Source organism: Musca domestica, unplaced genomic scaffold (assembly GCF_030504385.1).
Source record: "Musca domestica strain aabys unplaced genomic scaffold, Musca_domestica.polishedcontigs.V.1.1 1, whole genome shotgun sequence".
NCBI classification, from domain to species: Eukaryota; Metazoa; Arthropoda; class Insecta; order Diptera; family Muscidae; genus Musca; species Musca domestica.
The window spans coordinates 17,240,031-17,312,119 of record NW_026712114.1 but is presented as its reverse complement, the minus strand read 5'-3'; the positions used below and the strand labels follow the sequence as shown (position 1 = coordinate 17,312,119).

Below are 72,089 nucleotides of genomic sequence, written 5' to 3'. Positions count from 1 at the left end.
TTTCTTCCGTCCACTTCCTTGAAGTCTACGCTACGCTACCAGTATCACGGTAACGAAACACAAAAGATTTATTCACATTTAAATGCTGGAGTGATCTAACAATAGCCACTTGTGTTTTTCCAGCCAAATAGAAAGAAATCACACTATCACGTTTTAATTCCATCACGAATAACTTTTTTCTCACCAAAATGCTTTTGTACGCTTGTAAACAATATAATGAGCTTTCACTGGAATATTTTAAACAGCTGTCGTATGAGTTACTTAGAAATGACAGCAGTCTGATGTTGGTTGCAGTTTTTTCATCTCACCCTGTATATAAAGATTGTGGATTTTTATAAATAAAAATAGCAGATTTTTATAAATAATAATCGTGGATTTTTATAAAAATATTTTACACCAATAATCGTGGACTTTTATAAAAATATTTATACACCAATAATTGTGGATTTTTATGAATATACTTTTACACCAATAGTCGTGGATTTTAACAAAAAATATTTTAGACCAATAATAATCGTGGATGTTTTTATAAAACTATTTTTACACCAAAATCATGGATTTTTTAAAAATATTTTTACACCAATAATCATGGATTTTTAGAAAAATATTTTTAGACCAATAATTGTCGATTTTATACAAATATGGATTTTGGATACAAATATGGATTTTTATAAAAATATTTTTAGATCAATAATCGTGGTTTTTTATTAAAATATTTTTAGATCAATAATCGTGGATTTTTATAAAAATATTTTTAGATCAATAATCGTGGTTTTTTATTAAAATATTTTTAGATCAATAATCGTGGATTTTTATACAAATATTTTTAGATCAATAATCGTGGATTTTTATACAAATATTTTTAGATCAATAATCGTGGATTTTTATAAAAATATTTTTAGATCAATAATCGTGGATTTTTATAAAAAATATTTTTAGATCAATAATCGTGGATTTTATAAAAATATTTTTACACAAATAATCGTGGATTTTTATAAAAATATTTTTAGATCAATAATCGTGGATTTTTATAAAAATATTTTTAGATCAATAATCGTGGATTTTTATAAAAATATTTTTACACCAATAATCGTGGATTTTTAGAAAAATATTTTTACACCAATAATCGTGGATTTTTATAAAAATATTTTTAGATCAATAATCGTGGATTTTTATAAAAATATTTTTAGATCAATAATCGTGGATTTTTATTAAAATATTTTTAGATCAATAATCGTGAATTTTTATAAAAATATATTTAGATCAATAATCGTGAATTTTTATAAAAATATTTTACACCAATAATCGTAGATTTTTCTAAAAATATTTTTACACCAATAATCGTGGATTTTTATAAAAATATTTTTACACCAATAATCGTGATTTTTATAAAAATGTTTTTACACCAATAATCGTGGATTTTTATAAAAATATCTAGACGACTATTCGGGGAATTTTATACAAATATTTTTAAACCAATATTTTTTTTTTATAAAAATATTTTTAGACGTATATTCGTGAAATTTTATACACATATTTCTATTCACACATATTTCTATTTCACCAAAAATAATTTTTTTATAAAAAAATTTTACACCAAAAATAATTTTTTTATAAAAAAAAATTTACACCAATAATCAAGATTTTTAAAAAAATATTAATAATTATTCGTCGATTTTTACAATAATATTCGCGAATATATAATTGCGGAGCTTTATACTGTGCAACATCTTTGTCCGTTGTCTACAAACGGCATAAGCAATACAACATATATTGTTTTGTTCTGTACACACACACACACACCCACACATGCCTATAGTTAAAACACAAAATGCATACAAAACTCCCACACACATGTAAATCCAGCCGCCACCGACCAGATCTAAACACTCTGGCGAACAAGGCTATCAGCCTTCAGACAAACCAAGCGGCAGAGAGACAGACAAAAATTCATTCATTCAGTGAGTCGTTGCTTCCCAGCCATTCATTCATTTCTAGTACTTGGGATTTTTATGTGTGGTGCTGTTCTACAGCAAATTGAGGTGGATGGATGGATAGATGGATAATTCTCACGGCTGGGGGGTAGCATGCTGCATGGTGAGTAACCGGTCGAAAAAAAAATCTCATTGCAATGGCACCGCTAATGTTGCTAACGCCAACCATTCATCCAACCACTGCTACTCCATCGTGGAAGAAGCAAAATAAAAACCAACAACAACAACATCATTGTGTTCTACTCTAAGGGGACTTGTTGGCTTTGAAGGTGTACACAGCGTGTGTACCACACAAAAACACACACACACCCAGTCGAGAGCAGTGGCTTACAACGCCAAGTACAAGACATTTGCATTTAGGCTCAGGATCAACACCAGCAGCAAACAACACAACACCGTTGTCTCACCAACAACATTTCTATTTTTTTCGTTTGAGCTTCGGTGGGAGAAAATCTCACCGCACATATGAGCCAACAACTCCATTAACATGACTGTGGATTATGATGACGCTGACGATATGAAGATGTATTTTCATGGTATTTCCATGCTTTTGCTTTTTTTTTGCTTCCTTGTGTCCTTTGGTAGCACTTACAGCGACTGGGGGCTTGTGTGCCGTGTAACGGTACACTAGTGGGCAATCGTAGGAAATGTTGATTGCAATTTAACCAACGCGACGAAAGAACGAAACATGCAACAGAAAATGGAATATGCAACACGGATACTGGGTTGCACAAAGGACCTGCGAGTAAATCTAACTGGGATTGATTGGAAGTTAGGGAGAATCAGCGTGATAGATATATATCCTCAGGAAATGATTTGACATAACTTTGCTGAAATGTAAAGGTAATAAGATATGAATGTGGGCAGTATGAAGAAAATTAGGCTCAATTCTATATTTTTAGGGGTTTATCTTATTTATACCCTCCACCCTATTTTGACTATATTAAATTTGTCATTCCGTTGATAACTTCTTGAAATAATCATCTGTTCGTCTGTCGAATCTGCCTATTATTTTGATCATATCGGTACACGTTCTCATACAGCTCCCATATAACGATTCATCCAGGTATACGATTCATCCAGGTACTGATCGATTAAATCCAATTCTTTAATGAAATAGTTTAATATTATATATGGATCAATGTATAAATATGGATCAATGTAGATCCATATTTTTTAGGACTCTTATACAAGTTTAACAGTGCCCTCCAAATATTTTGTATTGTAACGATTTTAGCCATATTTCCCATGGAATTGCTTTGATATTTATAGTTTTTACGGGGTTGTACCTCTTGCGACAAAACACCTCCAAGTTTTCTCTATTTTTTTTTCTTTAAGTCATATTTTTTAACGGAAATGGCTTTTGATGTTATCAAAAACTTGGCAACCGCCATATAGCAATTTATCTACATAATTTTTATTTTTTATAGCCCCCATAACACTCCTTAGGGTGAGATGAAAACACTGCAACTAATCTTCAGACTGCTTTCATTTCTAAGCCACTCCTTCGATAGCTGTTAAAATTATTCCAGTGACAGCTCATTATATTGTCTACAAGCGTACAAAAGCATTTTGGTGAGAATTTTCCAGAAAAGAAGTTATTCGTGATGGAATTCAAGCGTGATAGTGTGATTTCTTTATATTTGGCTGGAGAACCACAAGTGGCTATCGCTATTTAAATATGAATAAATCTTTTGTGTCTCATACCATCGCTCGTTACCGTGATACTGGAAGCGTAGCCCGACGTCAAGGAAGTGGACGGAAGAAAAAAGGCAAGATCAGCAGAAAGGGTTCGAATAGTAGAAAAACGACTTGATTGAAATCCGCGAAAATGACCGAAAAATGGCTCGTGAGCTCAACATATCGCAATATTCCATTCGGCAAATATTGAAATTGAATATTGAGCTCGGGTTCAAGCCATTGAAATTCCAAAAAGTGCAAGAACTTACACCGCAACAGAAAGAAAATAGACTCAAAAGAGCTAAAGAGTTGCTTCGCTTGGCCGAAAGTGGTGAACTGCTGAATTTGGTTTTCTCCGATGAGAAAACATTCGTTGTCCAGCAGTTTGTAAAGAAACGAAATGATAGTGTTTACTTACCAAAGAGGTCAGCTGAAAATGTGCACCTTCGGTTGGCTACACAAGCGTCGGCTATAGTGATTGTGTGGGCCACCATAACAGCCAATGGTCGCTCTCCGCTCGTAGTAATCGACCGTGGCATAAGAATAAATGCCGAATATTATCGTGAAAATATTCTGGAGGGTGTATTAAAGCCTTGGGCACGCAAACATTTTGGCCGCAGCATGCCCCACCCCATTTCCAGCGCACAATGGCCACCAAAATCTTCTTTGGAAAGCAAGGTTGGCACTAAAAAATATCAAAGTGTCAATCAGCACAAGCAAGCGCTTCGCAGGGAATGGGTCAGAATAACGCAGAGTAAAATTCGGGCAGCGTGTGACTGTGTCATTGGCCGTTTGAAGGCCATAATTCGTGCCAAACGTGACCAATTCGAGCAAATCTAAACTTATTCTAAAATTTGATGCTATTTCCGACATTTTTTGCTTTCATTCAATAAAATCAAAAAAAATTAAAAAATTATAGCGTTTAATTTTGTTGCAGTTTTTTATCTCGCCCTGTATTTTTAATTAAAAAAAAAATAAAAAATATTACAATAAATTTTTATTAAATAATCATTTTTTAGGAAAATCTTTATCTCTTCTTTATCTTTTTTATAAATTTATTGATATTTTATTTTTATAAAAGTTTTTTTGCTGATTATAATTGTGAATTTTGATAAGAATTAATTCTAATAAATAATATTTTTTGGATGTTTATAAACATATTCTTTAAACTAACCGGTCAAAGGTTTGGGAGGCGGGAGATTCTAAGTGGAGTTGATCCAGTTAGTATTTCGAAGTTCTAAAAGGGTTTTGATGTCCCAGGTCAAAAATATTTTAGCCTTAGCTAATATGTAGCCTTAGCCAAATGAACTGAATCTTGGCAATTCCGACTGAATTCGTCCTGGAAACAAGTACTTCAAATTTGGTGAAAATCGGTTCAGACATAGCTGTAGCTCGCATATATATATTTTATCCGATTTGGGATTTTAAGACAATCACATTTGAGCCACTAATATGCACTCCACAACAACGATCTTTGGTACCAGATATCAGATACAGCTCAGAAATAAGTGCCTCAGGAGCGGTTCAGATTTGGATATGGCTCCCATATACATGTTTATCCTATTTCAGGTTTATCGTGCACCAAATGGTTTTTCAGGTTTATCGTGAAGTGAATTGTGGGATATCTGACCGAATTCGGTCTAGAAGTAGGTACATCAAATTTGGAGAAAATCGGTTCAGATATAGCTATAGCTCCCATATATTTCTTTTATCCGATTTGGGGTTTAGTGGCTTACTCACATGGGTGCACTCCGCAATAATAATTTTTGATACAGGACATCAGATACAGTTCGAAAATACCTATACCTATTCAAAAATACCTATGCCATATTTTTTATAACTTCGATCTAATATATATTTTTTGATATAAATCTTTGGTTCATATGTAGTATGATCTACTTCACAGAAATTCCCAAATGCACATAGTGGTGTAGGGTATCATATAGTCCGCGCCTCTCGACTTTTGACCTTTCCCTACGGGTTTTCTATCAGAGACGATAGTACACATTGTGAACCCCAAATACCAACTTTTTAACAATTTCGTTAATAATAGCATTCATACTAAAACATAGACCTATGTATACAATTTTTTTGCAAGGATGTTTCCTAAATACTGGTTACACAATCTTGTTTTAAATTTTATACCAAAACACCTAAAATATCATAAACGAGGACCTATATGGACCCAAAAATTCTACGAACCTAAAATACATTTGAGGGAAATTTTGTCCACTTCATTCCTGTAGGAAGCTACTATTTTTTTCATGTACATATCCGTAGGCTGATCAGGAATATATGTAATTTGTGGGTTCTCAAAAGCTTATTTCGAGAATTTACAGGTACCATAGAAGAAAGATAAAAAATGTTTATTTAAAGCAGAAATCTTATTTTTAAAACAATCGAGAGAGCCTCCTTAGTCTTAATGAAATGATATCCCCAACCCTTTATTTCAAACCAAACTACGATTACGCCACACCTACTATAGGTGCTCATGCACATCAATGAATCAGTTTAGTTTCTCCACTGTTTTCATCGATAACTTTGCTATGACCTCGTCTTCCCAGTGCAATCAATTGATTGGATCTAAATAATAAATTTGCCAATGTTGCAATATTCTGTGTGTGTATTCTAATTAGCAACTGAATAATATTACAACACCATATCCCCACTATCTCCAACTATCACTGAAGTGCACCCACCCACACACACTTCTATCTTAATTCTAATGAAACCCGAAAACAAGGATCAACCAGCTATAAGTTCTAAAAAAAAACTTCCTTATACAGATTAGTATTCTAAACATAAAAAGGATAGCAAGAAGGTAAGTGTAGGTGTGTGTGCGTGTGTGTGACCAAGCAAATGTGTGAAGCAAGGACTTCCTTGAAAATAATCTCCAAATCCGATGAAATCATACACTCGGATACAACGTTATCGCTAAATCTGTTTTCCAGACATTGCCACGTCTTACCCGGCTGTCTTCCCCCGATGGCTTAGCTTTGCGCCAAAAAAAAAAAAAAATGACTTGAATCACTTCAATCCATGGTCGGGATGTAAGGTTTCACATTACCCAAAAGCAAAGTAAACACGTTGTACAATCGGGTAGAAGTTTCTAACCGCAGTCTTGTACTCTCTGTCAGCAGGAACATAAACACAATCACAAACTGGCGCGAACACACTACCAGACACACCAAAACTTTGGGAATTGAGTCTGAGCCGAAACAGGAATTTGGCTTAATACAACCTCGAACATCCATCCCTTGTCGTGCGAGAGAGAGAGAGTGGGAGAGAAACCACAAGCAACAGCTACAAACGCAACCGCCCGTAACAAGAAACAATTAATGACAACCCAAACATGCGGAGATGATGAGTTTAAGACACATTTTGCTTGTTGTTGTTCTTGTTCTTGTTGTGGCTAGATCTGCATACGGGCCAACAAGCTACTTGGCTACCACAAGATGTGGGAATTGGGTTGTCTCAAATTATGCAAAATATGCATTCTAACCTGATGCATCTAATTGAAGATAACTATTATGGCTGGCTTGACAGTTTTTTAGAAAATCTGTATATTTGGGACATTGTTTAGGTTGAAAAACTGCTATAATTAAAAAAATATTTATGATAATTAATATGGAGAATAATAGCTTTTAAAATAAGTTAAATTTTGCACAATATGGTTTTGGTAGATCGTGTTGATCTGAAAACTAAAAATAGTGGGTTTTAGGGTCTATGCTGGTCGGACGGGGCCTACTATGCGATACCCTACACCACTACACATAATTATTAGAGCTCCCGTAGCAAAATAATTTATTTAAAAAAAAATGTAAAAACATACAACCTATCAACATTTGGCTTTAGAGCAGTCTAAATTTGGTTCCAGAGGGGACTAATACAGGGTGAGATAAAAAACCTGCAACAAAGTCAAACGCGATAATTTGTACATGTTTTTTCTTAATTTTATTGAATGAAAGAAAAAATGTCGAAAATAGCATCAAATTTTAGAATAAGTTTAGATTTGTTCGAATTGGTCATCTTTGGCACGAATTATGGCCTTCAAACGGCCAATGAAACCGTCACACGCTGCCCGAATGTTGCTGTGCGGTATTTTGGCCCATTCCCGCGAAGCGTTTGCTTAAGGTAATCGACACTTTGGTATTTTTGAGTGCCAACCTTGCTTTCCAAAATACTCCAGGCACAATAGTCCAACGGATTGGTATCCGGAAATTTTGGTGGCCATTGTGCGCTGGAAATGAAGCGAGGAACCTCATTTTATAACCATTCTTGGGTGGCTGAGTCCTATTGGAATGTTTGGAAAATGTTTGCGTGCCCAAGTCTTTAATACACCCTCCACAATTTTTTTTCGACGCGGGTATCGATCAAGTCGTTTCTATATTTTCGTACCATTTCTGCTGACGTTGCTGTTTTCTTCTGTCCATTTCCTTGACGTCTGGCTACGCTACCAGTATCACGGCAACGATGGGTTGGTACGAGACACAAAAGATTTATTCACATTTAAATGCTGAAGTGCTCTGACGATAGCCACTTGTGGTTTTCCAGCCAAATATAAAGAAATCACACTATCACGCTTGAATTCCATCACGGATAATTTTTTTTTCTTGAAAATTCTCACCAATTTCTTTTTGTACACTTGTAAAAAATATAATGAGCTGTCACTGGAATAATTTTAACAGCGGTCGGACGAGTGGCTTAGAAATGACAACAGTCTGAATTTGGTTTCAGTTTTTTCACCTCACCCTGTATTTACACCATCACTTAGCAGTTCAAAGTAAATAGCAGAAAAATAAGAAAATGCGACATCCCATAAAACAGGTAAGAATCTACACATTATAGAATCGAATCTGATACAAGTGGACAGTCACATGCATTTTAGAAGATTATTTCGAGATGCTGCTAACGGAAAAAATTATGAAAACTCTGTTTGTTTTTTATTTTTTAAATCAATTACTTTGATGACAAACCAGTAGCCAACATCATCTCTATAACTCCCTTCTAATTTAACATCTTCACAGCAGAATCATTCGGGAGAGAGAATGAGTTCTACACCAAAGAAAAAAGTCGGGGACTCATTTTATACAAAACAAAGTATTAGAGATTTAAGACAATGCCTCTGTGTCCGTAATATATTTCGAAGTTAGTAGCTGAACAAATGTATATGTGTAGGTATAAGAAACAAGATGAGTATGAAGGGCTGCCTGTATAACATGTGCATGTATGCGGCAGCAACGACAGCAAAAACTGTCTGCGATATTCTCAAGAAGAACCACTTAAATGGCTTCCTATGTGAGCTATTAACAAAAGCTCTTGAAAGTCCATGTACACAACAACAAAGGAGGCAAAAAAAGAATAAAAACAAAAACAAGAAAGGCAAAAAGAAATAAAAGTAAAAACAACAGCAACAACAACAAGGAATAAAATGACAAAACTGCAACACTTTTATGTTTTAGAAGTGAAAAAGGTAAAAATAAAAAAGGACACAACAACGAAAATAAAAATAACAAAATCAAAGAATTTTTCGGAATTAATGGTGCTGGCAGCGTCGCTGCGCCACAGCGTTTAATGCAGTTTTATTTGCCATTTTTATATCTAAAGGGGAATAGCTATACGATTAGATTTTTTTTGGGATTATTTTGAAGGACTATCCGATTTCTAATCCTGATCTAGTGAGAATATTAGACATATCGTAATTTTTTTTAGGAATATTCAATCTCTAATCGTGGATTTGTTGATGGACCTTCCAAGATTTTTAAAGAATATTTTTTGAAGGACTTTCAAAGACTTTAAACGATTATTTTTTACGATTTTTTTCATTTTATTTTTTTTTAAATAACTAAACGTGGACTTAAGACATAATTTTCTAAGAACAAAACATGAATTTCTAAAGAACTAATAGTGGATTTTTAATGAATATAATTTTGAAAATTTAATCGTGTGTTTTTAAGGGAGTAAACATTCATTTTTAAAGGATTAAAGGTGAATTTTTGACAAATATTTTTTTAAGTATTTAAGGTGTATTCTTAAGGAATATTTTTTGTAGGACTAAACGTGGATTTTTGAAAAATACTTTTTGTGGATTTTTAAAGAACCTTTTTTTGAAGGAGTAAACTTGAATTTTTGAAGAATATTTTTTGAAGGATTAATGTTGGATTTGTAAGAAATATTTTTTGTAGAACTGAACGTGGATTTTTGAATAATATATTTGCGGATTTTTCGTGGATTTTTAAAGAATATTTTTTGAAGGAGTCTTGAATAATATTTTTGTGGGACTTATCGTGAATTTTTAAAGAATATTTTGGAAGGACCAAACGTAGATTTTAAAGAATATTTTTGGAAGGACCAAACGTAGATTTTAAAGAATATTTTTGGGAATTTCGAGAATTTTTAAAAAATATTTTTTGAAGGACTTAACTTGGATATAAAAGAGTATTTTCTTAAGGACTTTTTGACCGATAATCGAGGATTTCAGACGAATCCAACAATCGAGGATTTCTGAAGAATGCTTTCAGAAGGACTATTTGGCTAAAAATCGAGGATTTTTAAAAAATATTTTCTGAAGGACTATTTGATCAATAATCGAGGATATTTCCCGAAGGACTTTTTAAGCAATTATCAGGTATTATTGGAGAATACATTCTTAAGGATTATTTTTCTATATTTCCTAAAGAACTTTTTAACAAATTATCAGGTATTATTGGAGAATATATTCTTAAGAATTATTTTTCTAACAATCGAGGATTTCAAGTCGAATAAAATCAATTAATCAAAGAATACTTTTTGAAGGACATTTAGCCACTAATCGAGGATTATCAAAGAAAATTATCTGAAGTACTATTTGGCTTATAATCGTGGATTGTTGAAGAATATATTCTGAAGAACTATTTGACTAATAATGAAGGATTTTGAAAGAATGTTTCAGAAGGATTATATAATATTTTCCGAAGGACAATTTCATTAAAAATCGATAATTTTAAAATGATATTTTTGAAATACTATTTGGCCGATATTCGAGGATTGTTGAAGAATATTTTCTGAAGGACTAATAATAGAGAATTGTTAAGAAATATTTTCTGAACGACTATTTGGTAAATAATAGAGGATTTTTAAGGAATATTTACTAAAGGATTATTTGACCAATTATCGAGGATTTTTAAAAAAATATTTTCGAAGGAATACTTAACTAATAATCGAGGATTTTCAAAAAATATTTGTAGGTATATATTTTTAGGAATATGTTCGTAAGGATTATTTATCTAATGATCGAGGATTTTAAAAGGATATTTCCTGAAGGACTATTATCAAAGAATATTTTCTGAAGGACTATTTGGCTAATAATCGAGGATTGGTGAAGAATATATTCTGAAAGACAATTTGACCAATAATGAAGGATTTTGAAAGAATGTTTTCAGAAGGACTACTAGATCAATAAGCGAGGATTGTTAAAGAATATTTTTAGGTATATATTTTATGGAATATATTCTAAATGATTATTTTTCTAATAATCGAGGATTTTTAAAAATATTTTCTGAAGGACTATTTGATCAATAATCGTGAATATTTCTAGATGGAATATTTAACCAATTATCAGGGATTATTGGAGAATACATTCTTAAGGATTATTTTTCCAATAATCGAGGACTTTAAAACGATATATCCTGAAGGACTATTTAGCCACTAATCGAAGATTATAAAAACATTATTTTTTAATAAAATTTTCTGAAGAACTGAAGAATATTTTCTGAGGGACTATTTAGCCACTAATCGAGGATTATCAAAGCATATTTTCTAAAGGACTATTTGGCCAATATTCGAGGATTTTTAGAGAATATTTTAAGGTATATATTTTTAGAAATATATTCTTAAGGATTATTTTACTAACAATTCTTAAGGATTATTTTTCTACTATTTTAAAAGTATATTTTCAGAAGGACTATTTAGCCACTAATCGAGGATTAACAAAGAGGATTTTTTAATAAATATTTTCTGAACCAAAAATTGACCAATACTCGTAAGTTTTTAAATAATATTTTCCGAAGGACCAATTGGCGAATAATACAGGATTTTTAAAGCATATTTTTTAGCTACATATTTGAAACGGATATTTCCTGAAGGACTATTAAGACACTAACCAGGATTATCAAAGAATATTTTCTAAAGGACTATTTGGCCAATATTCGAGGATTTTTAAAGAATATTTTCTAAAGGACTATTTGAGCAATTATCGAGGATATTTAAAGAATATATTCTGAAGGACTACTTGACCAATAATCGTCGATTTTTATTCCTCCATGTTATGGAGGGTATAATAACGTTTTCACTCCGTTTGTAACTCTTCGAAATATTCATAATAGACCCTACAAAGTATATACATTCTGGATCAGCGTAAAATTCTAAGACGATCTAGCGATGTTCATCTGTCTGTTGAAATCACTCTATCATTTGAATGAATTGAGACAGAAGGCTACAATTTGGCATACATTCATAGTTTACCAGTGGCAGATTAAGTAATGGGCCATGTCGGGGTACTACAGTCCATGACAAACATTTTTTTACGTATTCTTCGTACGTCTTCGTAAGCCCTCATATAACGGTAGTTCCCGATATTCGGTACTTTGATGATTTCAGCAACATTATTCATCGGAATAGTTTCAAATTTCGAATTGGGAGATCTTTATGGTTACTACAACCTATGGAAAAAATTTCGTATGCAGGTCTACGTCTTCATATAGCCCCTATATAACGGTACATCCCGATATTCGATATTTTATTGATTTTAGCGACATTATTTACCGGAATTATTACAAATGTCTTTTGAAGTTCGTAATAGGTACTACAGCCTATGACAAAATATCCGTTTATGTTTACGTTTTCGTATATTCCCCATATAAACCCCCCCCCCCCCTCTTATACTTTCCGCAAGTTTTTTTGAAATTTTTCAAGTTCCTTCCAAATGGAGGAGGGTATTAAAAGTTCGACCTGGCCGAACTTAGCTGCTTTTTTACTTATTAAATAACAGTTTCTAAAAAATCGAGGTTTTTTAAAAAATATTTCTTGCAGAATAACTTGACTATTTGAACTTTGGCTGCCCTCGTATGTCGTCTATTTCCCCAACGACAGCAACACATGCGCGATAATGCTGGCAATTGAAATGCCATGTTTTTCTTGTAATCCGGTCGATTTGTTGTTTGTTTTACTGTGATCAGTTGCTATTTATTTTGTTTATTTGTACTGGCGGAGAAATCCGTTCTTTATGTTGGTGCTTAACCCTTTTTTTGTTTTGTTTTTGGTGTTACAAATGTGCTTCTTTTTAAACCTCCATAACCTTCGGCTTACAAACTTAGCAATGAAGAGGGGAAGATTATACACATTTCCATCAAAGAAAGTCGATTTTTGTTTTACTTTGTTGTTCGTGGCGCTTTCAAGCCCTTCAACACGACAACGAATGATGCCAGAATTAAAGCTGTGAAATGTCATTAAACCCTTGCCGTACATACATACATATATGTATATGTATAGCATATGTATGTGTTTGTAACTTCTACCGTATACGAAAACATTGTTCAGGGTTTGTAAAAGTGCACATTCTCATGTGTCTTAATCCCTGATTTTATTATAAAATCCAGTTAATGTAACTCTAATCCAATTAATTTTAACATCAATGAATTTTAAATTAGTTTTGGGCAAAAAAAAAGCTAAAAGCATTGAATTATTAAAAAAGCAGTTGTAACCAAAATAAAAAAATCATTGGTCAGATTCTGGACAATAACTTATCGCTTCATCAAGATTATTCAATAGATTTTTTTGGCAGTTTTAGGTCTGATATGGCTACAGACTATTGTGAAACAATTTTTCAATATTGGTCCATGTTGGTCCGAAGTTTGGTATATTGTGGCGAATGTCAACTAGAATCATCTATTCAAGTGCCTATGGAAATATGTCTTACTTTACTCATAGACGATAACAAAAGATTATTTGAAATTTGTTATTCATATAAAAGCCATTGGTAGACATCATACAGAGTGAGATGAAAAAACTGTAACCGACTTCAGACTGCTGTCATTACTAAGACACTCGTCCGACAGCCGTTAAAATTATTCTAGTAACAGCTCATTATATTATTTATAAGAATATCCGGATTCAATTTCAATGGCTTTACCCCGAGCTCATTTTGCAAGTTTTACCGAATGGAATATTGCGATATGTTCAACTCACGAGCCATTTTTCGGCCGCAGCGGGTTTCGATTAAGTCGCTTCTTTACTTTTCGAACCATTTCTTCTTATGTTGCTGTTTTCTTTCGTCCACTTCCTTGACGTCGTGCTACGCTATCAGTATCACGGTAACGAGAGATGGTACGAGAAACAAAAGAATTATTCACATTTTAATGCTGGATTGTTCTAACGATAGCCACTTGTGTTTTTCCAGCCAAATATAAAGAAATCACACTATCACGCTTGAATTCCATCGCGAATAAATTTTTTTCTGGAGAATTCTCAAAAAATGTTAGAAAAATAATCATATCATAAGGACCAGAGCCATCATCCTGCGTAATTCTCTGTTTTTGGACAATTCTTTGGTAGGATGTTTTTCTACCCGTTCGGAACTTAAACTGTTAATCTACACCAAATTCGGTAAAAAATGTGAATAGAACCCTGAAAATGTTGTGATATGGTAATATGGGAGGGCCTATTCTAAATCATGGGTCTATATGACCCAAATTTTCTAGAGACCAAAATAGCTTTAAGAAAAAAAATATTCCTACCGACTTTATTCCAATCGGAAGTGTTTCAAAAGAATCAAAGACAGCCACATGGATGTGACAAAATTAGCATAGAATTTTACTCCGATCTAAAGTATAAACCCTTTGCTGGGTTGGCTGTGTGTAGATATCTTTCAGTTTACCGTCTGAAAATATCCAAAAAAAATGTGTTTTCACTGAAAAAATCCAGCTGATTTGACTACCAGATCGTCGACCCCACAAACGCTCTCCCTTGACCTCGTGTTTTGGTAGAAACACTAAAGGGTCAACTACCAATTAAAGCTTCCACTATCTTCACACTGATAAATCTTTGAAAAATACCCTTGGTGAATCTTAAATAAACCATACGCGCCACCAACTTCCTCTCCATTTCCCGTAGCCCTCACAAAAAATACTTGGAACATTAGTTCTCTTTTTTTCAGATTTTATATTTCTTGTTTTTATTGTGTATGACAGGTGGAGCAAACTAAGCAACCCAGCTGAATAAAAAACACCAGAAGAAAATGTTGAAGCACTTAATTAACTTGCCACACCAGACGACAGTTGATGAATGAACGAATGGTAAGGTTGTGCAGGGGACCTGGGGGTGGTATCAGCAACAGTAGCTCTGGAAATAGCTGCAGCAGCAATTGCTGCTGATAACACTATTTCTTCATGCCTGTCTGTCTACCTGCCTGAATGGTCTGCTTGATGTCAACACTTGAAATCAGCAAACCATCCAACCAACCAACTTAGTTGTTAGCTTGACAATTTGCCATCGAGCGAAATGAAGTGGAAAACGAAGAGCGACAGAAGTTGAAGAAGAAGAACTAGAAGCCAAGAAAGAAAGTGTGTAAATGTGCAAAAATGCGAATGGGCTTTCATGTTTTGTTGTTGTTGTTCTTGTTATTGCTTCCACTTGAGGTGACGCACCATCAACTCATTAAAATGAAAAGGTGTCTAAAGTGTCACGTGATATCCATCCAAAGCCAACACGATGGCACATACAACATACGGAGACTACGACGACAGCAGCAGCAGCACCAGCAACCTTATTAAGCAAATAAACCGGGAGCAGGAAGGAGCTTGGCAAATAAGCAAACAAATTACAAGTACATACAAAACTCACATCCACACCCATGAATCCACAATGCAACAACAACAACAAAAGACGTAAGTTGAGAATACGACACCACAATAAGTCTTGTCAACAACAAGAAATATAAGCCAGTCAGACGGACAGACATTCTAACCCATACCGCAATCAAACAACCAAGTTCACATACTGACTGTCTGACTCCCTCAACATGTCATGTTGCAATTGCAGCTGAATTACGAATGCAACTGCAACGCTGTCTGCGTTGCAACATAAATGCGTGCATATTTGATGACGTCTGGCCCACGTGATTAAACACATGCAGCGCCTTTCAACCCTCAACTCTTAAAAATGTCACGCACACACACATATATATACACACTCACCACCACACTGCCACACCCCCAACGTTCAACCCACTCACTCGACATTAAAAGACAATCTGTCAGACGAAACCAGACGACGAAGTTAACAAGTGCAGCGCCACTTGTAAATAACCCTGAATATAGAAAGAACCTTGCATTTCATTTGCATACATTTACACATACGCACACACACACTTACGCATACCTACGCAAAAATACTCGCATGCATATATAAAAGTATGAATGAACGCACATTTGTGTATTTTTGCATATATTAATGGCTGTAGGTGTGTATGTATGTATGTGTATGTGTACTTGCATATGTATGTATGTCTGCGTATCTGATTGCATGTGCGTTTTTAAGTGTCCTGTCAAAGGCAAGTCTTAAGAAAAACGTGTCACTGATATTCCGGCATGAATGAATGAATGCCAGAAAGTCATGCCGAATGGGAAGAGACGAAGAGTGAAAAGAAAAAAAAAACGCAGCAAGTGTGTGAAGTGACTGGCTGGCAGAGTGCATGAATGAATGAATGCATTCATCACCCAGCCATTGGAATGTACACACAAATGTCAGTAACGCACACACACATGTGTGTGTGTGAGTAATTGCTCTTGTTCTTGTACACAATTCAAGATATTAAGTTGCGTATACGCACCGTTGGCTGCCTCAAGAGTCATTATTCAATCTTGATGTTTCTGTTATTGTTGTCGTTGTTGTTGTTGCATTGCTGCTGTTGTTATACGGAATGCACACCGGCTACTTAGCATCACGCGAGTATAAACCCAGCAAACCAAAATGGCGGACATCCGATATGCACATAATTTGACTTAACTTCATAATTTGAAGTTAAGTCTGAAAAACTTCGATTTGATTGTCTGGCAAAATCGAAATTGTCCATGGCACACACACACACACGTACATCACAAAAAGCCACAACAACAAGTATAAAAGCTGTAAATTCGACCGGGCCGAATTTTAAATACCCTACACCATTTGCAACGAATTTGGCAATTTTCAAAAAAAAAAAAAACATTAAAATTCTGTTAAAATCTTAAAAAAACCTAATAGGGCCATTATCCGAGGGTCTATACGACGGCGAGGACTTGCACAGGCAACTTTTGTCATAAGTCATTAAAATATTTAAATGTGAAACTTGAAAAAAAACATAGGTGAGTAATGTAGCTAAAATCATCAAAATACCGAATATTATGAGGCATCATGCTGGTTATGCCAAAACGTGATCCTACTCAAACAATTTTCTGTCTAGGGCTGTAGTATCCGTTTGGAACTTCAAATACCACATTTGAAGCATTTCCGGTGAATAATGTCGCTGAAATCACCAAAATACCGAAAATAGGGAGGTACCATTGTATAGGGGCTATACAAAGATGTGGACCTGCACAGACAATTTTCCGTCATAAGCTGTAGTATCCAATACGAACTTCAAATACCAAATTTCAAACAATTCCGTTGAATAATTTCGCTTAGATCACCAAAATACTGAAAATAGGGAGGTACCATTGTATGGGGGCTATACAACGACGTGGACCTGCACAAACAATTTTCTGTGATAAGTTGTAGTATCCAATACGAACTTCAAATACCAAATTTGAAACAATTCCGGTGAAAAATGTCCCTAAAATCATCACAGTACCGAATATCGGGAGGTACCTTTATATGGGGACTATACAAAGACATGGACCTACACAGACAATTTTCTGTCTTAGGTTGTAGTATCCATTTGGAACTTAAAATACCAAATTTGAAACATTTCCGGTGAATAATGTCGCTTAGATCACCTAAATACAGAAAATAGGGAGGTATCATTGTATTGGGGCTATACAAAGATGTGGACCTGCACAATCAATTTTCTGTCTTAGGCTGTGGTACCCATTACGAACTTCAAATACCAACTTTGAAACATTTCCGGTTAATAATGTCGCTTAAATCATCAAAATACCGAATATCGGGAGGTACCGTTATATGGGGGCTATACAACGACGTGGACCTGCACAAACAATTTTCTGTCTTAGGCTGTAGTATCCATTACGAACTTCAAATATGACATTTCAAACAATTCCGTTGAATAATGTCGCTAAAATCATCAAAGTACCGAATATCGGGAGGTACTATTTTATGGGGGCTATACAAAGATGTGGACCTGCACAGACACTTTTCTGTCATAGGCTGTAGTATCCATTACGAACTTCAAATACCAAATTTCAAACAATTCCGGTGAATAATGTCGCTTAAATCATCAAAGTACCGACTATCGGGAGGTACCGTTATATGGGGGCTATATGAAGACGTGGACCTGCACTGAGAATTTTCGGTCATAGGCTGTAGTATCCATTAGGAACTTCACATACCAAATTTGAAACAATTCCGGTGAATAATGTAGCTTAGATCACCAAAATACCGCTTGAATTCCATCACGAATAACTTTTTTTCTGGAAAATTCTCACCAAAATGCTTTTGTACGCTTGTAAATGAGTCGGATGAGTGGCTTAGAAATGGCAGCAGTCTGAATTTGGTTCCAGTTTTTTCTTCTCACCCTGTACGGACGGACGGACATCGCTAGATCGACTCCAAATATTCTGAAACGGATTTGTTCCAAAGATACCTAGGTCAAAAATCTTTATTTTGATGAGGCAAGTTTTGGCTGTATCAAATGATTTGTACCCTCTCTAGCCATATGGCTGAGGATATAATAATTAATTGTCAATCTCGAATTCTGCATAAACATGGTATGTATTTGTAGCTACTTAAATCGAAAATTTCCAAAAGGGTTATTTTGCGATAGGAACTTTCAAAATGCCGATTCAAGATATGTGATCTATTTTTATATCGACTTTCGGAATCTGCTGGATGCTTCCTGTAATTATTTGTTGTGTTGAATGATGATACTAATTACTCTCATTTACTAACAGTTACTATCCGATTATTTTTAAATTTCTCGCATCTCAATATTTTTATTAAACAGTTGAAAATTACAAACGCCCTACCATGTGAAAACTTGATTTATTTCAAAGTGGCTATCCTCAAAATCCCTTAAATATGGAAGTTGCGCCCTATACCCATTGAGAACCCAAAACAAATAATTAAAGCTGTTTGGGAACAAAGCCTTCCCAACACAAAAATCAGAAGGTACCGTTAAATTGGGGGTATGCCTAAATTTGACCGGCATGTAGACTTTATCCATTTAGAACCTGAAATAAATAATTTAAGCTGAATTGATTGGAAATTGGGAGCAAAGCCTTCCAAATACAAAAATCAGAAGGTACCTTTACATTAAAGATATGACTAAATTTGACCTATTTTCTATACCGAACAGCCAAATTTCATTCATTTATGTCAATGATTGGCCTTTACATTATTTTCAACCGGAGGATTTTTGCGTTATATATTTTTGGTATCCAATTAAGAAATTCTCAATTCGTCTTATGCGACTCGACAATCTCCATATTTAGTTGCCAATCCGAATACAAGAATTGATACGAATCTTATACGAGCGGAACCTCTGCTCCCAAACATTGAACTGGCTCTCATTATGTAGAGTGGTCGAATGTTTCGACTCGTTGTTTTAGACTAGCTTCGGTCCATTGATGTATGCCCATTGTTCTATTCACATGAAAAAATAGGAAATATTTGTTTATCTCTATCTGTTACCTTCAATTTTTCCTTTCAATATTCTTAAGAGTTCGATTCAACTTCGAAACAAAAATCGTTGAAATTCAATCATCAATCAATCTATATAAATTTAGCTCAAAAGTCGTATTTAAATTTAACTTTCGTATCGAATTCGAAACCAACTCGTAAAGTTTGGTTCGCTGGGCATGCGAACACTTACGCACATTTTCATCCCTTTCATCAAGATGCTATCAGCCACGACAATGACTCTGTTGACTGTCAGCAAATTTTCTTGGAGATTCCATGAATTGGAGCCGTAGACTGAGGCGGAGAAGGGGAAACGATCAAAAGACAATTTGTTTTTAACGCCTCTTTTCATCTGAGAGCTATGAATGTCTTACAGTCATGTTTAGTCATTCGTGACATTTGATTGTTTATAATGATACTAGATTGCATAAGCAGGACACAATAGGCTGTATCGTTGATGGTGAGGGGTAAAATATTTGAGATATTAAATTTGTAACTTAATTATACTAAATAATGTGGGTAAATATGCTCTATAGTCTAGTTGAAAAGCTTTTAGAAAATTTATGGACCGCTTGTGAAAGCGAAACCAGAAAGGATGAACCGATATACCCATCTTCAAATGTATTGACCACAATATTGGGATAAACGAAATGTGAAGACAATTAGGCAATAAATTTAACAAGGGTATGTATTTTTCAAACTCTTCACATTTTGTGGGGAAGATTGACCACTATCAATTTTCTCACCCTACTTCAGGGCAATTATAGTCTTTGAAACATTGAAGATATCTTATCTCGACCAGCTGAGTCGACCTATAGACGGTGGGATAAAAAATCTGCTAGCAATTTCAGACAGATGTCATTTCTAAGCCACTCGTCCGACAGCTGTTAAAATTATTCCAGTGACAGCTCATTATATTGTTTACAAGCGTACAAAAGCATTTTGGTGAGAATTTTCCAGAAAAAAAGTTATTCGTGATGGAATTCAAGCGTAATAGTGTGATTTCTTTTTATTTGGCTGGAAAAACACAAGTGATTTTCGTTAGAGTAGTCCAGCATTTAAATGTGATTAAATCTTACCGTGGTACTGGTAGCGTAGCCCGACGTCAAGGAAGTGGACGGAAGAAAACAGCAACATCAGCAGAAATGGTTCGAAAAGTAAAGAAGCGACTTGATTGGAACCCGCGTCGCAGTGACCGAAAAATGGCTCAAGAGCTGAATATATCGCAATACTCCATTCGGCAAATATTGAAAAATGAGCTCAGGGTAAAGCCATTGAAATTCCAAAACGTGCAAGAACTTACACCGCAACAGAAAGAAAATAGACTCAAAAGAGGTAAAGAGTTGATTCGCTTGGCCGAAAGTGGTGAACTGCCGAATTTCGTTTTTTCCGATGAGAAAACATTCGTTGTTCAGCAGTTTGTAAACAAGCAAAATGATCGTGTTTACTTGCCAAAGAGGTCAGCTAAAAATGTGCACCTTCGGTTGGCCACCAGAACTCAACCGCCGGCAATGGTGATGGTGTGGGCCGCCATAACAGCCGAACGACCGTGGCATCAGAATAAATGCCGAATATTACCGCGAAAATATTCTGGAGGGTGTTTTAAAGCCTTGGGCACGCAAACATTTTGGCCGCAGACCTTGGACATTCCAACAGGACTCAGCACGCGCCACCCAAGAATGCTTACAAAATGAGGTTCCTCGCTTCATTTCCAGCGCACAATGGCCACCAAAATCTCAAAATCTCCGGTTACCAATCCGTTGGACTATTGTGTCTGGAATATTTGAAAAAGCAAGGTTGGCACTAAAAATTACCAAAGTGTCGATCACCTCAAGCAAGCGCTTCGCCGGAAATTGGCCAAAATATCGCAGAGCAACATTCGGGCAGCGTGTGACGGTTTCATTGGCCGTCTGAAGGCCATAATTCGTGTCAAAGGTGACCATTTCAAACAAATCTAAACTTATTCTAAAATTTGATGCACTTTCCGACATTATTTGCTTTCATTCAACAAAATAATAAAAATTAAAAATTTGGCGTTTGCAGTTTTATTTTATTTCACCCTTTTATCTCAACGATTTGAGTCGACCTATATATGTGTGCCCGTCCGTGTATTCCGTGTTAATTTGTAATCAATTATTGATTAGGGTGTGAGTAGAAGTCTATTTTGTCCACGATGAATTTCGCATGGGGTTAGAGTTAGGTCAGGGCAAAACTTCACATTTTGAATAGCCGGCGGATAAATGGGCGATGACTTTTTTTGTGAAAAATATCAAAATTTTCATTTAACCGGAGATATAGAATTTTTTAAATTTGAAAATTATTTTCTATTCTGACTTTTCGATTTCAAATATTTTTTTTTAATTCCCTTTAGCACGAGAAAGGTCAGCAATTGTCACCTCGACCTCGATATTTTAAATGATTTCTTAAACTGTCAAATAATTTATTCCAATATTTTGAGAGATTTATTCATTGCACTCAAAAGGATCTCATATCTATCGAAATTTCAGCACAAATTAATCTGATGTAGTTCGGCCCCGTTGGGCTTTAGCCTTGAAAGTTGAAAATTGTGAACTATTTTATGGTAGAGATAAAGGACTTTTGTGGGGGAAATACCAGAAGGAGCCTATCTCCGAAATCCGAATTCACATTTCATAAATAAAGATCAATTCATCCATCATTCACTTATTGAAAAATATTTTCGTTACGTTCTAATATTACACATGCATACAGATATCCGTATGTATAGAACAACAAGCTATTCTTGCTAATCTCAATAGGCATTTATGCGTGTCACAAGCAGATCTTAAAACAAAACAATTTACCTATGCAATGACTTGAAGTGTTTCCATGGCAGCTTCATTGGATTCTTGGCGTGAGAAACGATTGTAAGTTCGATTATATAAGAGTTTAACTTTAAATAGGGTTTCAGAGTCGAGCAATTTTTGATTAGACTTTGATTCTAACACAATTTTTTTTTTGCGATTCCTATTTTGTACTGTTGGTCGAAAAGATGGCCTTAGGTGACTACTGGCGATAAATGGAGGAAAATATATATCGGAGTTTTATCTACCTCCCACATATATATGTTCATAAAATCCATGATTTCTATCCACTTAAGAAGGAAATCTGCACAAAAGGATTTGATCACCAAAACCGTAATATCAAAAGACTGAAAAAACCCAAGTAACAATTCCCCTCGCCGTCAGTTTTTTTTTTTTTTTTTTGAAGAATAATGCACTATGTAATAGAGAGTAAAATGAAGTTAAGCCAATGGGAATATTCGAGACTTAAGTCAAAATCGGTTCAGATATGGCTCTAGAGCACCCAAATGTATGTCAACGATTTGTAAGTAACAATTTGTGAGTACCAAAAAAGTCTAATGCCAACTGTTTCGCGGACAATAGTATGTGATACACGTGTATACGTGTAATTTGTTTCGAAATTGTTGAACTTTGCTGGGGGAGGTACCTCAAAGAGTAAACAATTATATTCCATGCTCTAATGTTGAAGAAAATATTGAGACGGGAAAAATTGAAGAAAATCAGACATCATTTGCCACTTAAAGCGAATTATTATTTTTCAAAATTTTTGACTTTGGTGGTGGTAGGTTCCGCAATGTGTTGCCTTTATCGGATACTCCCTTTCCTTAATATGAGACGTGTAAGTTGTTTGTAACTTGATTGTATTTTTTATACCCTCCGCCATACACATAGCATGGTCATTCCGTTTGTAACTCATCGAAATAATAATTTTGGACCCAACAAAGAACATATATTCTTGATCAGCATAAAATTCTATGTCGATTTAGCGATGTCCGTCCGTCTGTTGTAATCACTCTAGAGCCAAAACGAATTAAAATAGGTAGCTAAAATTTTGCTCAGATCTGTCGTTTATTTGGCATTATCGGAAATTCTACTCAAGGAGATCTTTAGGAGTACTTTACCCCTTAAAGAGAATTGTCTACATAGGTGCACGAAATCGTTTATCCCCCTCCCAATATTCGGTTATTTAATGATTTTAGCCACATTTTTCAACGGAATTGTCTGAAAATCCACACAATTGTCTTAAAATCCCCTGGGAGAGAATTGTCTATATAGCTCCACGATATCGTATAGCCCCCATATAAAGGTATTTTGATGATTTTTCATTTTTCAAAATTTTTCAATGGGATTGTCTTAAAACTCGCAAAAGGAGTTGCTTCGGAGTACATTACGCCCTGGAAGAGAATTGTTTATATAGGTCCACTATATCATATATCCCCCATAAAACGGTTCCTCCCGATATTCCGTATTTTGATGATTTTTTTGACGTAATTTACAAGAATTGTTTCATATTTCGTATATAACGTTCGGAACAGTTACTACAGCCTATGACACAAATTACTTATGCAGGACCACGTCTTCGTATAGCAGCCATAAAACGGGTTTCATTTGAGTGGTATTTTGCGACGGTTTTTTTTTTTTTTTTTTTTGAAAAATTTCAAGTTTCTTCCAAATGGCGAAGGGTATAAAAAGTTCGGCACGATCGAACTTAGCTGCTTTTTTACTTATTTATATTCTTTGTGGAGAGGTGGCCGAAAGACTGGATTTTAATCGATTTCAACACTGGCATGTGCAAAGTTCGATCTAAATACGAGGGGTATTATTCCGGATTTTGATTCTGAAATGCCCCATACAGCTACCAGGTCTAATCGAAAACAAACATCGGTTTATGATTTTTTGTTATATGAGACTTATAATTACTCAAAATGTTGGCATCAAAAGGAATGTAATGTTTCGTAAAATCTCTCAACTGAGCTTAAGCTCATTCTAATTTTAATTTGTCCAAATTTTGAACGAATTCCTTTTACTAGATAAATTATCTTGTTTCAAATTTTTGACCTCTTGTGGAGGCGGGGTATCAGAAGTCGAGAGCCGATTTCGCCTATCACCGAACTCGATCTAAGTTTGGTAGAAATATTGCAATGTACCTAGTTTAAACAAATCGAAATTCACAGACAGATAGACAGAAGGATGGACGGATAGACGGCTGGACATGCTTAGATCGTCTCCAAATGCCCTGAAAAGGATTTCGTCCAAAGTGACCTAGTGTTTAAAACAGTTATTTCGATGAGGCGCATTTTCGCCGTATCAAATTATGTATATCCTCTGCTTCCATATAACTGAGGTTATAAAAATATATCCGAAATAAGAGTCAAGCCAGCTAAATTCATCGGATAACTCCCTGTGTATTTAGATGGGGCCACATCTGTTACCCAGTGTAATAAATGATCATCGCAAAATGATTTGTTTTTGTTTGTAGGTCATTTACACTTAGCTGAGGCGTTAATGAATGCAAGGACAAATATAAAATTAAAAAAAAAAATACAGCAACAAAAATAACATAGACGACTAATGGAGATTCATGGGTCATTGATATTCATTCGTTGTGATTGTTTACCCCCATTAAAGTATGGATGACCGATAAACATGCAAAAACGCCGAGATCCCACAAAAAAACGATTCCTTTCTCCAGTGTAGCTCTCATCTAAATACACATGGCATATATATGTATGCAATGTCATTTTATTTTCTCAATTAATTTATCAATCAATCTACAATATTTATTAAATAATTCAATGTTATTAAATAAAAAAATTAAAATTAAAACAATATGAGAGAGCAAACATTCCACACACTCACACAGACAAAAACCCGCATTTGTTTGTCATTAATCTGTTAAATAATCTGCCGAGGAATGCCATGGATAAAAATGTTTTAATATCGAAAAAAGTACAAAAAAGTAATAATGATGAACCGCACAATGACGTTCCGGGAATTAAATAATGGCATCGTGTGAATTTAAATGGCACACTTTAAGGTAATTATTATTTGCTTTAGCTTTTTTTATAAAAAAGAAGAAGAGAAAGTCATCTTTCATATTTTTTTGTTTGCTTTTTCTTCCATTTTCTTCTTTCTAATGGCAAAGTGAAAGATTATTAAATAAGTTATGAATTAATATCCGCCAAATGCAAATGTTGTTGATGAAAGAAATTAATATTAACGTCAATCGTTGACATCGTGGCCTTGAATAATGGCAAAGGTTGCGTGAATGTCAATATTAAAAATTTAGAAAAATTTAAATAATGGAATTAGTAGCTGTAGGTTATGGTTGGATGAGATTAATTGCAAAATGCATAGATCTAGAGTCCGATCATAAGTGGAAATGGAATTGTGAAAATTAACCCAACGGTTCTTGACTTATAAGCAGAATAAATAAGATATATTTTTCTTACATATATATTTTTCCTACTTTGCTATATATCCGATTTCTTGGCTATCAGCATCACTTTAATGGTCAGGAGTGACCTTTTAATGTATTTGTGATTTGGCTGGGATTAAAATTATTCGCGGTTTAGTGGAAATTTTCTTATTTTCTTAGATAAAAGTTAGGGTCTATTTTATCCGCTAAATATTGTCCGATGGCAGCCTAAATTAGTAGGCTTCTGCCTAGTCCTAAACTCTAACTCCATGTAAATTTCCGCGTCGATTGGTTTATAATTGTGGCCTGTACAGTAACTGCAAAAACAGGAAAAATTTCTGTTTTTGGTCCATTTCAACCCCTAAATATTTTGCAATCATCTCAAAAAACAATTCTATTCGGACCCTAACCCCACCGTGAGAATCGGTTCATAATTGCGACCTGTAGCTTGATTACAAATTAACATGGACAGACGGACATACGGACGGACGGACATACATAGCTAGATCGACTCAGCTCGGAGAGCTAGGAAGACCCATATATACTTTCCTATGTGGGAAACTAATATTTCGAGGTGTTACATAATTTTTGGCCCAATCAAACTTATAATACCCCCAAACACATAGTGTTGTAGGGTATAAAAACCATATGGGGCCCAACCACATGGTTCAACCTTTATTTTGATTATATTGTAAGGTACTAGCAGATCTTGGCCGATATATCCCATTTACACATATAATATGTGCATATACAGGGTGAGATAAAAAATACTGCCAAAAAGTCAAACGCCACAAATTTTAATTTTTTTTTAATTTTTTGAATGAAAGCAAAAAGTGACGGAAAAAGCATAAAATTTTAGAATAAGTTTGGATTTGTTCAAATTGGTTACCTTTGGCACGAATTATGGACTTCAAACGGCCAATGAAACCAACACACGCTGCCCGAATGTTGCTCTGCCGTATTTTGGCCCATTCCAGGTGAAGCGCTTGCTTGAGGTGATCGACACTTTTGTATTTTTTTAGTGACAACCTTGTTTTCCAAAATACTCCAGACACAACGGATTGGTATCTGGAGATTTTGGTGGCCATCGTGCGCTGGAAATTATGAGAGGAAGCTCATTTTATAAACATTCTTGGGTGGCGCGGGCTGAGTCGTTTGGTGCAAGGTCTGCGGCCGAAATGTTTGCGTGCCCAAGACTTTAATACAACCTCCAGAATATTTTCGCGATAATATTCGGCATTTATCCTGACGCGACCATCGGCTGTTATGGCGGCCCACACTTTCGTCAAGTCACTAAAGAAGTGACTTTTCCAACCTGATGTTGCTATTTTCTTCCCTCCACTTCCTTGACGTCGGGCTACGCTACCGGCATCATGGTATCACGAATAAGTTTTTGTCTGGAAAATGCTTTTGTACGCTTGTAAACAATATAATGAGCTGTCACTGGAATAATTTTAACAGATGTAGGACGAGTGGCTTAGAAATGACAGCAGTCTGAAGTTGATTGCAGTTTTGTCATCTCACCCTGTACAGATTGTATTTATGGTCCGAACCTCACCAAAACTTAAACGGTAGGGTTAGGCTCACTGGCGTTAGGCCTGTTGTTTTTAAAGTTGCCCGCAATATATTTAGGGTTGAAATGAACCAACAACTAAAAATGCTCCTGATTTTGTCACAAATATAAACCAAGGGACGCGAAATCTCGCATGAAATTAGAGTTTAGTACAGCGGGTAGAAGGGACCACTACTTTTGTGTGAAAAAATACAAACATTTCCATTCTACCGAAACGCTGAAAATAACTTTCAGGCGAAATCCAAAATACACAAAAGGCGAACTTCTGGCTTTTTTACTGATTTCGTTGACGAATATAGCCAAATATCGTAGACAAACAAATCATATAGATGAATCTGAATTTGGAGATACAGAGGGACCTCTTGTTTTTGCCGATCATCGCAAAATATTTAGGTGTTCAAATTAACCAAAAACACGAACACTTTCCAGATCACACAATTGAAACCATGAAATTTTTCATGAGAAGAGAGTTAAGGATAGCGAAGAAGTCTATTATATTTAATTATATTTAATTGTAAAATTGACCACAACAAATAAGTGCGCATATATTGGCCAAATGCCCCTGGTCAAAAAGTTAAGGATAACATCTTGGCAGGGCTTTATGTCATTAATTCAAAAATGAAATCTTCCAAAATGGATTTGGACATAAGGAGGCTTTCATCATATTACAGTGGTGTAGGTATCACATGGTCGGCCTCACACGACTATATCCTTTGCTTACTTGTTTTAATATATTTTTTAAGGTCTCTCGGAACAATAATCTTTTTTGAGAACAATAGACCAGTAAACTCGGATTTTTTTAAGAATCTCTTTAAGTGCTTCAAAACAAGGTTAAATAAGGCTCATTTTCATCAGACCACTTCGAGTAACAATTTTGAATATTAAAGGATTAATATTTTTTTTCTAAAAATATCTCTTTAACAGAAAAAAAAAATTCTTAAAAATTCCAAGAGTCAATCAAGAATCGGAAATATTTAGACCACGTCCTCAACGTCTTTAAAACTTGCTACGCTTAATTCAGGTGTCAAAATGTACAATTTCGGCACACCCCTTTTCGTAACTTTACGACAACATAACTCTCTTAAAATGAAGGGTTTTAATATGGATATGTATATTTAATTTGAAGGTCATCTTAAGCCAATAGAAGGTCTTCTAAAGCCAATAGAAGACCTCAAGGTCATCTTAAGCCAATAGAAGACCTCAAGGTCTTCTTAAGTCAATTGAAGACCATTTCTAAAGATTATAAAATATCTCAAGGCCTTCCAAAGCTTATAGAGGACCTCAAAGTCTTCCAATGAGCCGGTAGAAGACCTCAAAGTCTTCCAAAGAGCCAGTAGAAGGCCTTAAGGTCTTCTAGAGCCAATATTAGACCTGAAAGTCTTTTAAAGACAATATAAGACCTCAAGGTCTTCTATAGCCAATAGAAGACTTCTGGGTCTGCTAAAGGCAATCAAGGACCTCAGGCTATTCAAATGTCAATAGAAGACTTCAAGGTCTTCTTAAGCCAATTGAAGACAATTTCTAATGATTATGAAAGACCTCCAGGCCTTCAAAAGCGTATAGAGGACCTCACAGTCTTCCAGTGAGCCAGTAGAAGACCTTAAGGGTCTGTTAAAAGCCAATAGAAGACCTAAAGGTATTTTTAAGCCAATAGAAGACCCCAAGGTCTTTTTAAGCCAAAAGAAGACCTCAAGGTCTTCTAAAGCCAATAGGAGACCTCCATATCTTTTAAAGCCAAGGTATTCGTTGGAGAGACCATAAGTATATCGGTAGATGTTTTAGTATAGCTCCCATATAAGTGTACCTCTCGATACTGAGTACTTTGATAACCAAAATTTTCCACGGAATTTTTTAATTTTTGTATGAAGAGCTTCAACTTAGGCCAATTTTGACGGTTTCAACTAATTTGTTTTTACCTCTTTCAATTTTTTTGTTTTTCAAAATATAAAAATACAAACATAATTTAATCAATTCTTTCAAATACACCAATGATTAATTGCTTTTCAGCAACAGCATCGCGCAACGTGTTGTGCTAGAAGCACAATAAACAATCGCTGACACGATCCAAAAATTCAAGATTTACAAAAAAAAAAAAAAAACACGCGAGCGAAGGAGATGAGCCAACACACACGATCTATCTTTGTGTTGTTGTTGTAAGATGAAGTAATTCATTCATTCATTCACTCGCTCAGCCGTAAAGAAACAATCTTTGAATTCATTTCTAATCCAATACGCAACGTTATTAGACGTTACGCTTTCAACATCAAATCCAACACACAAATCAAGTGGCCAACGAATGATTTGTTTTTAATGATGTTATTAACTGGTTTGGCCAGCGGTCAAACACACGCACACGAACACACACACTCGCATAGACTCATTTACATGTGTGGAGATCTACAAACGCTCACTGTGCGCTGGTGTATTTTGCTGCTCTGATAGCTCGACTCGATGTTTTGTTTACAATAGCCCAAAGAGAAAAAAACTGATATGAAACAATGACAAGAAACAGAAGAAGAGCACATCGATAAAACAAAAACCTTAGTTGGCTGTAATCAGGTTATTATTGTCCAAACAAGTTTTAATCGTTGCGGTCAGGTATGAAATTGAATATACAGTGGGACTGGGTAGTTATTAGGTGAATTCATTTGCATAGGATTGGTGTTTTGAAATTTGGTTCACTGATGGTGCCTAGGGAACTATTGCTCACTATTGAGATAAAAATAAGACAAGGCCATATGATGAGTTTGCTTGGACGAAAAAATTGTAACTCCACGAAAAAAATAGTCTTAGAACCATGATGCTCTAATACGTTCTTCCTATTGCGATTTACAGGTCGGTTGTTACCGATCTAAAGGTGGCTGTTACGGCCCGAAATTTTGCATAGTTTTAGGGTAATTGCTAGAGTAGAATTATATTATTTGGATTTTCGCAAATTATATAGGGTATAAAATTGATCTTCGCAAATTTTCCTGATTTTCCAGTCACTCTACAGGTCATATTTATAGACATATCAACTCACAATTTTGCATGGCATAAAAGCTTATAACAGGACATTTGGGGAAGTCATCAAATAATATATACTCGGAGTGTGATCAAACTCGGAAGTTACAATTTATATATCAATCTTATATCGAGTTCGAAAACGATCAATAATCTTATAAAGAGAGAAAAAGGAGAACTAATATGGTTAAAATTGCGTTCAGCGAAATATTTGTATCACGCTTAAGTCAAGAACGTAAATATATAATATCTGTCAACCCATTACTATCGCCATCACCAGGATCAAAATTTTCAGTCGATATTGCCACTCAGCCTTGAGTTAGCATTATTCAATCTGGGGGAGGTTCCGAAACAATTCGTATCTTTCCTTAGACGGATATAAATATTATAACGTGCCTGATTTGGACTATAGCGAATACTTCCTATACTTTTTTTGTGGAAATATGCTTGAGGTAACCGATATAGCGGACCGAAGTATTCCATTTTAATATATCATCTAATACAGATAAAAATTCGAACATTCATATCCAATTTTATGCGAAATCATAAATTCCATGCTCATCTAAGGTCTCTGATTAAGAGAAATTTTTATGTATATTTTGAAATTAAAAAGAATCGTTTACTTGACACATTATTCATGAATATTCAATATTCTGACTCTTTGTGGGGGAGGTACCAGAAGGAGTGGACCCATGTAATCCATCTTCACACCAGACCTTGGATTAATAAAAATATTCTGATGTGTGTAATTTGAAGGCAAGCGAAGCTTTACATAAAATTTTATAAGAGTTGCAATTATTCCAATTGTTTACCCTTTGTGGGGAAGGTACTTGATGGAGTGGAGTGGAGTGTACATTTTCGCACCTGACCTAGCACTGGTGTTTTTAATAAGATTTGAAAAGTTGAAGCAAAATTGGATTATCTGTTCCCCCTCTGTGCAGTAAATTATTTTCTTTAAAAATGTTGGTATTTTGTGGGGGAGATGACAGAAGGAGGGGACCGATATTGCCCATCTTCGAACCCGATCTAAGTATCAGAATAATATTAAGATGTACCAAGTTTGGACCAACTCGGATACTTGCTTCGAAAGTTATCGTGCGCACCAGTCAGACAGACGTACGGACGGACATCGCTAAATCGACTCCAAATGTCCTGAAACGGATTTGGACCAAAGAGACCTAGGACACGTTTTGGCCGCATCAAATATACCCTCTGTAGCCATATGGCTGAGGGTATAAACATTACAACTCAATTTTCTGAAAACATTTTATATTTCGAAACTCAACAAATATGGGATTTTATATTGCAGTGATTATTGAAAACTTTTTCATGAGGTTCCCTAAAAGTCTTAGCTGACATTTTATTCACATCACCTTACCTACTTTTGTGTAAGGTATGAGATTCCTAAGTTTTTATTTTATTTTTTTTTTCGTATTTTCGCTTCTGATGGCAACAATTTTGATATATAAAATATCGAAAATAAGTGAAAACTTTTTACTTTTTTGAAAATCCATTTCCACTACATTTGAACAAGTTATATTCTTCCTGTTATCAGTGCTATATAATGCAATAGTAAGAGCCCGCTACTTCGTCAACATAAAGTCCAACTCATTTTTGATTCGTGCCAAAAGTTCGTATTAGACCTTTTGAGTACTGAAAATGCACAATTTGTTCTGATTTACAGAATTATCTCAACGACTCCATATGTAAACCGTAGAAACCAACAGTGACCTCAATATCAGAATTTCAGCTCTAAACCTTCATGCAATATCAATTTTCACCCTAGACACCAACCGGGATCCAAAATTCAAGCAATAACCAATTTAGTACCACTCAGCGGTTTTCGACAAATTATAGTACATTTAGTACTTTTTTGTAATTAATTATAGTACTCAATTGTAAAACCGTTTTATATTTCAATCTCAGATTTCAGCTTTATGCTTTCAAGAAATACAAAATTGAGTAAAGTTTAATTCTTTTCGAACATTTCCGAAACCATCTCCAAATCTCAATCTCAGATATCAAAAGTTATATAAATATCGAATTTCAGAATTTTATCTCTATCCCTACATTCAATACCAAATTACACTTAGTACTTTTCGTACAATTATACTACACACTTTCCAAAACCACCCCCATATGTCAAGGCTACACATGAATAGCAACCCAATGCGAAATTTCAAACTACAAGCGCTATCCGTCCACCCAATATCAAATTGTACACAATATAGTACTATATTGTACTTTCCGTGCACTTATATCAAACTCATCTCATAAAAATTTCAAATTTTTAGCTCTATGAGTTCACATAAAACCAAATTGTACCATTGGAGAACTTTTCGTAAACTTAAAGTTCGAATTTTCAAAAACCATTTCTTACATCTATCCATCAGTGACTTTCACTACGTTGGACCAATACAAAGTATTCAATTTTTAGCACACTTCAATACTTTTACGTCCCTTTAGTACGAATTGCCTTATCACACGACTACGCACTAAGAGTGACTCTCGTGTAAAATTTTAAGATTCTTGCGCCAGTCCTTTGATCGGTTAGATATCGCGCCTAATCGAAATAAAAGTTTTAGACTCTATGTCCCTTTGGACCAAATCAGCCTCAGGACGTTTAGAGTCGATCTAGGGGTGGCCGTCCGTCCGTCTGTCTGGCTGGTGCACACTTTTACTATCAAAGGGAGTATCCGATTTGGTCCAAATTTTGTACATCGTAATTTTTTTGTTAAACTTAGACCGAGTTCGAAGATTGGCAATATTAAGTGGAAACTAGCCCACCAAAAGTCGAGATTTCCAAAAGAATTTTAGTTTTATTTAATTCTTTGGTTCCTCTTCTATTGAGCTTACGATATTGTCACTTGGGTAAAAAAATGTTTTTTGTCATTGAAGTTATTTTTAAAATAACTTCTGGGGAGAATATCCCAGACAAAAAACAAGGGAACTGATGAGGATTGGTGGCTCTTTCCGAAACCTAGGTATTCCCTGCCTTACCCCCTGGTAAACATTACCATCTTTCTCCACTAATAAACAAACGTTGTTTTTATAAAAACAACAATAAAGGGATTAAGCCTGACCATATTGCAACAACAAAATACTATGGTATCCCGAACAAAACAGCCAACACTGTTCTAAAAAAAAAAAATATTTGAATGTACAGAAAGAGAAAATATATCCCAATTTTGCTCCAACTTTGTAAATCCTAATATTTTAATTAACCCTGTCAGGTGTGTAGATGGAATATATCGGTCTACTCCTTCTGGTACCTTCCCCACAAAGGGTCAAAATTTTGAATAGCTAAAACCACCATGAAATCTGAAAAAAAACATCCGGTTATCTTAATATTTCACGCATCCCATTATTTCGACTAACACAAGATCTGCTGTGAAGATGGGATATATCGGTCAATTCCTTCTGCTACATCCCCCAAAAAATGGTCCAAATTTTTAACATCCCTGAAGCTCATAAAACGCGAAATAAGCATCCAACTATCTTCAAATTTTAAACAAACAAACAATTTTGCCAACAAAAGATCTGTTGTGAAGATGATATATATCAGCGAACCCCTTCTGATATTAACCCACCCACAAAAGGGTCAACATTTTCAATACATATATGTCATAACTTGTGAAGCTAGTGAGCGATTCTTTAAAACTTCTTACCTTTAAATATTGGAACATTTTGTATGGTTTAGTGGCTCCGGTCAAAAAACCAATATAACCCCTTAGAATGACTTTACGGCATGAACCCCCGATATTCGCCATTTTGATGATTTTAGCAACATTTTTAGCGGAATTGTTCACAATTTCGTATTTGAAGTTTGTAATAGGTACTATATGCCTTTGACACAAAATCGCGTATACAGGTCCATGTCTTCACACAGCCCTCATACAAAGGTACCTCTTGATATTCGGCATTTTGATGATTTTAAGAACATTCTTAACCGGAATTGTTTCAAATTTGGTATTTAAAGTTCGTAATGAATACTTCAGCCTGAGACAGAAAATTGTCTCTACAGGTCCACGTCTTCTTATAGCCCCCCATATAATGGTACCTCCCGATATTCGGTATTTTGAAGATTTTAGCGACATTATTCAACCAAATTGTTTAAAATTTGGTATTTGAAGTTCATAATGAATACTTCAGCCTAAGACAGAAAATTTTCTCTGCAGGTCGACGTCTTCGTATAGCCCCCATATAAAGGTGCCTCCCGATATTCGGTATTTTCATAATTTTAGCCACATTATTCACTGGAATAGTTTCAAATTTGGTATTTGAAGGTCGTAATGAATAGTACAGCCGAAGACAAAAATTTGTCTGTGCAGGTCCACGTCTTCGTATATCCCCCATATAACGGTACCTCCCGATATTCGGTATTTTGATGACTATAGCAACATTATTCACTGGAATAGTTTCAAATTTGGTATTTGAAGTTCGTAAAGAATTGTACAGCCTAAGACAGAAAATTGTCTGTGCAGGTCCACGCCTTAGTATAGCCCCCATATAACGGTACTTCCCGATATTAGGCATTTTGATGATTTTAGTGACATTATTCACCGGAATGGTTTCGAATTTCCTCTTGGAAGCTCGAAATTTGTACTACAAACTATGACGTACAATTGCCTGTGGACACCCCTTCATATAACCCGCATATAACGGCACCTCCCTTTACTTATATTTGAAAAGTTTTTATTTTTTTCGAATAAAAATGAAATACGCATATGATTTTTTTTACATCTATTTATAAAAGCAGCATTTTAAATATTCAGTATATTATGTAACATTTTGTCCCACTGTCAATTGTTTACACACACGCATACCTTGTAGCACAATTCCATTTCACTTCAAAAACATCTAATAAAATTAGCATAAATACAAAATACGCTATGAACTGCAAACCCATGTTGAACTCTGTGCATCGCCAACTTAACCAGGCAAGTGCACTTCAAGTTTGACAACCGACGAAAGCGGTAGGAGGCTGAATTGTTTTTTTTTTCCGAAAATAAAAAAATATTCCATACAAGGGACTAGCACACACAGCAAAGTGGCGATAAAAGTTTGCAAAAATGCTGATAAAATTTGCCACTGCAGTAAGTTGGATATAATTAGTGAATGTAAAGGAAATTCAGAACTAATCAATTGCCATTTTAGTTAATCGTAATTGTTAGCGTTGGAGCCCAAAGCCGTCAATATGCCTACCAGAAGCCGCTGGTGCCATTCTATGGTGATGATGGAAAACCTCGTTATTTGACCACCACCAATCGCATGATTATACCCGTGGCAACGGGTCGTAACTATGAAGTTAGTATGTCACCATCGAATAAGTTTGTGGAAATGCGTTTGGAGCAGAGACAAGGATATCCGGTGGTCCAGCAGCAAAGATATTCACAGCACTCAGCAGTGGTTGGGGCAAGTACCACTGCCCACCTGGGTGGAACTGCTTTGGCTCCGGCAAATACACATATCGCCCATGCTAATCAAAGGTTAGTTACCAATCCAGTAGGACAAACGCCATATCATCAACATCCAGCCGTAAATGGACAGGTGTATGCTGCTGCCCATGGCACAGGTCAAGCGCAATATCACCATCACCATCATCAAGCAGCAGTTAATACCCATCAGCAAGCCCATTACGCTCCAGTTGCTCAACCTAGTGCAGGTCATTTGGCCACCCAAGTAAATCAAGGCGTCTTGCAACATCATGGCCATGCCGCTGTACAGCAACACCAACAACATCATTTGGTAGCAAACACTCAAGCCTTGACTCAACATCGAACTGCTCCCATAGTCCAACATCAGCAACAACAGCAGCAATACCCAATTGCCACCCATCAGGCCTTAGTAGCCCATCCAATTCAAGCACCCAATATACAACAACAACACTCACAACAATTTCCCACACCAAATAATCCTCCCTCAGCTCGATTTGTGACAAAATGTCATCCCAACGGACACTGTGAACAGGTAGCACAGGATCAACAACATTCGGCGGTTGTACAACAAGCTCGATCTCATATTGCTCAAACGGGTGGATCGACATGCAACGGCCTCTATGCCCAAGGTACAGCGCAAGGTTCTGCCCCACCCCATAAAGGTCTTCGTGACAGACGTTTGTTCCCCTACAGTGAGGTGCCAATTGCTGCCTATCCCTTCAACAAGTGAAGTGAAAGGGCGGATCTTAGTTAAAAAATCTGTGGAATTGTATTAATTATAGCTTAGCTGTTTTTTTGTTGTTATTATTTATGATTGTTTTGTTGTATGGCTTTTAAAATGAAGATCATTAATAATTTACATTAATGGATGTATGTTGACTACGGATGGAGTCATGGAGGACGGGTGAACTCGTTAACCTTAAACCAATTAGAAGTCAAACGAATTGATTTATTTAGTGCCGTAGCCCATGACCACAAACGCAACAACTTTAAAGTTAATAAGTTTTAGATCTGTGTAAAAATCGATATCGATTTAGACATGTGACATCGATTTAGGTTTATCAATTTAGACAAATGACTGCTGCTACCTATGTCAGAGCTAGACCAGACGGTTTATCTTCTATTTGTTTAAAAGAAAAATGAAAAAAAAAACTGACTGACTGAACGAGAAACAACGCTCAGACGAAACGACAGAAGCTAAAATTTTGAAATTTGACACGAAGGTCAGTCTTGGTTGCCTAGGCCTGTGATAAGACTGGGTTGTTGAAAATACGTGCTAAATAGGTACGAAAATTACTAAAAAAAATGTAATACTCTGTAATGGACGAACGGAATGAGCTAGAACTCTGAAATTTGGAATGAGAGTCACTGATGGAGTGCAGAATAGATGTGTCAAAGGGTTTTTGGAAGATATGGAGTACAGGATAGATGTGCCAAAGGGTTTTTCGAAGTTCCAACTTTAAGTTTACGAAAAGTTCTAAAATGGTACAAAACTTTTAAACTGCTACCATTATGGATTATGTGACCGTATAGAGCTAAAGAATTGAAATGTGGTATATGAACCTAGGTCCGAAAATAAATTTCACATTTTCAGGTGGTTCTGGAAATGTGTACCAAACTGTACTAAATTTGGAACAGTTTGGTTTAGAGTGAACGGATGAAGATGCAATTTTGTATTGAAATTTTGAAGATGAAATTTTGTATTGGTGGCAGATTTGCGAATTAAAAATATGTATGAAAAGTACTACAGGACTGCCATATTCGACGGACCCATGTTTTTTTTTTTTTAAATCAAAGAAAAAAAAATAAAAATTTGGCGGTTGGCAATGTTAATCATTTAATTTGTTCCAAGAAGATTTGTTTACATCAATTTTTGAATATGATATCTCTCAAATGGCCGCCTCTGGCGTTCATGACGTTTTTGCCAACATTTCGGCCGGAATAGCGGCTATTTCTTCACGAATGTTGTCCTTGAGCTCTTCTACGGTCCTTGGCTTGTTAACCTTAACCTTTGACTTCAAATATCAGCAAAAGAAGAAGTCAGGCCGCGTCAAATCGGGCGAACGCGGTGGCCAGTCCAAATCACCACTTTTCGACATCAAACGGCCCTTGTTGAAACCAGAACTGCCTCATACGCTTTCGACGAATAATTGGCATCACAAAATTGGTCATTATGTCGCGATAACGCTCCTGATTGATGGTAACAGCATGGTCATTTTCATTTTGGAAGAAAAACGGCCAAATGACCGTTTTCGCACTAATGCCGCACCAAACTGTGACTTTTTCGTCATGAAGAGGCACTTCTTGAATCTCCTGAGGATTTTCAGTGGCGTAAAAACGACAATTTTGCTTATTTACGGTCCCATTCAATGTGAAATGGGCTTCATCGGACATGATAATTTTGTTCCAAAATTGCTCGTCATCTTCGGCCATTTCGATGACTCTTTGGGCCCATTTCAATGACTCTTTGGGCCCATTCCAATCGACGAGGCTTGTCCGCAGGCAACATTCTTTGCGTCAATTGAATTTTGTACGGGAACAAATGCAAATCAATGCGAATAATCCGTTGTAAAGTGGACCGAGCCATGCCCCACTGCTGAGAACGGCGTTTCTGGGATGTTCTTGGGGACCTCTCAACACTGGCTCGTACGGCAGCGAAATTCTCGGCCGATCGCCTTGGTCGACTTTTATATGGCCTCTTCGGATTAGAAAGAGCCTTACCAGTAGGAAATTTTTCGTATAAACGCTTAATGGTGTTCGTAGAAGGCTCACTTCTCACATTTTTTAATGTTTTAAAAGCACGTTGAGTTTTCACAATTGACTTCTTGTAAATTTCAACTATTTCAGAGAGCTCGCGTGGCGTGTATTGGTTCATGGTAAAAATCAGCTTGGACTGACGCTTCAAACGCGGTATGTCATTAAGCGATGTGAGATCTCTGTCAAAAGTTATGGCGTTGCCAGATGGGACCGTTGAATATGGGCAACCTTGTATGAACCTAGGTCGGAAAATAAGTTTCACATTTTAAGGTGGTTCTGGAAGTGTGTACTAATTGTGCAAACTGTACCAAATGGTACCAAATTTGGAACAGTTTGGTTTAGATATGGATGAAGATGGGATTTTGAAATTTTGTATTGGGGTGGGTCCCTATTGGTGGCAGGTTTGCGAATTAAAGTTGATTTTAGAAATATGTATGAAAAGTACTAAATAGTACTACATTTGGTACATTTTGGTATTAGGTGAAAAGATAGTGCTTGAAATCTACAATTTGGTATTAAGGTCGCTGTTCATGTTTAGCCTGGACATATGGAGGTGGTTTCCGAAATCTACATAATAATTGTACGAAAAGTACTGAATGGTACTATATGTGGCAGTATCTGATGCCCGGTATCAAATATCATTGTTTTGGAGTACATATTACGTATGTGGGGGACTTTAACACCAAATGGAATGAAACATAAATATGGGAGCTATAGCTATATCTGAACCGATTTTCACCACAATTTGAAGTACTTGATTCTGGATTAAATTCCGTCGGTAGTGTCAATATTCACTCCATTTGGGCTGATATTAGCCATTTGGTGAAAAATAAACATGAAATCAGATATCTGATACCAAAGATTATTGTTATATGTGAGGGACTTAAAAATGCAATTCGAATAAAACATATATATGGGGGCTTTAGCTATATCTGAGCAGATTTTAGACTGGGTTCGGTCGGAAGTTCCAAAATTCAGGTCGTTTGGACTGGTATTGGCCGTTTGGTGCATAATTTACGCAAAATCGGTTGATAATATATATGAGAACTATATCTAAATTTGAACCGGTTTTCACTTATTTCAATAGGGTTCGTTCTTGGGCCAAACGAATCTTGTTTGGAAAATTTTATCTCAGTCTGATAATAAGTGCGACCTGCATTTTATTTACAAAATTAATTGGACAGACAGGCAGACTGATATGCATAAATCAACTCAGAAAGTGATTCCATGTTGATCCTCAAAAGTAATTATGGGCCTATCTCTATTTATTCTCCATGTTACACACAAATGCACCAAGCCATAATACCCTTACCGCTATGTAGTGTAGGGTATAAAATTGTTTTTTTTTTTTCATATCATATGATAGTTCTTATGATATTTTTTTTTACTTTTTAAGAGAAGAATGCTGTCTTCCACAAAAAACTTTCCGGTATTCTGCTATAAAGGCATTCGGTCTTTTATGATTAAATTTCCTTATCTTATATAGAAAGAGGTTTAGTTTCAAAAATTACTTCTGGGGAAGAAGACTTTCTGCTTTCTATTAGAGACATTTTGGGTTCACATAAGAAGACCCTTTGGTATCTTATGAGAACGCCTTTCTGCTTCAGTTAAAGAAGCTGTACAGAATTTTTATGACCGGCCTAAATGCCTTAAACAATAAAGCTAATAAACATTTTTATTTAAGATAATAAATCTGTGTATTGTCCGTTGAGAAAATCATTGCTCGCCTTCTATGAGGAGGTACTGTCGGAATCTAATAGGAGACCTTGGCATGGAAGACGTAAGAAGACCATCTAGCTTTCAGTGACTCGGCCTTCAGGCTTGCGAAAAAAATAGATTCCGAATGAAGATGTGAGAAAAGCTTCTAGGCTTCAGTGACCTTCTGATTTGTGTAAGAATACTATAGAATGAAGGCCGGCTGTTCTACTGTGAGGTCTTATGTAGTATTTTTAGTTTACTCTGAGAATATCTTCTGGTCTTCTATAAAAATATCTTTCGGTCTTCAATGAGAGAACCTAGGAGTCACTTAAAAGTACATTTCTGGTTTTCTCAATGAGGAAACCATCTTAGCATTTTTCTAAAAGACGATCATGTTGTGGTCTTTTTGGAACAGGCCTTCCGGTGTTCTATAGGGAGACACTAAAACACATTTCTGGTCTTCTATAAGAAGTCACTTTGGTCTTCAGGTCTAGTCTTGCAATAAATCTTCTTGACTTATTTTGGAATATATTCAACTCCTTAATAAAAAAAACTTCTAGCCTTCTGTAAGAACACCCTCTGACGTTCCACGAAAAGGCTTTGCGGTTTTTAAAAGAAAATGTCTGGTCTTGTGTAAGAAGATTTTACAGTTTTTATTGCAAGACATTTTGGCGCATTTTCAGATGTATTTTTGGTTAATTTTGAGAATTAATTTTAATTAAACCATATGGTCGTTCTCTTTGAGGATAACGTTATTTTATTTATTTTTTTGAGATTTTTGAGGTTTGTCACAGAAATTTCTAAAGTGGCTTCAATGAAAGAGTTAAAGACGGAGAGCCCAAGTGATTGGGCAACCCATGGGGTCAAATCGTGAAAAGCTCCAATTTTCATTTGTTCCATGCAGACATTTTTTTTGGGAGACCCTCATTAGAGTTCACGATAAAATAATAGTAACAACAATAATAATAACAGGAAAACAAATATGTTTTGTAATGCAAAATAATCTAACTTTTAAATTACAGGTTGAGATAAAACAACTGCAACAAAGTCAAACGCCATAATTTTTAATTTTTTTTAAAATTTTATTGAATGAAAGCAAAAATATTAGAAATAGCATCAAATTCTAGAATAAGTTTAGATCTGTTCGAATTGGTCACCTTTGGCACGAATTATGGCCAATGAAAACGTCACACGCTGCCCAAATTTTGCTCTGTGGCATTCTGACACATTCCCGGCAAAGCGCTTGCTTAAGGTGATCGACACTTTGGTATTTCTTAGAGCCAACCTTGATTTCCAAAATACTCCAGACACAATAGTCCAACGGATTGGTATCCGGGGTTTTGGTGGCCATGCGCTGGAAATGATGCGAGGAACCTCATTTTGTGACCATTCTTGGTTGGCGCATGCTGAGTCCTGTTGGAATGTCCAAGGTCTGCGGCCAAAATGTTTGCGTGCCCAAGGCTTTAGTTCACCCTCCAGAATATGTTCGCTATAATATTCGGCATTTATTTTGATACCACGGTCGATGAATACGAGTGGAGAGCGACCATCGGCTGTTATGGTGGCCCACACCATAACCATGGCCGGCGCTTGAGATCTGGTGGCCAACCGAAGGGGCACATTTTCAGCCCGACCTCTTTGGCAAGTAAATACGATCGATCACTGCGACGCGGGTTTCGATTAAGTCGCTCCTTTAGTTTTCGAACCACATCTGCTGATGTTGCTATTTTCTTCCGTCCACTTCCTTGACGTCGGGCTACCCTACCAGTATCACAGTAACGAGCGATGGTACGAGACACAAAAGATTTATTCACATTTAAATGCTGGAATGCTCTAACGATATCCACTTGTGGTTTTCCAGCCAAATATAAAGAAATCACGTTATCACGATTGAATTCCATCACGAATAACTTTTTTTCTGGAAAATTCTCACTAAAATGCTTTTGTACGCTTGTAAAGAATACATTGAGCTGTCACTGGAATAATTTTAACAGTTGTCGGACGTTTAGGTCTTTGAGAAACCCTGTGTTCTTTAACAAAATTATGATTGTCAAACAGGTTTGTATAGCTCTTTTGGTATTCTACAAAAAGCCTGAAAATCGGGACTTCTATGGGCTTTTATAAAAAGGAAAAAATGGGCAATTTTTGTCTGTATGACCTATTTTTCTACAGTCGTCTATGCAGGTTGATATGATTAAAAATATTCGACGAAATCCAACCAAAATACATCAGAAGAAAGTCATAACTGCCAATCGATAAAACATTCCACCATTTTGGAAGACCTATCAGAAAATTTTTTAAATGATCGGAAAAAATGGCTAGCTTTATCAACAATTCACATTTTTGAAAAAAATAAAAAAAAGTTTTAAAAGGTTTTATGTATTTTGCCGTCAGAAAATAACCCTTGTTTTTCACATGGGTCTACACTATGAGCTTTAAAATCCTACTTTTTCATAACTGAAGAGGCAACAAGCCCTCTCGTTATAGCGGAATTTTAAACTCTTGTTATTCGTTAAACTTCCTGCAAACGTAACGGAGCTTATAATTTAATTTCCAAAGTAATCTTCTTATTTTGTACCGGAATTTAGGTTCATTGACTCAACTTTCCTAGGATAACAATGTAACTAACCACTACTTAAATAAAGACAAGAAATAAATACATCTATCATGACGTCACTTTGAATCTAAGAAAAAAATATATAAATAAAAGACAATTCCTCATAACTCCATTACTAGGGATTTCACACATATATAAATTAATTTTATTAACTGATGATAAAAATAACAAATAAAACATTATGATTGGCAAACAGGTTCTGATGTGGTTGGCCGATGATCTTCTCTAGGAAAAAAGTGTGAATCAAGCAAAAAAAAGTCCAATAGACCTGAAAACATCATCATTACAAACACACAAATAGAATCAGAACTTTGAGATAAAAGTCTAGCTTCCAAATAGATAACGATTAGCAGATTGATTTAGTCATAACTTAAACGTTCTACAGAAGTAGTCATCATTTTAAAGTTTTATAGAGTGTTTTAGAAGAAATACAAAAATGAAGTTTCTACAGAGTTTAATATGGGTAATAAAATTAAAAAAAAAAATAAATAAATAAGAAGAAATAAATTAGATAAAAGATCTTGAGTATCTATCAAACATCAACTTTTTACAAAAAAATTAAAGGAATATAAAAAAACTTGACGAAAAAATAATAATAATTGACAAAACATATATAATGAACTTAATTTCAAATTAATTTAAAAAATCTCTAATTATGACCAAATCGGATGTTTTTATGATACTTACAATTTGTGGATAAAGTTATTACGATCGAAAATCACAAATAGTGGATACGTTTTTCGAAATAGTTTTTTGCTGGGTACAAACCCAAAAAATTCACCAGAAAAGTATTTAATTTAAAAAATTTGTGACTATATATTTCAAAATCCAAACCCTGAAGGATATGTTCTACCTATTAGGGGTTTAAAATGTGAATATCCTCCACCACTTGGAACGAATTTGGCAATTTAAAATTTTTTTCAATACCGAATTTAACCGTTATATTAGGGTCTATAGGATGCCGTGGACCTGCATCATAAAAATACCACATATGTATACCAAAACGTGGATCTACATGGTCAATTTTCAATACCAAAAGTCCTGCAGACATAATATACATTTGAGTAATATTTTATCAACCTACTTCATTTCATTCGGAAGCTAGAGTGATTTCCACAGACGGACAGACATGTAGACGAACAGACGGACGCCAAATCGACATATGCTAATCAAGAATATATATACTTTGTGGGGTCTAAAATGTATATTTCGAGGTGTTACAAACGGAATGATAAATTTAATATACCCTCCATACTATTGTGGAGGGTATAAAAATACCCAGATCAAGTGAGTCTTGGACATAAAGAGCATTCAGACAGTACAGCTATATTTAGGTAATAAAAATCTAGAAAATGCACGATACCTCCTCAGCGAAATATCCACCTTAAAATTTAAGGTTCGTTCCAACAGTTCGTGTTAAGTCTGTTTAGTACTCAAAATGCACAATTTATTCAGATAGATTTTTTTTATTTAAAACTTTATACATCATACTATATGTTCGGGTTTTACATATTATTCAAGTTTTTCCTTTTTCAAAGAGAAAATTTTTTACCTCTTACACCAACAAATCTTCAAAATCTTTTTTGATGCTTACAGTGGAGGTAAACCATTGCACGATGGTTCCACGTCCAATTTTTCTGACCAAAACTTTTTCAACGTGTCTTTATGTAAACATCATAAAGCAACAGAGAGTTCGATACCAAATCTCAGAATTGCAGGTATTATCTATTAACCCAATACCAAATTTAGTAACATTTAGTACGGATAATCAAAACAATCTACATCTCTCCATCCTAGACACCAACAGTGATCCAAAATTAGTTCTATTCGAAAAATTATGGTACGCATTCGCAAAATCACCACCATATACCAACAGAGATCTCAATATTAAATTTCGGAATTCCAACTCCTTACAACTTTTCGTAAAATTATATGACACATTTCAAAAACCACCTCCAAATCTCAACCTCAGATACCAACAGTTGCAAAATTTCAGAATTGTATCTTTATCCCTTCACTTAATATCAAATTATTAATAGTTAAATTTGAAGATCCCCTATCCATATCCATAACAGAGAGCTCAATATCAAATGTTATGACTCAAACTCTATCCCTTTACCCAATACCAGAATTAGTACAATTTAGTACTTTCCGAACAATTATAAACGCAATGACGTCTATACCAAATTTAAGGATTTCAGTCCTATCCCTTCACCCAATTTAGTACTATTTAGTAATTTTCGTACAATACGATACTCAAAACCACCTAAATACCTCGATTCCACATATCAATGTCAAATTTGAGGATTCCACCCCAATTCCTTCACCCAATACCAACTTTAGTACCATTTAGTACTTTTTGTACAAAAAAAGCATATATTTCCAAACCACCGGCAAATCTCAAACACAGATACCATCAGCAATCTCAATATTAAATTTCAGATTTTTCTCTCTATCCCAATGTTTGGTATATTTCGTACAATTATAGTACACATTTCCGAAACCATCTCCGAAGATTGGATTAGTTCAAATTGGTCACCTTTGACACGAATTATGGCCTTCAAACGGCCAATGAAACCGTCACACGCTGTACGAATGTTGATCTGTGGTATTTTGACTCAAGACACAATAGTCCAATGGATTGATATCCGGAGATTTTGGTGGCCATTGTACGCTGGAAATAAACCGAGGAACCTCATTTTCTAACCATTCTTGGGTGGCGCATGCTTAGTCCTGTCTGAATGTCCAAGGTCTGCGGCCAAAATGTTCAAGTGCCCAATACACCCTCCAGAATATTTTCGCGATAATATTCGACATTTATTCTGATGCCAAGGTCGATTAGTACGAGCGGAGAGCAAACATCGGCGGTTATGGCGCTTGAACTCTGCTGGCCAACCGAAGGTGCACATTTTCAGCTGACCTCTTTGGCAAGTAAACACGATCATTTGGTTTGTTTACAAACTGCTGGACAACGAATGTTATCTCATCGAAGAAAACCAAATTCGGCAGTTCAATACTTTCGGCCAAGCGAAGCAACTTTTTAGCTCTTTTGAGTCTATTTTCTTTCTGTTGCGGTGTAAGTTCTTACACTTTTTTGGAATTTCAATAACTTTACCCATTTACGAATTTCCAAAAACTTTACACGCCTACGCATCAAGGCTGACCCTCGTGCAAAATTTAAGATTTAGCTTCAGCCGTTCGTTTAGGCGTTGATTCGCGATCACTCAGTTATTTCCCTTCACACTAAACTCTATCCGCAAAAAGGGTAAATATCTCTTTAAAGATTAAAATGACAAACTAATGAGTCTAAAACCTTCAAAATACCTCAAATCCGAGATACCATTAATTGAGGCTATGCAGAATAGTGAACCTGTATTCAAAATTACTTTAATAAAGAGTTTCTAGATCGTGACATACTGATGATAACTATATTCATATAACTAGTATAGATCTCTAGAAAATATGTTTAAAAATCCACGCCTAGATGGGCCTCTAGAAAATATGAAGATGGGTCTCTAGAAAATATATTTATAAATCCACGCCTATAGTGAAGATGAGCCTCTAGAAAATATGTTTAAAAATCCACGCCTAGATGGGCCTCTAGAAAATATGAAGATGGGTCTCTAGAAAATATATTTATAAATCCACGCCTATAGTGAAGATGAGCCTCTAGAAAATATGTTTAAAAAATCCACGCCTATAGTGAAAATATGCTTAAAAAATCCACGCCTATAGTGAAGATGGGGCCTCTAGAAAATATGTTTAAAAAATCCACGCCTATAGTGAAGATGGGGCCTCTAGAAAATATGTTTAAAAAATCCACGCCTATAGTGAAGATGGGGCCTCTAGAAAATATGTTTAAAAAATCCACGCCTATAGTGAAGATGGGGCCTCTAGAAAATATGTTTAAAAAATCCACGGCTATGGTGAAGATGTGCCTCTAGAATATATGTTCAAAAAATCCACGTCTAAAGTGAAGATGGGCCTCTGGAAATATATGTTAAAAAAATTCGTGACTATAGTGAAGATGGGGCTCCAGAAAATATGTTTAAGAAATCGACGCCTATAGTGAATATGGGACTCTAGAAAATATGTTTAAAAAATCGACGCCTATAGTGAAAATGGGGTCTCTTGAAAATTTGTTTAAAAAAGCCACGCCAATAGTGTAGATGGGGCCTTTAGAAAATATGATTAAAAAATCTACGGATGGAGGAGGATGGGTCTCTAGAAAATATGTTTAAAAAATATACGCCTATGGTGAGGATGGGCCTCTAGAAAATATGTTTAAAAAATCCAGGCCTTTAGTAAAGATGGCCTCTAGAAAATATGCTTAAAGAATCCAGGCATATAAAAAATCCACGTCTATAGTGAAGATGGGGCCTCTAGAAAATATGTTTAAAAAATCCACGTCTATAAAAAATCCACGCCTATAGTGAAGATAGGCCTCTAGAAATGTATTCAAAAAATCCACGCCTATAGTGAAGATGGGCCTCTAGAAAATATGTTTAAACAATCCACGTCTATAAAAAATCCAAGCCTATAGTGAAGATGGGCCTCTAGAAAATATGTTTAACAAAATCCACGCCTATAGTGAAGATGGGCCTCTAGAAAATATGTTTAAAAAATACAGGCCTTTAGTGAAGATGAGTCTCCAGAAATATTGGTAAAAAATCCACGCCTATAGTGAAGATGGGCCTCTAGAAAATATCCTATAGCAAAGATGGGTCTCCAGAAAAATAGAGGCCTATATCGAAGATGGGCCTCTAGAAAAAGTGTTTAAAAAATTCTAATTCTAGATTTTATTCTAATTTTTCAGTTGTTCGTGCTATTGCTAAGTTTTGTTTCCCTTGTTATGGCCAAAGAAGAAAAAAATGGTTATATCTACAAAAAGCCCTTGATTCCGTTTGGACTACCCACATTCGCTCCATTACAGAAAATGTCTACCCTGGAAATTTCCAATACTGAACATCAAACTCCTATAAATAAACAACCATTTTTCAATTCTCCAAAGAAGATTGAGTCTGGATTCAAAATTCACACAGAATCTCATGTCACCACAGGGAAGGAACAACTCTCAAACTCCCCCTTAAAGAGCGATGACCTTTCGAACCACAACCAGTTTCATAATAACAAAGCCAATTTTCATGTTCCCACACACATCGAATCAAATCACGACGGACCAATGGTGACAGAAAATTATTCAAAATTCACCACTGATTTCGTATCGAACCACAAAGTTTGTAATGAAGAGTTGCACAGCAGTAGCTTCACAACACAGGTCGGTAACACCATTGACAACGAACCGGATTTGGAACATGTTTTAAATCAAAATGGTGAGGCCATATATCGTTTGGCAATCGAGCCCACAAAATTAATACAAAAACACAAAAATCACAGCAACAACAACAAAGACGATGTGGTAAAACGTTTGAAATTGAAAAATATAAAATATAATGTCACACAATTTTGTTGCGAACAAACCAATGAATCGCTGAATGCCACCTTTGCGGAGCTCTCCCGGAATCGGCCATTGGAGAGAAGGCTAACGCCGTATAAAGAGACAATAGTGGAGGAGGGATATTTCTATTAATTTTCATAAAAAATCCCAAGCCTAAGGGCATCCAGGTATTACCGACCTATAGCTACGTAATAATCTAAGTAGAAGAAGAGTGAACCCTAAGTTTTTCCCATAGTATTCATAAATTTGTAAAACATAATTTTAAATATTATATAATAATAAAAAAATAATTAAAAAACTACATAGAAAACAAACAAGTCTTAGTTTTTTTCATTTTTTGTTTGTTTGTAATTGCCAATGTTTATTTTTTTTTAAGTTGCCTTAAGTCTATTTTTAACTTAAATATTAAATAACAAGAAATAAAATAATAAAAATAAATAATCATAAAAAACAGAAAACCTCCATAGCACAATAACAACGTTCTCCTCTGCCACGTCAAGCATATTCTACAATATCATTGTCCGTTTCATCATTATGCCGTTCATCATCATTTCCAATGATTATCATCGCCGATCCTCCTCCTCTCTTAATGTTTCACATAAGCATCATAATCAAACTCCTCCCATTCCAAACCATTTGTATTGGGTTTGGTGTTACCCTTTGCTAACGAACGTTGGTTCCTTTTCTCACGAGCCACATCGAATTCCTCATCATGGGCACGAGCAGCAATTTCCTTTTGACTGAGAGCTTGTGGTGCCCTCAAAAAGGCAACCTTACGCCTCACAACGTGTGGCACACCTCGACTTTCCATCATTTCCAATTCCGACATTGGATTATTTTCCGATTCTGCATTGTAGAAGGTATCGAAATTTTGAAATTGTATCGATTCGGAGGGTAGATTATCATCGACCATAACCATATCGTAGTTTCCGGGAAGGGGTCCAGCGCAAACCACTGTTGCAATGGACACCAAGGCGAAGAGCTGGTAATTTGAGGAGAAAACGATTAAAAATTTGTCAGTAAAAATAAAAAAGAGATTGACTTGAAACCAATAGCAATATTGGATCAAAAAACCAAACCCAAAAAAAATTTGCAGTAGCCAATTACGTAATAGAACTTAATGGGGCAGTGTTTTATTTCATCGATCTACGTTGAATTCTTGAAATGTCAAGCCTGTTAATATGTGAGTTCAAAGGAAAGATAATAAGGCCTTTAAGCATAATTTTGAGTCGATGAAATAGATACCTTACCACGAGGAAAACTAAAATGATAGGCATATAGGAAATACGATTTTGGCCATTACATGCCTCGACGGAATCAATTCTTATGGCAATGATATGCCTCTACAAAAAGGTCTAAGGAAACCATGCCTATAACCAAGATAGGCCTCTTGAATGTATTTTTCAAAATAAATCGAGCTAATATCCAAGGTAATAAGCCTGAAACCTGAAACAACCCATCAAATCCTTACATATGCGCTAAACCTAAATGGACATACATTCAACATTTAAAATTCTAAATTAAAATCCTGAATGTTATATTTACGAGTTGCCCCATATAGGTACTTGTTAAAGGATATGTGTACTCTCACACATATGGCTATATATATATAATTTTATACGGCCAAAACTTGCCTCATCGAAATAACGATTTTAGACCCCTGTCCACTTAGGACCAAATCCGTTTCAGGACACTTGGAGTCGATCTAGCGATTTCCGTCCGTCTGTCAGACTGGTGCGCACGATAAGTCTCGAAGGGAATATCCGATTTGGTACATCGTAATATTATTATCAAAATTAGATCGAGTTCGGAGATGGGCTATATCGGTCCACTCCTTAAGGTACCTGCCTCAAAAAATTTCCAAATTTAAAAAAAAAAATATATTTTACTGCACAGAAAGAGAAAGGATGATCCGATTTTGCTCCAACTTTGCAAATCTTACTTTTGCCATTTCCAGTGCAACGTGGGGTGTGAAAATGGGCAATATCGGTCCACTCCATCAAGTACCTCACCCTAAGGGGTTAAAATTTCGAATAATTATAACTCATATAAAATGTGAGTCCGATTATATTCAAATTTCAGACATAACAATACCCAAGGTCTGGTGTGAAAATGGGATATATCGGTCCACTCCTCTCCCACAAAGTGTCAACATTTTTAATATTCACGAAGCACATTAACCCTTCTGTTGCCTCATCAACAAAGCTTCATACTTTGCAATACTTAAGGGTGAGATGCAAAAACTGCAACCAAATTCAGACTGCTGTCATTTCTAAGCCACTAGTCCGACAGCTGTTAAAATTATTCCAGTGACAGCTCCTTATATTGTTTAAAAGAGTACAAAAACCTTTTGGTGGGAATTTTCCTAAAAAATATTTATTCGGGATGGAATTTAACCGTGATAGTGTGGTTTCTTTATATTTGGCTGGACAACCACTAGTGGCTATCGTTAGAGCACTCCAGCATTTAAATGTGAATAAATCTTTTGTGTCTCGTATCGTCGCTCGTTACCGTAGCGTAGCCCGACGTCACGGAAGTGGACGGAAGAAAACAGCAACATCAGCAGAAATAGTTCGAAAAGTAAAGAGGTGACTTGATCGAAAACCGCGTCACGTTGGCCGAAAATTGGCTCGTGAGCTGAACATATCGCAATATTGCAATCGGCAAATATTGAAAACTGAGATCGAGGAAAAGCCATTGAAATTCCAAAAAGTAAAGGAACTTACACCGCAACAGATAGAAAATAGACTCAAAAGAGCAAAAGAGTTGTGTCGCTTGGCTGAAAGTGGTGAACTGCCGAAAAACATTCGTTGTCCAGCAGTTTGTAAACCAACAAAATGATTGTGTTTACTTGGCCACCAGAACTCAAGCGCCGGCCATGATGATGGTGTGGTCCGCCATAACAGCCTATGGTCTCTCTCCGCTCGCCCGCTTTAAATCGACCGTGGCATCAGATAAATGCCGAATATTATCGCGAAAATATTCTGGAAGGTGTATAAAGGCCTTGGGCACGCAAACATTTTGGCCGCAGACCTTGGACATTCCAACAGGACTCAACACCATCGCACGCAGTACGCACCACCCAAGAATGGTTAGAAAATGAGGTTCCTCGTTTCATTTCCTGCGCACAATGGCCACCAATATCTCCGGATACCAATCCGTTGGACTATTGTGTCTGGAGTATTTTGGGAAGCAAGGTTGGCACTAAAAAATACCAAAGTGTCGATCACCCAAAGCAAGCGCATTGACTGGAATGGCCCAAAATACCGCAGAGCAACATTCGGGCAACGTGTGATGGTTTCATTGGTCGTTTGAAGGCCATAATTCGTGCCAAAGGTGGCCAGTTCGAACAAATCTAAACTTATTCTGAAATTTGATGCTACTTCCGACATTTGTTGTTTTCATTCAATAAAATTTAAAAAAAAAAACTGACCATTTTGCAATAACAAAATTTAAAAAAAAAATGTTAAAATTATGACTTTTAACTTTGTTGCAGTTTTTTTTAATCTCAACTTGTATATGGACCACTATGGCACCTCGCCCACAATTGAAAATTTAAAAAAAAAAAAAACACATAAAGTCCAAATCTGGACCTAAAAATTAGACTTAGGTCAGATACGAGATGAGTAATATTGGCTTCGGAAACTACACAATAACGGTTAATAATACCCTACAACACTATGTGTTGGAGGTATTATAAGTTTGATTGGACCAACATTTATGTAAAACCGCGAAATATTGGTCCTGCACATAGGATGTTATGTATGGATATTCCTATCTCGCCAAGTTCTAGCTGTGTATGTCCTCCGTCCATATTAAAGTGCAATCACGCTACAGGTCGCAATTTATGGCCCGATACTCACGAAATTTAAAATGGAGGTGGGGTTAGGTTCAGAGTAGAAGCCTATTGTTTTGGAGATGTTCACAAAATAATTAGGGGATTGAAATGGAACAAAAACAGAATAATTTCCTGATTTTGCTGTAGCTCTACAGGCCACAATTATGAACCAATCGACATGGAGTTTGAGTTTAGAGCTGGCCAGAAGTCTGCCAATTTGGGAGGCCATTGGACAATATTGGGCGACTAAAATAAACCATAACTTTTATGTCAAAAATACGAAAATGGCCACTAAACCACGAATATTTTTAGTCCCTGCCAAATCACATATACATTAAAGGTCACTTCTAACCATTACGGTGATGCTAATAGCCAAGATATTGGATATATAGCAAAATATGTAAAAAATATGTAAAATAAATTGACATTAGTTATTCTGCTTGTAAGCCAAGAACCGATTTATTGTCTGATTTTCACAGTTCCCATCAATTCAAAATGGTGTCTTGCTAGAAAAGTATAAAATCTTAGAAAATCGCCTAAAAAATGCCAATAAAATAGTGACATTATTTTTACATTTTTTTTTTTTTGAATTTTTGCTATATTTTTTATCGCATTTTTTCAACTTGACTTACAATTTTTAATTCTAAAAATGTTTACACTCTGCAACACTACGTGGTGAGGGTCGCAATTGCCCGATTCTTATGGAATTTTTCATGGCTTTTTTGAAGACGTACATTTAGGGGTTCAAATTGACCAAAAAATTAAAATTATAATTTTTATAATTATAAACCAATCGACAAGGAATTTAACATAAGAAGAGAGTTAAGGACAGGGAAGAAGTCTATTATTTTGGATGACCATTGGATTATATTTAACTATAAAATGGACCATAACGAAAGTGTGAAATTGTTTTGAATACCTAACAATATGACGGAGTGCGTAAATGTTGGGCAAATGTCCTTCGTCAAAAGGCTTAGGGTAACATCGGGCCAGAGCTCTATGACATAATTTCAAAAACGAAATCTTCCGAAACGGATTTGGACATGAGGGGGCTTCCAACATGTTGTAGTGTTGTAGGGTATCACATAGTCGGCCCCGCCAACTATAGCCTTTGCTTAATTTTTATATTTAAAAATTTTTAAGGCATTCAGACTTTGAAAATTTAAAAAGTGTCACAATTTGCTACAGGTTTTTTCAGTATATCACTAAATTTGCGTATAATTTTTCCACTCTTCTCCAGCTTGTAATCCAATACCGGGATCTTACTTTAATGTTCACAGATATCCACAACATTCTTGCTCACCTTAATCACTGCAAATCCTTTCATTCTGAAGTATTTTATTTCAATAATATTTTGTAATTTGTTTATTTTTTTTGTTAATTTAATTTTTCAATAAATTTCTGGAGATGCGTGTGGTAATTCACTGATCTGACAACTAACTGCATTACGATGATTTGATATTGTTTTTATACCAGATATTCAATGAAATATTCAATATATGTATTTTTCATTATTTTTGTCCTCTTCCAGAATGTTTTTCATTTTCAAACTTTTTTTTGGGAATTTTTAATGATTTTAATTATTTTTTTTTTTTTTCAAACTGTATTGTTTCATGCATTTTCGATTCTAATTTATTACAAAAAGGCAAGAACCGGATACCGCGATGTTGTGCATGACAAAAAGTTTGCAATAAATATGGGACAAAAATCGATGACATCAAATTTGAATACATATCTGTTTGAAAAATAATTACAAAAAACCAAAATAAAAATGAAATTAAAATTGTTTTGAGGATATTTTTGATATTGCATATTGATATGATATTTTTTGATCTGGTCAATTAAAAACGAATAGGAGGCGCCTCTATTCCCCAATAAAAAGCGCCATTCAATAACCCCTTTTTTGTCGACCAGAAATTTGTATCAATCATCGAAAACCAAAACAAAATTATTCTAAAAATTCAAAAACCGCATTTGTTCTACCCACCCCCTCTACACATTGCATATGTAATCGCCAAGATTTATTTCACTTTCACTGTGCGCTGAATCAAAATCGCCATGTCAATGAACTGAAACTGACTGACTGAGTTTTTTCGCCTGTTTGATTTCGCCTGTTTGATTGCAAACGCAATGTTTGTTTTTATTACAGAGGGGGAATTCCGCAAAAAAAAATTAATATTCCAATAGTATGTCGTAAATATCGATCTGTTTTGTAAGTATAATTCTTCATTCTGTTTTGGGGAACCTGATGTGGAGAATTAAAAATTCAAAATTAAGTTAACGATTTGAATGCAAAATTGTTGAATAATTAAATAAATGGTTTGTTAATTTGTCAATCGATCGTGTGTGCGTCTGTATCATCGAATTGGTATTATAGGTAGTCCAATAAAATTAATTGGCCTATAAATAACTCCATGGCCAATTTGGAGTATTTTCTATTTATAGCTTATTTTTGTGGGAATAATTCCACGTGCGTTCCTTTTGAGATAATCGAATTCGATTTTTCTGTGATTTTGGTTCGGTGTGAGGTAACAAACTTTTTTGCGAAAAAATACAATAAAGGGCGATTTTTAGGTATTACACGGCTGGCTTAAATAGTTCACGCACGTTTTGTTTCAGTGTCAAATGTCTTCAGTTTGGTCTATAATTATAGACATAAACGGACCACGCTTGCAAATTATTGAGTTTCGTTATCAAATTGCGAGCTTGGTTAAGAAATTTCATCGCGCACTTCTTTCACTCAGCGGCGAAGCTAATTTTTTGGTTCAATATGTACGTAAATAAGCAGAATTGTCGATTTTGAATGTCACCTAGAAGTTTTGCAAAACCTAAAAATGCATCACGAAAACGCCACAGATAGTTACATCACATAAAAATGTACTTATTGGGAGGTCACGGCTATGATTGTCCGATTAAACGCCTTTAGACTATTATCTGTGGGGTTATTTTAATGTTCATATCAATACAGGAGAGAGTGGTTCAACTGACGCATTTGAAGACAACATAGAAGCATGTATTCGTGAGAGGGTATGCCAAAATTGGACTAAGAAGATAGACTATTTGTGGCGCAGTCGTTGTCAATATTTCCATGAAATAAGCTTCAAACAGTAAATTTTGTGGAACGTAAATAAAAAGTGTCCTTTGTATTTATTTTATTTACATTTTATATTTAATTTATTTACTTATGTTTATTTTGTCGGCAGGTTAAGTTCGTAAACGGACCATAGAGGTCTACGTTTTCATATAGCCCCCATATAACGGTACCTCCATATATTCAGTATTTTAATGATTTTAGCGACATTATTCACCGGAATTGTTTCAAATTTGGTATTTGAAGTTCGAAATGGATACTACAGCTTAAGACAGAAAATTGTCTGTGCAGGTCCATGTCTTCATATAGCCCACATATAACGGTACCTCCCAGTATTCGGTATTTTGATGATTTTAGGTACAATCCTCACCGAAATTGTTTGAGATGTCGTATTTAAAGATCGTAATGGATACTACAGCCTGTGACAGAAAATTGTCTATGCTGGTCCAGGTCTTCGCACAGCTCCGATATAACGGCACCTCCCTATATACGATATTTTGATGATTTTAGCTACATTAGTCACCATTTATTTCAAGTTGCGAATTTGAATATGGACCACGTCGTATAGACCCCAATATAATGGCTTTATTCGGAATTTTTAAGATTTTAACAGAATTTTTAATGGGTTTTATTTTTTTGAAAATTTAAAAAATTCATTCCAAATCGTGGCGGGTATTCAAGGTTCGGCCCGTCCGAACTTACTGCTTTTAAACTTGTTTATTATTATTTATATATTTATGTTTGTAAAATTTTCTATAGTTCACATAAATTTGTTGCGCTTACCATATATTTGTAAGAGAATGAGGACTTACCTGTAATCAGAGAAGAGACAAATTATTAAAATGTGTATTCAATAAACTTCTGGAATTTTAAAGGACTTGGGATCCAATGATTAACTTAATTAAGATTCTATACTATAAGATAATTTGACTCCAAACCAATTCTAATATTCCTCAAAACATTAAAAAAAGTAAAAAAATAAAAAACAAACAAGTCGGAAAGTAGACGTCGGCCTGCGCAAAGTCCTGAATGAACTTATTTTTCGAAATCCAATTTTTATACCCTACAACACTTTGTGTTAGGGGTATTATAAGTTTGATTAGGGCTAAAAATTATGTAACACCTCGAAATATTGGTTTCCCACATAGGAAAGTATATATGGATCTTCCTATCTCGCCAAGCTGAGTCGATCTAGCTTTTATGTCCGTCCGTCCGTGTGTACGTCTGCCTGTCTGTCGATGTTAATTTGTTAATGTTAATATTGAAGTTTATATTTTGTAATATTTTTTCACCTTACAACACAGGTTGGTGTTATTATATATAGATTGCAATTATCGTCCGATCCTCTCGAAAAATTTCATAATGGTAGGGTTACGCTCAGAAGGGCTAGGCCTATTGTTTTTAAAGATGTACGCAATATTTTTAGGATTGAAAAATGTTCCTAATTTTGCAGCCGTTATAACGACACGGAATTTTGCATAAGAATAGAGTTAAGGACAGGGAAGAAGTCTAGCATTTCAGATGACCATTGCATTATATTTAGCAGTGCTCAATGACACAATTTCAAAAGCGAAATCTTCCAATATAGATTTTGACATAAGGAGGCTTCTAACATATTGTAGTTTTGTCGGCCCCACACGGCTATAGCCTTTGCTTACTTGTTTCAAAGGTTTACGGTTTTGAGTACATACCAAAGGACTTATCGATCGATACGATGGGAAAGGAAACATAAAGAATGGGCAATACCACCCATTAAAAAACGCGATCTATATTTGAAAAAAAATAATAATAACATAAGCAAAATTTGGTGGATATCCTAAAAAATATATTTTAAGTGAAAAATTAAAAAAATACAAAAATTCCAAGGAATCCAATTTTAGTCGAATTCGAGTTTTTATACCCTACAACACTATATGATTTGATTGGGTCAAAAAGGTTTATCCTAGATCCACGATGTTATATATGTATCTTCCTATCTCGTCAAGCTGACGCGATCTAGCTATGTGTGTCCATCCGAAATTTTGCATGGAGGCTAGGTTTGGATGGTTATCGGATAACAATCAGCGCTTGAAAGTGACCACAACTTTAGCGTGAAAAATTGTCATGGTCTCGTGGTCCGGTCAAAAACAAAGATTAGCCTTTTGCTCAAATGAACCAAACATGACATTTTCTGCAAGTGAACGTAATTTTCAGGAAAATATAAGTAGGATGACAACATGCGATTTTAAAATGGGAAATGAATGCATTATTTATATCCATATTTACTAAAAATTAAAAATCGAGTCGTTATATTTGGAAGAATGTTTTAAACTCATACCGCAAATTTTAAAGTGTTACTGTGCAACAGTCAATCTACGGTGTGGAAAATTCTAAATGGATATGATAGTATTCAATTTGTAGGTTAAAACCCCAAACGAGTTTTGGGTTGTCAGCCAACATTTTCGAGGACTTTAGTCTGATCCGCACTCAAAAGGACTCTTAAATTTCGCCACATTAAAAAGCTTTGAATTACTTAACATATTTTTGATTTAAAAAGATGGAAAAGCTCAAATTGGGCGTAAAGCTTTAATCCAAAGCTCTCTATAAAATTTCAAAATATTAGGGTTTCTGTGTGTATGGAATGGTATGAAACAACGGTTCGCTTTATATTACCAGATTTGTAATATATTATAATGTTGGCAAAATTCACCGACATATTTTGTATTAATTCATTTTGATTATTAGATTAGAAAATTAGCATAAAGTTATATTTGAAGTTCGCTCTTCTTCGCCAAAATGGTAAAAACCAACAGCCAACCATAAGGTCAAACTTAAAAACAAAAAACAGTAAAGAAAGTCTTAAACTCGGGCGGTCCGACTTTATGATACCCTACACCACTTTGCTAATTTAGAAGAGCTCCACATAACAATTAAAAGTTTTTATGGGAGAATTCAATCTTACAAGCTATGATTATAATTAAAATTTAAAGTTCAGAGGACTAAATATGTCGAAGCATTTGTATCTTTAAATTCGGACTTGTATTGCCCATTTGGTGCATAATTAATTTGAAATCGGATAAAGATATATGTGGGAGCGATATCCACATCTGAACCGATCTCGATAAAATTTGGCAAAGATATTTCTGAGCTGTATTTGGTATATTTCCCTGAATATCGTCGTTACGGAGTGCGAATTATGGCTGCGGGTAACAAAAATAACAAATCGGATGAACAATATATATGGAAGCTATAGCTATATCTGAACCGTTTTCGATCAAATTTGGCATACTTATTTTCAGGCCTAATTTGGTTGTATGTGGAAAATTCAATACTATTTTGGCTGATATTACACGTTTGGTGCACAATAAAAGGCAAATCGGACGAAGATATATATGGGAGCTAAATTTTCACCGATTATCTCAAATTTCAATAGGGTTCGTCCTTGGGCCAAACAAATGATTTCTCCAAAATTTCATCTAGATCGGGCAGTAAATGCGAATTGTACTTTGTTTACAAAGATACATGGACAGACGGACGGACGGACATGCATAAATCGACTCAGAATGTGATTCTATGCAGATCATTAAAAGGATCTATGGGACATAAAGACATAATACCCTGACCACCTTGTGGTGTAGGGTATAAAAACATTGGGATTTACTTTTCAAACTAGTACCATTTCAAACTGGAAATACCAGTGGGTGGTACCGTTTTAACCAAATTCTAAAGAATTTCATTAACTAGTGTGGTTAAAAATAACGAATATCAGATGATGCCCTTATACGGCGACAAAACGAAAACGTGGGCCGACGTCGCCCATTTACGATCTGACAAAATATTCATGTGTGCAAAATTTAAACCAGCTGCCTCAATTTCTTTAAATTGTATCGTGACTACCTATTGTAATTGCGAAAGAATAGGAAAGACGAAAGAATTTTAAGCTATTTACAAATATATACACATTGTCTAACGTGATTAATTAGAAAAGTTCCAAACGGATCAACAAAAATTGATTTTGAGCATTTTTAACGCGAACTACGCTATAATATGGAGATCAAAGACTAGGGCTAAGTCCCTTTGTAATAAAACTTTATTTTCATGTCCTTATGGAAAATCAGCACACCAAAGGAAAATGTATTTTTTTCTTTTTCATATTTATTATTCCTAGACATCAGATAAGTCATTAATAAGGATTCTAGGATAACTACGGATTTCTATGCCGTCTTTATTCGAAATTTTAGCCTCATTTAGTATTGTCATTATGTATGATTTATTGCGAGTCTGGTTTCCATGAATATATTCCCCTCTCCCACTTTTCTAATTAAATAAATCACGTTCCCCAATAAATTAGCTAAAGCTTTGGCATTTGTCTTCCTCGTATATTTATTTATTTTTTTTTTCTGCCAAAGCGCGATAATCCTTTTAAGTGACAACATTCTTTTTTTTTATTCATTTATGCCTGGCCATTCATTCGATAATCAATAATTCCGGTTATAATTATGAAAATGGAACTGTTGCTGTTGATCCCTATTCACCGAAGTGTGGAGTTGTTGGCTTTGTGAACCAGAAATGTGTGCCTTTGTGAGTGTGAGTGTGTGTGTATGTGCGTGAATAAAAATCATAATTATTTATTTCAAGCTTTTAACAACAAAAGAGAACAATGGATCTTTTTTTTCCTAGTATGCGTGACAGTGGTGGTGGCTATGGGACACACGCATACATACAAATATGCGAAATACTTATTGATTTCATGACACGCATATCTACACCTACACACATGCATATACACATGTATATAAGCATAAAACCAATGCTTGCCATGTGAGCAGCGTGTCGTCGAGGGATTCAAAACATACATTAATTATAATACTTTACACGTTATGATGCCTTTCCGATGATAATCTGTTAATATTGACGCGCTATACGGGCTCTTAATTGGTCGTAGATTAATCGCCAATTATTTTTATTAATAACAATTGTTATTTATTATCGATTGGATGATGTTCAGCATGGTTATATAATAATATGTGTATGTGTATATAATATATGTAATAGTTGTATACACACACATACACAATACACTGATAGTGGTAATTACAGGAATTGTAAAACAAAGCCAAAACTGAACTGAATAGACACAGAAATCCAACCACATGTATCCAGGGCAACTATTTTTATTAACAAAAGACTGGGATTTTCTTGTTTCGTTTTTCTAGCCTCCGCCATAGTATGGATGGTATATTATGACTGTCATTCCGTTTGTAACACCTGGAAATATACATTTTAGACCCCACAAAGTATATATATTCTTGATCAGCATAAAATTCTACGTCGATTTAGCGATGTCCGTCCGTCTGTGGAAATCATTCTAGCTTCCGAACGAATTGGAGTAGATTGATAAAATTTTACTCAAATGTATATTATGTCTGCAGGACTTTTGGGGCCATGTAGGCCCACATTTTGGTATGGCCCCCATATAACGGTACTTTCCGATATTCGATATTTTGATTATTTTGACGACAATATTCATAAGAATTCTTTCAAATTTGGTATTTTAAGTTCGTAGTGGATACTTCAGCCTAAGACAGAAAATTGTCTGTGCAGGTCCACGTCGTCGTATAGCCCCCATATAAGGGTACCTCCTGATATTCGGTATTTTGATAATTTTAGCGACATTATTCACCGGAATTGTTTCGAATTTCGCATTTGAAGTTCGTAATGGATACTACAGCCTAAGACAGAAAATGTTCTGTGTAGGTCCACGTCTTCGTATGGGCCCCGTATAATGGTACCTCCAGATATTCGGTATTTTGATGATTTTAGCGACATTATTTGCCGGAATTGTTTCAAATTTGGTATTTGAAGTTTGTAATGGATGCTTCAGCCTAAGGCAGAAAATTGTCTGTGCAGGTACACGTCTTCATATAGGCCCTATATAACGGTAGCTCCCGATATTCGGTATTTTGATGGTATTGGCGACATTATTCACCGATTTTTTTCTATGTTTCGCATTTGAATATTGTAATGGCTTATGACAAAAATTACCTATGCAGCTCCATGTCGTCGTATTGACTCTAATATAACACGTACATTTGGTAATTTTAAGATTTTAACGGATTTTATTGTTTTTGAGAATTGCCAAATTCGTTCCAAATGATGGAGGGTATTCAAAGTTCGGCCCGGCCGAACTTAACGTTTTTTACTTGTTTTTTTTTTCTTTTATTTTATTTTTTTTTTGTTTGTTGCTATTATTAGCCGCTCATTATTTGTTATGGTTTTATGACACATATATTGGTTTTCTTTTTATTAAAATTATATATAGAGTAAGCTTTTAATCAAGCTGTGTATATGTATGAATGTAGGTTGTAATATTTGCTTGTATTTTAAAATTATGGATGCAAAACGTTAAGTTAATATTCATTCAATTTAATATAACAATGTAATAAACAAGTAACAGTTAAGGCTTTAAAATAGGACAAGTCGGTCATTTTATATCGCTCACCTGTAGGAAAACTTTAATTAAAGTCAAACCCGTTGAAATTGAGTTTAGATTAAAATCGACGATGGGTATATCAGCCCACTCTTCTACCTCCTGGTAACCTTACAAATTGTACCAATTAAAATCTTGTGGTACCTCCACGTCGAGAATTCCAAATAAATAAATATTATAAATTCCACTGAAATCTTTTAAATAATCGAATTTGCTAGAAACGTGTATGTTACTTCCGGATTTTTATTATTATGGAGATTTGTACCCCAATTTCCAACCAAATCTGGTGTAATTTGAATTTTGTGTGCTTTCCGATATAAATATTGCACCTAGATTAAATATTTATTTATTTTTTTATAAACCCATTATAAAATAAGCAGTGCTTTCAAATTTCGGATGCTCTATGATTAAATTTACTTTTCGCAAAAACTTTTTTGAAGGTAGATTCACTTTTTGGCTACATGTTAAAAAGAGGTACCTCTTGTATTTTCGGTATTTTCAAGCTTCGAAAACAATTTCCAAGGTAATTGGAAATAATTTGATATTTCGAGATCTTTCTAGGAAAATTGACTTATCTCAAAAATTTAATTTAAGAATTTTTGGAGATTCTAAGGATAGCCGGTGGTAGGAGAGTATAAAAATGTCGGTCCGTTTTTATTTTGCGATTGAAAACTCCCCAGGCACTATGCATATTTGTAAGTGAGGAAAATAAACAGTTTTGCTTAGCCTCAGAAAGGAAAGGTTAATTAGTACATTGGTCTTCTAAAAGCGGATAAATATGTACAATTATCTGTCTATATAAAACGAAATTGTCTATGGCTTCCATGAACAGACTTGCCTGATCTTGTATGAAATACCAACTGATCTACAATCTGAAGGCCATATGGCAACTGTAAAAAAGTCTTAGAATATTTTGTAAAAAAAAATTTGTATATGAACAGGCCTTCCATATGAGGAAGGGTTTTTGTCTGTTTAGTATGCATGTGTTCTATATGAACAAAGAAATGTGCTATACCATTGGTACAAATTACAGGGTGATATAAAAACAGCAACAAAGTCAAACGTCATCATTTTTACATTTTTTTTTTTTTAATTTTATTGAATGAGTGTAAAAAATATTTTTGGCACTAATTATGACCTTCAAACGGCCAATGAAACCGTCACACGCTGCCCGAATATTGCTTTGCGGTATTTTGGCCCATTCCCGACGAAGTGCTTGCTTGAGGTGATCGACACTTTGGTACTTTTTAGTGCCAACCGTACTTTCCAAAATACTCCAGATACAATAGTCCAACGGATTGGTATCCGGAATTTTTGGTGTCTATTGTGCGCTGGAAAGCCTCCAGAATATTTTCGCGATAATATTCGGCATTTATTCTGATGCCACGGTCGGTTAATACGAATGAAGAGCGACCATCGGCTGTTATTGCGGCCCACACCATCACCATTGCCGGCGCTTGAGTTCTGGTAGCCAACCGAAGGTGTACATTTTCAGCTGACCTCTTTAGCAATTAAACACGATCATTTTGTTTGTTTACAAACTTCTGGACAACGAATATTTTCTCATTGGAGAAAACCAAATTCGGCAGATCACCACTTTCGACCAAGCTATGCAAATTTATAGTCTATTTTATATTTGTCTATTTTCTTTCTGTTGCGGTGTAAGTTCTTGCACTTTTTGGAATTTCAATGGCTTTATCCTGAGCTCATTTTTCAATATTTGCCGAATGGAATATTGCGATATGTTCAGCTCACGGGCCATTTTTCGGCCACCGCGATGCAGGCTTCGAGACGCTTCTTTACTTTTCGAACCATTTCTGCTGTTGTTGCAGTTTTCTTCCGTCCACTTCCTTGACGTCGATAGATATATTAACAATATAGCCAAATATAAAGAAATCACAGTATCGCGCTTGAATTCCATCACGAATAGCCTTTTTGTGGAAAATTCTTAACAAAATGCTTTTTTACGCCTGTAAACAATAATATATTGAGCTGTCACTGGAATAATTCTAACAGGTGCCGGACGAGTGGCTTGGAAGTCACAGCAGTCTAAAGTTGGTTGCAGTTTTTTCATCTCATAATGTACAAATTTTACATTTTTTATCTCATCCTGTAAATATTTTCTTGATCAGCATTAGATTCTTTGTCGATTTAGCTATGTATGTCCGTCCGACTGTGGAAATCACTCTAGCCTACAAACGAAATTTAAATTTTGTTAAAATGCCTTTTTAGGTCCATAGAATTTTTTACATTAAAAATCGACTTTGTAGGTCCACTTTTTCATATAGCGCTCATATAACTTTTCTGTCAGATTTAAAATGTTTCGCCTGTTTAGGTGATATTTTTTTAACAGAATTTGCTGTAAATTGTAAATAAAGTTTAGGTATAGTCCCCATATAACTGCACACCCGATACTCGGTATTTTAATGGTTAGCGCCCCCACCATAAAATGCAGGTTATATAACATTTGTTATTCTGCTCAGATCACAGCAGAGCTCGTGATATATATAAGACTCCTATCTTATATTTTATATTTTGCGAAAATATTCATATTTTAAAAGATTAAATATCTCGGTGTACGTTATTGAATAGGCACCCTTTAATAGTACAACCAAATTTTTGGTATTTTGGAAATTTGTACCCCATTTAAATTTTTTGGACATTCTTCTATATAAATATTGCACCTAGATTGAATATTTTTATGTGAGATAACCTAATGTCAAATCAGCAGTGATTTCACATTACTGATTATCTATGATTAAGTTAGTGTATCGCAAACACATTTTTGAATGTAGGTCCACTTTTTGGTATACAATGGCACCTCTTGTATTTTCAATATATTCACGACTTTGAAATAATTTGATATTTCAGGTTCCTAGTTGTGGAATATTTAAAAACATGTTTGAAGGAATAATCGTTGATTTTTCAGTCACTTTTTTCAATGAATATTTAAGTCGTGATCGTGACCTTTTCAAGGAAATTAAAAACCATAACCGCAGATTTTAAAATGTGTTTTTCAAGGATGATGGAAGCCATACGATTTTTATGGGCTATGGTTATAATTTCTTAATGGCGGTATTTTTAAAAACAGAAAAAATCTGGATTTTTCATTATCTATCAAATTACTAATCGGAGATTCCACAAGAATTTTTTTAGAACGTTTTCGAATTTTTTTAGAACATTTTCGAATTTTTTATAGCATTATTGATGATTTTCTTTATTGGAATGTTTGAGTAGAGTTTGCATTATTTCGTATTTTATAGATATTTATATTTTCCGTGAATATTTTATTTGTATTTTATTTCAAGTTGTTGAAAATGAAATATTTATTTTGTGTCAAATATTATCAATATTTTTACTAACAACTTTTCTGTTCCTAAATTTAAATAACATGCACACATGCAAAAAAAAAACTCATTGACAAAAATGTCTTTGAACTACCCGCGCACCATTGCTACAGTTCTGGAAAAATATTAACTACAAACAAAACATTTCACATACCGAATTATTTGAAAACAATTTCAATGGTTTTCGAAATTAAATATGAACTACACTTCTTCTGTGCACCAGTATTTGTCTCTATATAACACCAAGTATTTAGGCTATTTGTGTATGACACACACACACACACCGATACAAACAACGACGCATTCATCCCTTTGAAAAATACAGAAACAAAAAAATGTTTTCTAATTATTTTTCCCTGCAAAAGAACCGGGAAACTTTCATTGGCTGTTCTACGAAGTGTTGTATCCTCACCAAATAACAAAACAGAACAAAATACAAATATTTAAAAAATGCGAGTAGAAAAAAGCTACACAAATGCAATAGAATAGCCGGGAATCATTCGCATAGAAGGATATGTTAAAGCGACACACACCCTCACACCCAGGAGACAAGGAATGAAAAAAAAAACAAACAATTTTTGTTTTTTCTCTGTTGGGAAAAAACACGTCAAGTATTTTGGGAGTATGTCAGTTTTGGGATTTTTACAAAGGTCTTTCGTTCTTAGGTGATCCAGTTTTATTTGAGGTACATTTGTTGTTAATGTTTTTTTCGCCACCACATTCTAGAAAATTGGTTTGGATTTGAAATGGAATTTCCTTTTTTTTTTGATAAATTTAACCAATAGTTGAGGATTTCATAAACTATTTTGAAAGTTTTCTTTATAATATGATTGAAATTGTTTAATTTCTTCATTCCAGTTGGTGGGGATCACTAAAGGTTTTGGGATAGAAAGAAATATTCCACATATTCGACAGATTGGAATTTTCTCAAGCATGCTGATTTACCTTAAACGCAGTGTTTATAGAAAACAGTTACACGAATGATCGTCTTACAAATTTCAATATCAGTGATGTTCTGGGAGTTCTTATTATTTTCCTTCAGAATATATCACCGTTATATAGACCAAAAACCTCCAGTATGATTACAAAATTTCAAGAGATATCACGTCGAGGTCGGGTATGGATTCAGAATTATGTTTACTAGTCAAAATTCTGTAACTTTAAAAGCGACATACCTTGAAAGGTATACAGAAACCCCGAATTTCAGCCCTACGAAAAATTAATGCATTGAGACAATACATTTTCCAGTGTATCAGACAATGGCATTAAATCTTAGTATTTGTATGATTGCAACTTATTTTTGGTTCCGCACTCGCAACATAGTACCATCAAATTACTTTGAAGCCTTCTAATAAAGAGCGCCTAAGTTCGGTCGGGCCAAACTGTCAATACCCTCCACCGATAGGATGGAACTTGCAAAATGTTAAAAAAAAATCGAAAAGAAGTAAAAAAGCTGTAATTTCGGCCGGACCAAACACGATTTGGGACGAATTTGGCAATTTTCAAATATATAACAACCGCTAAAAATGCTGTTAAAATCTTGAAAATACCCTAAATTATTAGGGTCTGTACGGCGACGTGGATATGCATAGGTTACAACCATTATCCATTACGAACTCCAAGTACCAAATTTGAAACAATTCCGGTGAATAATGTCAATTAAATCACCAAAATACCGAAATACCGTTTTCAATACCAGGGTTGCCCATATTCGACGGACCCATCTGGCAACGTCGTAACAGATCATCCCAAAAACGCCGTTCTCAGCAGTTGGGCATGGCTCGGTCCACTTTACAACAAAATTCAATTGACGCAAAGAATGTTGCCTGCGGACAAGCCTCGTCGATTGGAATGGGCCCAAAGAGTCATCGAAATGGCCGAAGATGACGAGCAATTTTGGAACAAAATCATCATATCCGATGAAGCCCATTTCACATTGAATGGGGCCGTAAATAAGCAAAATAGCCGTTTTACGCCACTGAAAATCCTCAGGAGATTCAGGAAGTGCCTCTTCATGACGAAAAAGCACAGTTTGGTGCGGCGTTAGTGCGAAAACGGTCATTGGACCGTGGACGGCGCTCCACCGCACACAAGTCGCATAACAATCGATTTTCTGAAGAATTTGTTTCCGGGCCGTTTGATGTCGAAAAGTGGTGATTTGGACTGGCCACCGCGTTCGCCCGATTTGACGCCGCCTGACTTCTTTTTGTGGGGATATTTGAAGTCAAAGGTTTACGTTAACAAGCCAAAGACCGTAGAAGAGCTCAAGGACAACATTCGTGAAGAAATAGCCGCTATTCCGGCCGAAATGTTGGCAAAAACGATGGAAAATGCAGCAAAAAGGGCACAATAGTCATCAAATCCAGAGGCGGCCATTTGAGAGATATAATATTCAAAAATTGATGTAAAAAATATTTCCTTGGAACAAATTAAATGATTAACATTGCCAACCGCCAAAATTTTATTTTTTTCTTTGATTTAAAAAAAAAAAAACATGGGTCCGTCGAATATGGGCAACCCTGTAAGATACATTTGAGTAAAATTGTATCCACCTACGTCACTTCGTTCAGAAGATATAGTGATTTCCACAGACGAACAGAAGCTAAATCGAACGGACATCGCTAAATCGACATAGAATTTCATGCTGATGAAGAATATATATACATTGTGGGTCTAAAATGTTTGTATCGAGGTGTTACATACGGAATGACAAACTTTATATACTCTCCATTTTGTGGTGGTATAAAACACCAGTTTAAATTAAATTCGTTATATGTGAGCTATACGAAGACAAGGACCTAAATAAGTAATTTTTATTAATGGAGTAGTAACAATTCCGAATTTCAAATACGAAATTCAAAACAACTTCCGGTGAATAATGTCGCTAAAATCGCCAAAATACCGAATATCGGGAGGTATCGTTTTATGAGAGATATACTAAAACGTGGACTTATTTAGAAAATTCTCTTCCAGGGGATAAAGCACTCAAAATACCGAATATCGGGAGGTACCGTTATATGGGGACTTTACGAAGACAAGGTCCTGCAGAAGTAATTAAACCCTATACCACATAGTGGTAAGGGCATTATGTCTTTATACATTTGTTCGTAACAGGGAGAAGGAAGCGAGATAGACCCGTAGTTACTTTTGAGGATCTTCATAGAATTTCTTTTTGAGACGTCAGTCCGTCCGTGTATTATTGTGAACAAAAAGTTGCATTTATTGTCCGATTGAGATGAAATTTACAAAATAATATTTATTTGGCTCGAATTTCAATAGGGTTCTATTGAAATAGGGGTTCTATTGAAATTCGAGATAGACGGATCAGATATAGATATAGCTACCATATATCTTCAACCGATTTTAGTTTAATTGTGCACCAAATGGCTAATATAAGTTCATATGATCTGTATTTTGGCACATCCAACCGAATTCAAGTACATCAAATTTGGAGAAAATCGGTTCAAATATATATATATAGCTTCCATATATATATTTTATTCGATTTAGGGTGTTTAAGTGCACTCCAGAAGAATGATATTTGATACCGAATATCAGATACTGTTCAAAATTCCTCTGCCAAATCTAAAAAAATTATGGAGATAGGTTCAGATTAGGATATAGCCTCCCATATATCAGGTTTATTGTTTACAAAATGACTAATTTCAGCCCAAATGGACTGAATTTTGGCAATTACGACCGAATTCATCCTATAAATCAGTACTTCTAATTTGTAAAACGGTTCAGATATAGCTCCCACATATATGTTTTATCCGATTTGAGGTTTAAACTCCCTCACAAGCGTAATCTGCATTCCACAACAATGATCTTTGGTACCACATACAGCTCTGAAATAAGTATGTCAAATTTTGGAGAGATCGGTTTAGATTTGGATTAGGCTCCTATATATATCCTCAACCGATTTCGGTTTAATTGTGCAAGAAATGGCCAATATCAGTCCAAAAGTCCTGTATTTTGGTACATCCGACTGAATTCCGTCTAGAAGTAAATACATCGAATTCAGAGAAAATCGGTTCAGATATAGTTATAGCTCCCAAATATATTTTTCATCCGATTTGGCGTTTAAATCCCTCAAATTCGTAATATGCATTCGACAACAATGATATTTGGTACCAGATATTTTATAGAACTTTGCCAAATTTTATCGAGATCGGCTAAGATTCTGGATATAGCTCCCATATATATCCTTAATCCTATTTCAGGTTTATTGTGCAAATAATGCTATTATCAGCCCAAATGAAGTGAATTTCGGGACGTATGTTTCCATTTTGTGCAACTCGGTTCCGATATACATTTTTATACCCTCCTCCATAGTATGAAGGGTACATTAAGTTTGTCATGCCGTTTGTAGAACCTCGAAATATTGATCAGCATAAAATTCCATGTCGATTAAGCGATGTCCGTCCGTCTGTGGAAATCACTTTAGCTTCCGAACGAAATGAAGTAGGTTGATAAAATTTTACTCAAATATGTATTATGTCTGCACGACTTTTGGTATTGAAAATGGGCCATGTAGGTCCACGTTTTGGTGTAGCCCCATATACAATGATACCTCCCGGTATTCGGTATTTTGGTGATTTAGCGACATTATACACCGACATTGTTTCAAATTTGGTAATTGAAGTTCGTCTGTGCAGGTCCACATCTGCGTATAGCCCCCATATAACAGTACCCCCGATATTCGGTATTTTGATGATTTTGCGACATTATTCACCGGAATTGTTTCGAATTTGATATTTGAATAACGTAATGAATACTACAGCCTAAGACAGAAAATTGTCTGTGCTGGTTCACGTCTTCGTATAGCCCCCATATAACGGTACCGCCCGATATTCGGAATTTTAATGATTTTATTGACATTGTTCACCGGCATTGATTCAAATTTGGTATTTCAAGTTCGCAATGGATAGTACAGCCTAAGAAAGAAAATTGTCTTTGCAGGTCCACAGCTTCGTATAGCTCCCATATAACGGTACTCCCGATATTCGGTAGTTTTCTTTTCAAATTCCGCATTAGAATATTGTAAAGGCTTATAACAAAGTTGCCTATGCAGGTTCACGTCGTCGTATACTTACGGCTACATTCGTTATTTTTACGATTTTAAACGGATTTTATTTTTTTGAAATTGCCAGATTCGTTCCAAATGGTGGGGGGTATTCGAATTTCGGCCCACCCGAATTGACCGCTTTTTACTTGTTTTTTATTTAGCAAACGTTCATAACACCCTTTTCCTTAATTCATTAAAAAAAAGTCCATGAAACTCCCCAAATTATCACTGAATACCAAATATTGTTCTTTATAAAATGTTATAAAAAATTCTCAATAATCCTTTGAACAAACATCTACAAATGTCCTCCAACAGAAAAGAACATTGTTCTTTAGAAAAATATTAAAAATTCGAGAAAAGTCCTCTAGAATTTCCTTAAACAACACTAAAATAGCCTTAACATATTCTAAAACGAAACCACAACTATTTTTCCGATAGTTCTTCAAAAATCTCCCTCCTCTTACCATACGAATAAATCACTTCATATTATAATAACATCATTCATATTTCTCAAGCCCAGCTCATTATTTTAAAAGCTGCAGGTGCTACACGTCCGATGGGGGGATAAAGTGATGACGTTTATTTGGGGAAAATTCATTGGACAAATGTTGACTTTTTATTGTCAGCGATGTCGTTGTTCGGTGTCTTAATTAAAAAGGACATCAATCATTAATTGTTTGGTTTCGTATAAAAATCCCACAAAATTACATATATTGATTACACTTCGAGGCGCACACAAACGCACATATATATACTAACACCACCTCAACACATTCAAACAATTCTCATTTATTGCTGCCCTGTGTCTTTTAATTATTTATTATCGATGATTTTGCAAATGCTGGCGTTGGTAGCGGCTGAGGCCGACGATGATGACCATTTCAAGTTAATAACGATGCTGCTGCAGCTGCTGATGAGTTGTATGAGCATGAGATCGCAATCAAGGTCATAACCGCCAATTTTTGTCGCATCAGTGATTCGCAAGTTCCATTTGTAATTAATACCATATTTATTGCCAAATTACGCGACGAACAGGTTGTCAAGCAGGCAGGCAGGCAAACAGACAGATAGACATACAATCCGACATATTCAAAGAGAAGTTACTGACACCCACTCACCCGCACACACACACGTAGGCAAATGAGAAAATCTTTGCCCGTCTGAGACATGAAGTGAGTTTGGGCCATTTGTCACAGTGATTGAAAATATTCATTTCACTAATTAATGCCCCACAACAATGGGGATTGCCGCGATTCGTTCAATTGAATAATTCAATTGTGTAACAACGCAGCAGAGCCCATTAAAAATTTACTTTGATTGACTTGATTAACTCGTTTGGATATATTTGAATTTTAAGTCAGTTAAATTTAAGATAATTTGAGATAATTTTAGTGAAATTAATTAAAAAACAAGTAAGCAAAGGCTACAGTCGTGCGGGGCCGACTATGTGATACCCTACAACACTACAATATGATAGAAGCCCCCTTATGTCCAAATCCATTTTGGAAGATTTCGTTTTTGAATTTATGTCATGGAGCACTGTCCATATATTACCTTAGCAACCAGGGACATTTGCCCAATATTTACGCACTCCGTCGTGCTGTTATTTATTGTGGTCCATTTGCAGCTGAATATAATCCAATGGTCATCCAAATTCCAAGACTTTTTTACTGACCTTAACTCTCTTTTCATGCTAACTTTTGTGTCGATTGGTTTAAATTGTATGATCAGGAACATTTTTCTGTTTTTGGTTCATTTGAACCTCTAAATATTTTGTGATCATCTCCAAAAGCAAGAGGCCCCTCTGTATCTCCAAATTTAGACTCATCTATATGATTTACTTGTCTACGATATTTGACTATATTCGTCAACGAAATCAGCATATAAAAGCCAGAACTTCGCCTTTTGTGTATTTCGGATATCGCTGAATCGTAAGTAATGTTGGTATTTT

At 35.2% G+C, this 72,089-nt stretch overlaps 2 protein-coding genes across 2 annotated transcripts; one reads left to right on the top strand and one right to left on the bottom strand.

The window, feature by feature from the left end:
- The first annotated feature begins 35,295 nt into the window (after positions 1-35,295).
- LOC131802795 (G-box-binding factor-like) lies at positions 35,296-36,654 on the top strand. The gene is made up of 2 exons (XM_059123431.1): positions 35,296-35,453; positions 35,515-36,654. The coding sequence occupies exons 1-2, from the start codon at positions 35,430-35,432 to the stop codon at positions 36,523-36,525; spliced, it is 1,035 nt and encodes a 344-aa protein (XP_058979414.1). The 5' UTR covers positions 35,296-35,429; the 3' UTR covers positions 36,526-36,654.
- Positions 36,655-48,643: 11,989 nt separating this feature from the next.
- Positions 48,644-53,625, bottom strand: LOC101888437 (uncharacterized). Its single transcript, XM_005187470.4, has 2 exons — positions 53,467-53,625; positions 48,644-49,307 (listed from the first exon to the last, which is right to left on the bottom strand). Exons 1-2 carry the CDS (start codon positions 53,488-53,490, stop codon positions 48,912-48,914), a joined length of 420 nt encoding a protein of 139 aa, XP_005187527.2. The 5' UTR covers positions 53,491-53,625; the 3' UTR covers positions 48,644-48,911.
- Positions 53,626-72,089: the final 18,464 nt, after the last annotated feature.

Coding starts and splice junctions, on each gene's coding strand:
- LOC131802795 (XM_059123431.1), top strand. CDS start 35,430: ATGCTGATAAAATTTGCCACTGCA. Junction 35,454..35,514: donor TGATAAAATTTGCCACTGCA/GTAAGTTGGATA, acceptor TTGCCATTTTAG/TTAATCGTAATTGTTAGCGT.
- LOC101888437 (XM_005187470.4), bottom strand. CDS start 53,490: ATGAAAGGATTTGCAGTGATTAAG. Junction 49,308..53,466: donor AAGGATTTGCAGTGATTAAG/GTGAGCAAGAAT, acceptor TCAAATTACCAG/CTCTTCGCCTTGGTGTCCAT.